We start from the raw sequence: 72089 nt of genomic DNA, 5'->3' as shown, positions 1-72089 counted from the left end.
CATAGTGCCTATTCCCTCCACCACTGTTTCCGACTTGTCTATGCCACGTCGTGTTGTGACACTCCTGCTAGCTCGCGGGAGTCCTGCACGATGTTAGGCACGTGTACCAGTTTCTTTGCCTCTTCAGTGTATAATGGCAATGTTTCTCAGGAGGACTGTGAGAACATGATTTTTAATTCCATACTGTGATCAGTTTCGGCATGCAAGCCATTTTCAATTGGTCTAGAAGTGCTTCAGCACATGTCGTACCACAACGTGCCGTAATATTTGACTTTACCATAGTCCGTAGCTGTACACAAGTTCATCGGAAGAGACGCCTGAAGTGTCCTCGATCGCAAACGTTGTACTTACTCACAAAACAGTGCGAACTATGACAAATGAGGGTCGTCCAGCCAGAATTCGTTGAAGAGATGAATTCCCTTTGCAATAAAATTATTTTAGGCGACAGGTTTCTCCCTTTTTCTTGCTATGAAGTCAAATACTGATGAAGGTTCAATGCAGCCGATGAACTAAACAGGAAAAATTGTTTTTATGACGTGTAATGTACTGGTATTATATGAGTATGCTGTTCTTGTATGATATCCTGTTTCGTTATACAACAGCATAGTAAGTTAGTAATAATAACTGTTTATTATACAAGCTTTCTATTGTGTTAGTGTTTATTGTAATTTTAAAAACTAAAACTCTAAACAAAGAGCAGAAATGCTACTGGCCTGCAGTATAACCCATTGGTGCAATTTTCCACACAATCTTTTGCGGTTTCTTTTTCCTCAGTAGGCTTTTTTTACCCAGTATCAACTTTTGACTGACTTCAGCTGAAAGGAACTCTTGTTCGGGTTGTTGTTGCAGAATTTGGAACGTCAAAAAGTATGCTGGATGTAGAAGCTTTATTTGTCCCTAAATTTGGAGGGTAACTATCCCGGACCGTTATTATATTATCACTTTCGTTGCGCGAATCACTTTCAGCATCTGCAGACACAGGAACTACTACACTTTTTTCATTGCCCCGATCATGTCAGAAAACTCAAATTCTTCGCCTGAGCTTTCATCTTCCATTTTTCTCTGTTCTATTACAGCATCTGTTAGGCACTTCCTGCATTCATGGTTCATGATTGTGGGTACGATTATCAGATACCGTCATAACTGGTAATAACTGAAATCTTTGTTTCAACTAACCAACAATCAGCGCTGGATTGAATGGCATTGTTGTCGGACATTTGAACAACAAAGAGACAACATTTGATGTGGTTTCATACGTAGTATTGGAAAGAAGTAACCTAAAAATACAGAGAAATGCTGTGAGAGGCCAAACTGGCCCCAGCGTTCTTCTGGGTAGTAAGCTTCATATTTTACAAAACTCCAAAAAACGGTGGTTAATATCTCATATAATCCACGAAAACTCACAAAATATCAAGTCAGTCCAGTTTACCTTTTGCTCAGAAAAAAGTGAAAATTTCGAAAACGTTCCAATTTGACCCCTCTGTCCTTCTAGTGTTAATTAACTATTTCCTTGGAACTGTACGCAGAACACTGGGAAAGAAAATCACAGAGACACTGTACTGAAATTCTATAACGTTATGGCTGTGCCTGCGTTGCTCTATGGGTGCGAAAACAGACAATAGAAGTATGTGAAATGAATTTCCTTAGAAACATTGCTGGATTTCTTTAATTAATAACAAGAGAAATGATGACATTCAAGCTGAACCGATTATTCACAACATAATTTACGCAATAAGTACCAGGTAAACAACCTTGGGTTCGGTGTGGGGCGGCGGTGGGGTGGGTGGACTGCTGTGGCCTGTTGTGGGGTTGTGAACCACTGAGGGCTACGGCGGGACGAAGCCTCTCCGTCGTTTCTAGGACCCTGGTGTAACACAATACAATACAATACAATACAATCACGTAAGTTGGAAACAGGACATAAACTGAATATCAGATGCAAGAATCAGTAACACAAAAAAAAACATTGTAAATCAACCGGCAGTCTTGAAGGAGACAGAGCGGATCTAACGGTCTGGTGTGCGGTTAGATAATGACGATCTTGTAATCGTCACATTTCTTCTCTGGAAAATGAAGGGAAGAAAATTGGGGTTTACGGTCCGATCTGCTACAAGATCATTAGCAGCGTAGCAGAAATGTCTCATACCTTTTTAATGAAACAAACGTTCCGCATCTTTATTCTTCATGTCTACATATTTGCTGCGTTCTGCCGCTACATGGTCCAGAATTATAGCGTGTATCATGACAGTGTGGCATGTCACCATGTCAGCGAGTGAAACAAATGCTGCTGTCATCGAACTTCGAATTCGCGGAGTTCTTCCACGCCTGCAGCACCCTTCCATCAGGATGGCAAAGGCAGGCCACACACGAGCGCTGCAACAATCTGACGCTTTGGGTTCACTTCCGACTTGGCTCATTAGATTTTCATCTATTTCCAGAAATTAAAGAACACCTGCGAGGTGTTCACTTTGACAGTGATTAATCGGTACAAGCAGACGTGAGGTTACTGCTCCATCACTAAAGTCAGACATTCTGCAGTGACAGTATCAACAAACTGGTCTCTCGTTGGAGGGAACTTGTTCGTCACCAGGGTAACTATGGTGAGAAGCATAGAATCCAATCACATTAATGTGACGGTCATCTACGTTCAACATCAAAGTGGCAGTGCTAACAGTGCAGGGTGTAGGAAGAGTATCGGAGATACGAGGAAAACAGTGCAGTCCTTACCGTAATGTGGAAACGGAGCTATTCATCTGACGCTAGTTTAAATTACCTTCATGGAACCTAAAAATTTTGAAGTCAAGTACCACTGTATGTACAGAACTGAGTACGTTGTATCTTCCTAATATTCGGAGTAAGATCATTCCCAGTAAAACCAGTCAGCGCCATTTTCAGAACATTGTTTACCATTTGCATCACGTTATACTCAGATTCTTGTTACTGCTCATCTCCCCAAGTCCGACCTTATTATACCACACTTCATATTTCCGCAATTCATGCTTCGATACCGTGTTATTATTCCAGAATGTGTAGGCTGTATTTTGAAACCGTGCTCTGAAATTACATTTGTTTCCATTTTTATCGTCTGCAGTTATTATAGATGCTACATGTTTGACAAACAGACAGATTCCGAGAAGCGAAATTTATTGCTAAAGTTCCTAATGCTTTACGTGGGCGGCGGCGAGACGTGCTGTGCGTCCCACACCACAGCGGCGCCACGGGCGATGGAATAAACATTCCAGTCGTGGTGGGCAGCGAGCCGACGCAGAGGGCGGGCATCCTTTTTCAAAAAAACGGGCGAAGCCTAACAAGGCAACGACAAGGCTGTGGCAGGCGCCGCGCTACGCGATGCCGCGCGCGTTTACGGCCCGTAATGACTCGGCGCCAGCGAGCGCGCCCGAAGACGGACGGCGCGAGCCGAGGCCGCTTCGCGTGTGGTCGGCCGGCGTCGCCGGCGTCCACCAATTAGCGGCCGCCGATCAGCAGGACTCAGACAGGTGACTGGCGCCAGAGGTAGTGCTGTGCATGAGCGCGACTGAAACGGTTCGAGCAGCTGATGGCACAGCTCGAGAAACCTCGAACTTCGCTCGAGCTTTCACCGCCTCACGTTGTAGCGACATCTTTTAGTACCATCTGCGTGACGCAGCATACCGTTATTAATATATCACGGATCTTGTTCATAAAAATAGCCGTGAAAGACTCCCTACAGCCGCGTACAGAGACAGGTCATACGTACACAGAGTCACTGATCCAAATTACTAATCGACAATCCCAGGACCCGGTTCAATTTGCAGTTTGCCACTCTAACAGTTTCCAGACGCAACAAAAATTTGATTTTCATTATTTTGCGTAATTAGTGACAGCCTTTAAAAATTTAAAATGCTCCTGTAACCTACACATTAAGAATAATCCTCTTATGTTATAAGATTACCACAATAAGACAAATATTACAATTAGAAATTGTATATTTTTCTTGAGGGATCGTAACTGCCGGATAAATACGTGGACTTTAATTGTCCATTAATTGCGAATGAGAGCACGTAGCGACTTACAACAAATTTTACACATAATTTCAAACCCTTACGAGAACTTTTTCTCGCTCACACTCCCTCAAAATGATGAAAGCAAAAAAGTTATTGCTCACTATATTTTCGCTGTTATCTCTTTACTGCGACTCTATTCACAGCACAGTTTGCAGACAGTATGCATATATAACAGTGTGTGTACCTGCAACCTTATGGCGTTGGACGACTCTTAGTTCAGGCGATATGACATCAGAAACAATGAGGTGTGGGAAAACATGGTTTTCGATAAAACGGAGTGCAAATTACCCAATTATATTCATTGTATTCATTTTACGTTTCATAAGTGGAGCACTTGGCGACCTCCAACAAATTTTAGAAGAGATTTGAAATTCTGCTGAAACTTTAATCTCGCTTACATGCTTAACATCAAACATTTAATACATTAACTCATTTGTGAAATAATTGGAATTTTGAAACTGGTTTGTAAGTGGGAGTTAGATTGCGGTATATTAATAATTTTTACTTATGGACCGTCTGACAGCAACTGAATAATACACAATTTTAGTGCCATACGCGTTTCGCCTTTATTTTCTGCAAGGCATCATCAGTGGCCTGGAATATGTACATATGTTAGCTATTTTATTTACATTTTTGTCATTGTGCCTATAGGTTATAAACAGTTCTGGTGGTTGGTATTTCCTATTAAGTAGTAATGTTTTGAACTGTACTTACAGGTTGTGTGGACAATTTCCTACCTATTACGCTCCTGTTGCATTTTTGGTGTCGTTCTTCTTCTTATGAACGCCAATTTGCGGTTTTTTTTCCCCATTCCACAACTCTATGTACTGAACACTTGTTTTAAAGCAATGTTTTGGTTTCTGTTGCCGACTGTCAAATGTTTTTGCCAAAGATCGAATGTTATTGCCAAACTTATGAGTGTAACTATTGAAGTATCTGTGGTCTGTTCGTGTATGCATTTGTGTGTGTGTGTGTGTGTGTGTGTGTGTGTGTGTGTGTGTGTGTGTGTGTGTGTGTGTGTGTTTTGGTGTGATATATATTTTTTTGTGCTGTGTGTGTGTATTTTGGTGTTATATATATATATACTTTAAAGAATTGGCTGTTTTTGATAAATAAATAATTATATGCGCGATTCACACTAATTCTCGAGCTTTTTCCGGTCCTGTAATCTGCTGACGTCTGTTAGTACTATTTCCACAACAAGTCTTCCCACTGTTGTTTATTCTCGGGACAGCATTATAGTCAGTTTAATATGATTAATTTCGTTTGGTAGGCTTTCGACACTCAATAATTGTCCCTCCTTGTTTCATCTGAATATTATCCCCATGGTTTAAAGCAGATTAAAAACTATTAACTTTTTAATGTTAATCTAATACGTGAACAGGGATCCAAATACTCATTTGCATCTGACTTGCTAAAATATTATAATTTCTAATAAGCAAATCAAACATTGCATCGGGTCCAGAGTCGAATAATGTGTTTGACGGATAGCACTTTTGCCTTTATCTGTTAGCTTTACATCAAATATCACAGTAAATTTTTATATGCGGCATCAACAAATATCGTATGAGAACTCTTATTGTAAAATAATTCAGATGCAACATGAGTTTGAATAGTTGTAGGATTCACTACCATTCCCATCTGTGTATTATGAAACTCGGATTTCCAGCACACCTATAGCTTAGTGCTATGGCAATTTTTTAGTTTTTCACGATCATCTGCTCTCGCGCAACATGAGAAAAATATGTGATTGTTGGAACAGAACTTGGTACTGTATCGAGCTCTGAGGTGTACAGGGAAACTAGGAGCTCTTTCGAACGCGATTATCATTTCCCAATCCGAAATGGAGATGCCCTGCCGTTATCATCGCTACAGTGTGTAATTCTTTAGTATCCTATTGGCAACTAATAGCACCCCTTTTTGTAACTCCCACAGGTTTATAAGTGAACGTTTGTGGTTTCAAATTTTATTTAATGTTTACTCCACATCCTGTCGTTTGATGAAATTGAAATTTTCATCTAAAAAGGTGGCATTACGCACTGGGTTCCTTAGGTTTTCTTCATAGTTGCAAGTTCCCGGAGGTCAGTTTCCTAAAGCAGTACGACATAATTCTCAAAAAGCCGCCTTTGAAAATTATAATGTTGTCGAGCAGCGTTAAGTAAAAAACATTTCAGACATACAAACGTAGCTGCTGGTAACTGTGTGCGTAACAACCAAGTCTTAATCGCTAAGTTTTATCAATCACAATTTTCTTCTTTTAATTAAATTCTGTACTTATTACCAAATGAAAATGATAATTCACAAATATTGAATTATAATTTTTTTAACTAAAACAAAGTATCTTTATCTTGGTCCCACGAAAATAAATTGAATTTTGATACAGATATTCGAAATGCCTTTTTTGTTACATGAAAAAAGCTCTTGACATCAATCATACAGCTAATTCTCCAGAAATAAAATTGTGCATCACTTAGTACTATATGTTTGACATTTTTCTGCCAGATTTCAGTTAACATTTCCATTTGATAATAAATAGGCAATTTAATTAAAAGCAAAAGAATTGATACTAATGAGATCTGAATTAGCAACTGTACTGTTTCGAGATTTGTACGATAGCCGTTCAACTATGGTAACTATGTAGGCCTAAATACACTTAAAATATTTGTTACTTAGTAGCTGTTTGAAGTCTTGTAACTCCATGCAGAATAATAAGCTTACTGGGGGAAATATTAGTCACCCCCTAAAAGAGACGGTGTGTTTAGTTATTAACACTCCAAAATTTTTTACCAGTTGTAATGCAAGTATTTATTTTGACTTAAATCCACAGATCACGACTGACTGAAAAGACTCACTCTAAAAATGTGTCAGAACCTAGAACACCTATAAAAATTCTATAGAAATTCAGATATGCCTCCAGTTATTATGACAAAACTGCTCGCCAGTTTCCACTGAGACTGAAAATAATCGTTACAATCAAGCAGTTTACCTCCACAATATTTACATCATAAGTAGGACAGCTTATAAAATGTCGATATACTGATTTACCATAAGTATCGATATATATGTACGCAGGATTCTTTCCTTCGATGTGTCGATGCATCGATATCAAATTTGCAATTTCGAGTGTCGACATTTTTATTGTATATTATATTTTCTTCTCAAATTATCGGTAAATATTTGAAATTCTCTTACGAAGTTGTAGTAGACCATAATTTTACTTTCGCTGTGTGAAGGAGTCTTACTACTTTTTGAGCTTTCATCACACGCCCGATCTTTCTCTTAGACTGTGTAAGTAAATACATGTGGCACAAAACAAGAAGTCAGATTGCACTGGGGAGTGGCGGTGTCAATGGAATAAAAAGATTTCCAATCTGAAAAAATAGCACACCAGTTGCGTCAAAAAGCAATTTTAAGGCAACTAGTGTGCTATTTTTTCACACCAGCATTCTTCAAAAAACGGTTACTGGAAATGATGAACAAAAATCTAAATGACAGGATTGGTCTTTGCGGTGAGCGGAGACGTGTGTGGGGAAATGCTGACGTAATCGGCGCTCGGCGCTACCAACAAAAACTGCAATGTTTAGCTTCACCACGCAGTTTTGACACTACAGCTTCTAGGTCGCTGGCGCTGGGGGGGGGGGGGGGGGGAGAAAAGGGAAGCTGACATGAAGTGTTCCGGACAAATCCGATATATGACGAAACTGAACGACGGACCCATCGGACGCCTTTCGTTGTGCCACTTGCATGCATTTACCATTGGTAGCAAAGTGGTCATCGCCAAGCGTGCAAATCCATCGTTTCCTTCCAATTCTTGCTCTAAGGGGGATAAGAAAGCTGCTAGCTTATTGATGTACAAAATATCTCAAATTAAAGCAATACTTAAATACACGGCTCTAAAACCGGCGTTATATTTACAATGTGCAGCCGATGTTTTTAGCGAGAGCGGATGATGACACTTTTTAATACAGGTGTGTCGGATGTTTGTAACTTGCTGGTACGATATTTCGGCGCAGATCTTCTGCCCATCTTCAGGTGAATACTAACGAGCAATACACTGACCTCCCCTACTCAAGATCCCGCCAGCACATGCGTCGTGTCCTATATGGCAATGCGCATGCGTTGCTTCAGGAACTTAAACACCTGCAAACTACACGCATCAAAAAAAGATTTGCATCACTTCGGTTCCGAGAGTTTCGGAACCTGTAGAGAAAATTGGAATAGAGATGAACATAAACATCATTTCTGAGCTTTTTATTGGTCATGAAAACCTCACAATGGATGTTGTACCACCATACAGCGAGACCTTCAGGGGTGTTGGTCCAGATTGCTGCACACACCGGTACCTCTAATACCTCTTGCACTGATGCTTGTCTGTATTCGTCATGGCATATTATCCACAAGTTCATCAAGACACTGTTAGTCCAGATTGTCCCACTCCTCAACGGTGAATCGGCGTGGATCGCTCAGAGTGGTTGGTGGGCCACGTAGTACATTAACAGCCATTTTCAATCTGTCATGTTCGATACGGTTCCTGTCTGGAGAACATGCTGCCCACTCTAGTCGAGCGATGTTGTTATCCTAAACGAAGTCATTCACAAGATGTGCACGATGGGGGCGCGAATTGTTGTCCATGAAGACGAATGTCTCGCCAATAAGCTGCCGTTATGGTTGCACTGTCGGTCGGAGGATGGCATTCATGTACCGTACAGCCGTTACGGCGCCTTCCATGACCACCAGCAGCGTACGTCGGCCCCACATAATGCCACCCCAAAACACCAGGGAACACCTTGCTGCACTCGCTGGACAGTGTGTCTAAGGCGTTCAGCCTGACCGGATTGCCTCCAAACACGTCTCCGACGATTGTCCGGTTGAAGGCATATACGACACTCATAAGAGAACGTGATGCCAATCCTGAGAGCTCCATTCGGCACGTTGTTGGGCCCATGTGTACCGCGCTGCATGGTGTAGTGGTTGCAAAGATGGACCTCGCCGTGGTTGTTGGGAGTTAAATTGCGCATCATGCAGCCTATTGCGCACAGTTTGAGTCGTAACACGACGTCCTGTGGCTACACGAAAAGGGTTATTCAACATGGTGGCGTTGATGTCAGGATTCCTCCGAGCCATAATCCGTAGGCAGCGCTCATCCACTGCAATAGTAGTCCTTGGGCGGCCTGAGCGAGGCATTTCATCGACGGTTCCTGTCTCTCTGTATCCCCTCCATGTCTGAACAACATCCTTTGGTTGACTCCTAGACGCCTGGATACTTCCCTTGTTGAGAGCGCTTCCTGGCACAAAGTAACAATGCGGACGCGATCGAACCGCGATATTGACGCTCCTGGTGGAATGACTGGAACTGATTGGCTGTTGGACCCCCTGCGTCTAACAGGCGCTACTCATGCATAGTTGGTTACGTCTTCGGGCGGGTTTAGTGACATCATGAACAGCCAAGTGGACTGTGTCTGTGATACAATATCCACAGTCAACGTCTATGTTCAAGAGTTGTGGGAACCGGGCTGATGGAAAACTCTTTTGATGTGAATATTTTCGAGAACAACGCATATTCGTCTCAACACGGACAGAGAGCGCACAGACATAAAAAACGCCGAACAAGCAAGAGGATCAGGCCTTCAAATCGACTGCTTGTGTACCTTATATTGCAAATGTTTCATCTAAAATAGGCAGAAATTAAGAAGACATAAAGTACTGGTTCGACCTCCTTCCACTATATGAGCACTTTTGGGATCTGTTATAAAAATGACTTACTGCTGCACAAAGCAAATGTGTACAGGATTCCGTATGAATGCGGCAAATCCTATCTAGGGCAAACGACGCGCGCTGTGCAAGATCGCATTGTAGAACATCAGTGGCATACCGGTAGTCGTCTTCTCCAAAGATATGAGTCCAGTATAGCTGAACACTGTATTTCCACTGGCCATTCGATGAGATATAATGGGTAAAAACAAGTTGAGAACCGTGCGTCAAACTTTCGGTGTTCATTCATCAGTGAATCACTGTAAAATCGACAGTCTGAATTCCTTATGAATCGAGACTGCGGTTTCCAGTTAAGTACTGCATGGGACCCGATTACAGAAATACACTACTGGCCATGAAAATTGCTACACCACGAAGATGACGTGCTACAGACTCGAAATTTAACCGCCAGGAAGAAGATGCTGTGATATGCAAATGATTAGCTTTTCATAGCATTCACACAAGGTTGATGCCCTACACCTACAACTGTATGAGGAAAGTTTCCAACCAATTTCTCATACACAAATAGCAGTTGACCGGCGTTGCCTGGTCAAACGTTGTTGTGATGCCTCGTGTAAGGAGGAGAAATGCGTACCATCACGTTTCCGACTTTGATAAAGGTCGGATTGTAGTCTATCGCGATTGCGCCGTTTATCGTATCGCGACATTGCTGCTCGCGTTGGTCGAGATCCAATGACTGTTAGCAGAATATGGAATCGGTGAGTTCAGGAGGGTAATACGGAACGCCGTGCTGGATCCCAACGGTCTCGTATCACTAGCAGTCGAGATGACAGGCAACCGATCCGCATGGCTTTAACGTATCGTGCAGCCACGTCTCGATTCCTGAGTCAAAAAATGTGGACGTTTACAAGACAACAACTATCTGCACGAACAGTTCAACGACGTTTGCAGCAGCATGGACTATCAGCTCGGAGACCATGGCTGCGGTTACCCTTGACACTGCATCACAGACAGGAGCGCCTGCGATGGTGTACTCAACGACGCACCTGGGTACACGAATGGCAAACCGTCATTTTTTCGGATGAATCCAGGTTCTGTTTACAGCATCATGATGGTCACATCCGTGTTTGGCGACATCGCGGTGAACGCACATTGGAAGCGTGTATTCGACATCGCCATATTGGCGTATCACCTGGCGTGATGGTATGGGGTGCCATCGGATACACGTCTCGGGCGCCTCTTGTTCGCATTGACGGCACTTTGAACAGTGGATGTTAAATTTCAGATGTGTTACGACCCGTAGCTCTACCATTCATTCGATCCCTGCGAAACCCTACATTTCAGCAGGATAATGTACGACCGCATGTTGCAGGTCCTTACGGGCCTTTCTGGATACAGAAAATGTTCGACTGCTGCCCTGGCCAGCGCGTTCTCCAGATCTCTCACCAACTGAAAACGTCTGAACATAGGAGGACGAGCAACTGGCTCGTCACAATACGCCAGTCACTACTCTTGATGAACTGTGGTATCGTGTTGAAGCTGCATGGGCAGCTGTACCTGCACACGCCATCCAAGCTCTGTTTGACTCGATGCCCAGGCGTATCAAGGCCGTTATTACGGCCAGAGGTGGTTGTTCTGGGTACTGATTTCTCAGGATCTATGATCCCAAATGGCGTGAAATTGTAATCACATGTCAGTTCTAGTATAATATATTTGTCCAATGAATACCCGTTTATCATCTGGATTTCTTCTTGGTCTAGCAATTTTAATGGCCAGTAGTTACTTCGCGCTGGGTGTAATTGGCCCTGCCCTGCGATCGTACGGTGCGAAGACAATCATTTTGATATCGACGTGTCGAGCGTTCACCACGGTGGGCGCGCTGAGGAGAGCACAGACTTACAGAAGTAGCGTAAGTAATCAAGCAACGCATGCGCATTGCCAACTACGACACTATGCTGTGCTGTCTGGATTTTAAATAGGGGAGCTCAGCGTATTCGTCGTCAGTACCTATCTGAAGATGGCCAGAAAACTCTGCACGGAAATACCGTACCAGCAAGTTGCTTATGTCCGTCAGTTATCCCGAAACTTTATGGAACATATCAAGAACTGTTGAAAGGTCCCTGTTGGATTCCTTTCATGTTAATTTCTTAGATCTGTTGTCATTTACGGCATACATTCCACTTCTAAATTTACTGTGGTGTTTCTGACTCTATCTGGGAGGAGACTGAGCCGTGGAACGTGTTACTTTTACACATAATCAAAAACGATCTCTCACACTACTACAGTTTAAAACACAGTTTATATGTAATTCATGACACACAGTCTCATACGGAACCTACATCCGCTTTCTTTTATATACTGTATATGATAAGATACTGTCATCCCCCTTCCCTTCTGTGCGAAAGGATGAATGAGCAAATGTATTTCTAGTTGCATGCTTGATGGTAGCAGACAAGCCTGTCTGCTAGAGAACAGTAGGACCAACGTCAGAACAGGTAGCTACGCTTTCTAAAAGCAAAGAGGTTTCTATTCTTAGTATGGTCCTGTCCGTCCCTTGTCATGTTGGTATAGGAAGCTGCCTCTCTGGTCACTTCCGTTTTGTATCTGTGAAGCATCCTCAGTAGGGGCCCACGGCAGTCTGTCCGCGGCGTGCGTCTGAAGTGGTAAGATCTCCGGCTAAGTGCGTCTCTGCTAAGTCCGTAGGACAATGGATTTCTTAAGTTCAGCCCAACTGAAAATTTAATCACCTTTTATTTCAGGTTTAGATCTAAAATATCTAATGTTATCTTAAATTGCAACACCATGTAATTCGAGTGTGAAGTTGAGAATATCTTCCAGTAGTTGCTTTGTCACTACTTTGTAAGTAAAGTGAAACCACATGTTGATCAGTAACTCTAACTAAGATCATCAATCTTAAATGCGAATGTGAGTGAGATTATAACGTCTCGTCTTGACAATATTTTTCAATGTAGCAGCTTTTCTTTATGTTCAACCCATATGGGGTGTACTTTGTGAGACCAGTACCACATGCTTATACAGTTGTTTGACCCATCAGGTTAATAGTAAGACGATAGTAACCAGTTTGAGGTTTTTATTTTGTAAATTGCGTTTCGATGTAATTTATTTTAATCATCAAAATTCTTGTGAAGTTACACTCTTTGTGTAAACCAAGTTGACTACGTGAAGCATGTGGTGTAATCATCAAAGTAGCCCAGAGCTATTCTTTTCGGGAAGATTTCACAGAGAGTTAGTATGAATTTAGTATACCAGTGTGTGGTAATTTCACGACGGACAGGATTGCGCTACGAACGTAACTTCTTTGGGTGAAAATTGAATCGGTTGGTTGTGGTTAATTTCCTCTTGCATATGTTTCAACGTTCTTCGTGTGTTATTTTATGAATGCAGTGTTGTATGCAGTCTCCCAATCTTGGCTCCATATTTGATCTGTTCCGTAAGATTGCAAACTCACATTTTCACAATCCTAAATAAGGCACCAGTTTAGTTATGAATCAAGTTTAATATGCTGAAATTTCAATAATCAATGTTAAAATAAATGTCCAAATATAAACTGATTTGTTTCTTTTTATTTAAATTGTCTTTATATATATATATTTATATATATAATCACCGGTTGTCGTATGATGAATATTAAAAGATTAGTCTGGTTGGGAATTTGGTAAGCTAGACTGGATACCTTGTGAAACAGTTGCTCACAAGGGAACCTCCCCATCGCACCCCCCACAGATTTAGTTATAAGTTGGCACCGTGGATAGGCCTTGAAAAACTGAACACAGATCAATCGAGAAAACAGGAAGAAGTTGTGTCGAACTATGAAAAAAACGCAAAATATACAAACTGAGTAGTCCATGCGCAAGATAGGCAATATCATGGATATTGTAAGCTCAGTAGCGCCGTGGTGCCGTGGTTAGCGCGAGCAGCTGCGGAACGAGAGGTCCTTGGTTCAAGTCTTCCTTCGAGTGAAAAGTTTTCTTTCTTTATTTTCGCAAAGTTATGATCTGTCCGTTCGTTCATTGACGTCTCTGTTCACTGTAATAAGTTTAGTGTCTGTGTTTTGCGATCGCACCGCAAACTTACAGTTCGGAAAATATTCATTGACCTCGTTATTGAAATCGCGAGCTATATTTACTGGATTCATATTGCCTACGGAATACATCTCACGTATTTAATGCACTCTCGTTCAAAGTAGCGAACAGTTAACCGCCAGCCAGGGAGCCTCGTTTGCAGGAATACTCTCTCTTCCGTGCGCTGTAGTCGACTGATGGCGTGTGTTTTGATGTTTGTTTAGGTGTAGCGTCCCCATACTACGGCGCAGTTACCTCGCATCGGACTGACGGACGGACAGATAATAATTGTCTGAAAATAAAAAATTGCAGTTTTGACTCGAGGGAAGACTTGAACCAAGGACCACTCGTTCCGCAGCTGCTCACGCTAACAGCGGGACCACGGCGCTCCTGAGCTCCCATTATCCTTGATGTTGCTAATCTTGCGCATGGACTACTCAGTTTGTATATTTTGCTTATTTTTTTCATAGTTCCACACAACTTCTTCCTGTTTTCTCTATTGATCTATGTTCAGTTTTTCACGGCCTATCCACCGTGCCAACTTATAACTAAATGTGAGGGGGGTGCGATGGGGAGGTTCCCTTGTCAGTAATGCAGGATTAACTTTCCCAGATAGCTCATAGCTTTTAACCCGCTTTTATTGCCTTGAATGTCAGCACCGCTTTCAGAACAAATTAATGCATCAACATTACACTGTCGATGTGCTGCGTTATTATTGATGCTGTTACTTTTGGAGTGCGGACAAAGAAGTAGACAGCCAGTGGTTCGGCATCCATATGCTCCGCAAGCTTCCCTATGCTCTCTCGGATTCTCTCCACCCTCCCTATGACACGAGCCGTGCCGCGGCATTAGAAGCAGGGCAGGCGACTGCACGCCCTCCTGTCCCCTCCCCCCTCCCCCCTCCTCATCACACACATCACCCTGCGCAGGAGCTGGGCGTGCCCCGAGGCGCTAGCCTCCTGGATTACAATCTGCAGCCTCAGCCGCCGCTCCAGCGCTCCAGGCGACTCTTATCTCCAGCCCGGAATCGGAGAAGCGCTGGAGGACGCGAGGTCGTCCTCCGCCGACATCTGCATCTGAATTGGTGCTTCAGATCCCGGCCTATGATGGGCGGCGCGAGCCACCTTTGTTCCTGCATTCCATTTCTTGCGCGATGGGAGAAGGAGACTTTATACTGTCTGCCCGAACAATGCCATACAAACACGGCGGCGGTGAGCAGCCGAGGGTGGGCTGTCGCTTATGCGTTTGAAACTGCCGATATTGTTGCACAGTTGGTGGGTGAGGGTCCGTACGCTGCACAGTGGAATGTGGCAGTTCTCTTCTTGTGTGGTTGTGGATTCTAATCCGCAGTTTTTTCGAAAGGTGTGAATGTACATTTAACGTTGACGAAGTTGTTTAATACGAGAACACTACAGTAACTACTAGTGTTTGATTACGGATGTTGTCTCTAGATGGTGCTATCATCATGACTAGCTAGTACTCTGCAACCATGCAATCAGCCTCCGTAGCTGCTCGTCTCGGAGAGAGATCAGTTACCAGTCCAACTAACCTGTGGCTTCTCCTAATAACAGTCTTCCATGAGCTTCACCATACAGTACTATCCTTCGACTTACATCTGCAGGTACTTTTCTTCATATCAATATCTAACACTATTTTCTTGAAATTACTGTGAAATGAATACCCTTTTCTGCATACGGGAGTTGATATAAGTCTACAGGGACAGTTGAAAATGCGTGCACTTACCGGGACTCGAACGCGGTATCTCCTCCTTACATGGCAGGGGCTCTATCCATCTGAGCCACCGAGGACACAGAGGATAGTGCGACTGCAGGGACCTATCTCTGGCACGCCTCCCGTGAGACCCACATTCGAAACTTACTGTCCCACACTATATTCATAGTGCCCCTGCCCATCATACTCATTACTCACGGCTTTACCGCCGATTCCCATAAGACTTCGGGCTGTGTTTGTGTATCCGCACAGAAGAAGATGCTCAAATGGCCGGTGAGTCTTAACTATACTAATGCCCATTAAAATTGCTACACCAAGAAGAAATGCAGATGATAAACGGGTATTCATTGGACAAATATATTATACTAGAACTGACATGTGATTACATTTTCACGCAATTTGGGTGCATAGATCCTGAGAAATCAGTACCCAGATCAAACACCTCTGGCCGTAGTAACGGCCTTGAGGCGCCTGGGCATTCAGTCAAACAGAGCTTGGATGACGTGTACAGGTACAGTTGCCCATGCAGCTTCAACACGATACCACAGTTCATCAAGAGTAGTGACTGGCGTATTGTGACGAGCCAGTTGCTCGGCCACCATTGGCCAGACATTTTCAGTTGGTGAGTTATCTGGAGAATGTGCTGGCCAGGACAGCAGTCGAACATTTTATGTATCCAGAAAGGCCCGTACAAGACCTGCAACATGCGATCGTGCATTATCCTGCTGAAATGTAGGTTTTCGCAGGGTTCGAATGAAGGGTAGAGCCACGGGTCGTAACACATCTGAAATGTAACGTCCACTGTTCAAAGTGCCGTCAATGCGAATAAGAGGTGACCGACATGTGTAACCAATGGCACCCCATACCATTACGCCGGCTGATACGCCAGTATGGCGATGACGAAACACGCTTCCAATGTGCGTTCACCGCGAGGTCGCCAATCACGGATGTGACCAACATGATGCTATAAACAGAACCCGGATTCATCCGAAAAAATGACGTTTTGTCATTCGTGCACCCAGGTTCGTCGTTGAGTACACCATCGTCGGCGCTCCTGTCTGTGATGCAGCGTCAAGGGTAACCGCAGCCATGGTCTCCGAGCTAATAGTCCACGTTGCTGCAAACGTCATCGAACTGTTCGTGCAGATGGTTTTTGTCTTGCAAACGTCGCCATCTGTTGACTCAGGGATCGAGACGTGGCTTCACGATCCGTTACAGCCATGCGGATAAGATGCCTGTCATCTCGACTGCTAGTGATACGAGGCCATTGGGATGCAGCACGGCGTTCCGTATTACCCTGCCGAACCCACCGATTCCATATTATGCTAACAGTCTTTGGATCTCGACCAACGCGAGCAGCAATGTCGCGATACGATAAACCACAATCGTGATAGGCAACAATCCGACTTTTATCAAGGTCGGAAACGTGATGGTACGCATTTCTCCTCCTTTGTAGAGGCATCACAACAACGTTTGACCAGGCAACGCCGGTCAACTGCTGTTTGTGTATGAGAAATCAGTTGGAAACTTTCCTCATGTCACTTCGTTGTAGGTGTCGCCACCGGCGCCAACCTTGTGTGAATGCTCTGAAAAGCTAATCATTTGCATATCATAGCATCTTCTTTCTGTCCGTGAAATTTCGCGTCTGTAGCACGTCATCTTCGTGGTGTAGCAATTTTAATGGCCAGTAGTGTATATGAGTAGTTAGGGGGCAGCCAGTTGTAGCACAGATAGGTGTTCTCTTTACTAATATTAACTTCCACCTTGAACATTTTTTTTTGGTCCGATGAATCGTTTTCGAGATATTTAGTTGTCTCAAGTTCTAGGGGGCTGATGACCACATATGTTAAGTCTCATAGTGTTCAGAGCCATTTGAACCATTTTTGAGAGTGGTGCACGATGTAACCTCCACGACACACCGTAAGGTGGCTGGCACATTACACAAATATAAAAAAAAAGTTTTGCATCACCTCGGTTCCGAGAGTTCCGGAAAATGTGCAGAAAATTGGAATAGAGATCAACATAAACATCATTTTCGCCCTTTTATTGCTCATAAAAACCACACAGTGCGTGTTGTACCACCATACAGCGAGATTTTCAGAGGTGGTGGTCCAGATTTCTGTACACACCGGTACCTCTAATATACAGCAGCACGTCCTCTTGCATTGATCCATATCTGTATTCGTTGTGGTATACTATCCACAAGTTCATCAAGGCTCCGTTGGTACAGATTGTCCCACACCTCAACGGCGATTCCGCGTAGATCCCTCAGTGGTTGGTGGGTCACGTCGTCCATAAACAGCCCTTTTCGATCTATACCAGGCATATTCGATAGGGTTCATGTCTGGAGAACATGCTGGCCACCCTAGTCGAGCAATGTCGTTATCCTGAAGGAAGTCATTCACAAGATGTGGACGATGGGGGCGCAAATTGTCGACCATGAAGACGAATGCCTCGCCAATATGCTGCCGATATGGTTGCACTATCGGTCGGAGGACGGCATTCACGTATCGTATAGCCGTTACAGCGCCTTCCATGACCACCAGCGGAGTACGTCGGCCCCACATAACGCCACCACAAAACAGCAGGGACCATCCACCTTGTTGCACTCACTGGACAGTGTGTCTAAGGCGTCCAGTCTGACCGGGTTGCCTCCAGATACGTCTCCGGCGATTGTCTGGTTGAAGGCATATGCGACACTCATCGGTGAAGAAAACGTGATGGCAGTCCTGAGCGGTCCATTCGGCATGTTGTTCGGCCCATCTCTACCGCGCTGCATAGTGCCGTGGTTTGTAAGATTGATCTCGCCATGGACGTGGGGAGTGAAGTTGCGCATCATGCAGCATATTGCGCACAGTTTGAGTCATAATGCATGTGGCTGCATGAAAAGCATTATTCAACATGTTGGTGTTGCTGTCAGGGTCCCTCCGAGCCATGATCCGTAGGTAGTGGTCTTCCACTGCAGTAGAAGCCCTTGTGAGGGCTGAGCGAGGCATGGCCTCGACAGTTCCTGTCTCTATGTATCTCCTACAAGTCCGAACAACATCGCTTTGGTTCACTCCGAGACGACTGGACACTTCCCTTGTTGAGAGTCGTTCCTGGCACAAAGTAACAATGCGGACGATGTTGAACCGCGGTATTGACCGTCTAAGCATTGTTGAACTACAGACAGCACGAGCCGTGTACCTCTTTCCCTGGTGGAATGACTGAAACTGATCAGCTGTCGGACACGCTCCGTCTAATATGCGCTGCTTATGCGTGGCTGTTTACATCTTTGGGCGGGTTTAGTGACATGTACGAACAGTCAAAGGGAATGTGTCTGTGATACAATATCCACAGTCAACGTCCATCTTCAGGAGTTCTGGGAACGGGGTGTGATGCAAAACTTTTTTTGATGTTTGTAGATATACATGTTGTAAGGCGCTATAAGTGCTTTCTCATTAATCTTAAAGTGACCTGACAATGGATGCCTGTTTCCGTTGTTGCAGACGGAGATTTGACCCAGAAACCGTCGAGACGCTTCAGCTAAGCTAGGCACGATGAAGTCCTCTACAGCCGCTGTCTTCATCCTGGTGAGTACCATCTCATCTTATCATTAACCACTGAAAAGATGAAGTCATTGGGCATTATTGGCTGGAACGCCCAGCGTGAGGGTTGTTCGGCCGCTTGGTGTGAATATAGGGAACAGTGAAGTGAAAACCGAACAGCCGCCACAACGGGACCATGCACTGGTTCCATTTTAAAGTAATCCGACAGGTGTTGAGACTTTTGTCCCACTGAGATGTCTGTTTTCGTTGAACGTGGTCGTATGATTCCGTCCGACATCATTTCTAGAGGTTATCCCTTTTTGGCGCGTCGCAGTTGTTGCAAAGCGCCATTATAGCGCCATGATCAATAGATCATAGTTCCACGCACGGGGAACTCGACGAGTAGAGGGCGCCTGCAGTCGAAGAAGGAGGTCAGTATGAACTTGCGTGGTGCCATCATTTCGAACCCGAGGGCAAAGCTAGCAGTGGAAAGATCTACCCCACCAAAGGAATCCAAAGTTGTTCACACAAATCCCGGTAAGTTGCACGATAACGCCCGTCCCCTCACTGCCAATCGGACGAGTGCTACGTAGCAGCAGTTTGACCGATAAACACTGCAACGTCCTCCGTACAGCTCGAATCTTTCACCGTGTGAGTTTCACATCTTTGGCTACCTGGAGAAAGACATTCGTGGACGTCGGCTTCAGTCGGACGAGGAAGCACAAGAGTGAATGTGGTTGTGGACCCGACAGCAGCCGACCGCGTTCGACGTTCGTCTCCCTGTAGGATAAATGTCTTAACGCGTGTGGTGATTACTTTTGACTGGATCTATTCCAAGGTCCCGTTGTGGCGAGTGTTCGATTTTCATTTGAGTAACACTTAAATTTCTGTTTGACACTACTTTGGCGACTTGCTCGTCGATCACTACAGGAGGAGATCCCATCTGCGTCCAGATGTAAGGTCTGTAATCCTATCCCGAGTTACTCCGTTGAAAATTATTAATCACCTATAGTGGACTGTACGCTCTACTTAGTGATGTAGGTTATAGAAGTGCAGCACATATTTTCTCTTTTCCATTATAATCAAATGAATTTCATTGCCCACCGTCGCCCTGAAGAACTGGAACATCTGGCGAATCCAGTGCTATGTAGGGAAAATATTGTAGATTACCGAGTCCCCACGTCGGTTTTGCTGAAGTAATGTGTACTGCGGCCGAATGAAATAAAATTCCATGCCCTGTCAGTGCTGTTAACAGGGGACGAGATTTATAACGCATAGCTTTTCGGAGGTGGTCAGGAGCGTGTAGGAGTAGAGGGTTTTAAGAAAAACAGATCCGGCGTGAGCAGTGCTTTTGTTCTACATTTTATACGTCTGAAGGAGATCAGAGTTTTGTAAAGGCATATATGCTTTGTTTCTATAATACACACAGACTTATTACCCCCTCTTGAGAAGGAGATTGCCGGCCGCTGTGGGCGAGCGGTTCTAGGCGCTTCAGTCCGGAATCGCACTGCTGATACGGTCGCAGGTTCGAATACTGCCTCGGGCATGGCTGTGTGTGATGTGCTTAGGATAGTTGGGTTTAAGTAGTTCCAAGTCTAGGGGATTGATGACCTCAGATGTTAGCTCCCATAGTGCTTAGAGCCATTTGAACCATTTGATTTGAGAAGGTGATTAGGGAAAATAAAAATCCTAAGATGTATCTCACTACTTTCAGATCCCGGAAACACACTTACTGACAGGAATGCTCTATTTTTTAAAGTGGAGATCACGTATGATATTGCGTAGGATCCATTGTTTTTCATTTATAATTCGACAACCCCATTAGTGACAGATTGAAACGAAACCATTAGACAAGATTTGGTACGTAGGACATCGGTAACTAAGAGGCATGATAATAAATTTAGAGAGATCCGCTTCTGTCGAAGTAATATTTATTCAAACGAATGGCTTCGTGATTTTAAAATCCAGTTCAAATGTTCAAATGTTTGTGAAATCTTATGGGACTTACCTGCTAAGGTCATCAGTCCCTAAGCTTACACACTACTTAACCTAAATTATCCTAAGGACAAACGCACACACCCATGCCAGAGGGAGGACTAGAACCTCCGCCGGAACCAGCCCGACAGTCCATGACTGCAGCGCCTTAAAATCCCGTCTTCAGGTATGTGAAATTATAGTATATGGTAATACATAACATGCCGTGGGCCGGTCAGTGTAAGCGTTCCAGTCACGGCATGTGATACAGTAGCGGTTAGCGTTCCTACCGTGCCACTGCCGGTAGCAGGCAGTTTCCACCAGCATGCAGTGAGTGGAACTGTTGCACTGATTGGCCCGAACGCATGTTGTGTATTACCAAGATACTATAATTTCACGCACCTGAAGATGGGATCTTAAAATCTCGAAACCGGTCGTAGTTTGAATAAATGTTAGAACAACTGAAGCAGATTCCTCTAAATTAATTATGAAACCATTACAAATTAATACAGTAACTATGTTAAATTAATTGGAATCTATTTAATATTTTTAAACAATCAAATTGTATCAGTTACTACGGGAGCTGTTCGTATTACGAAAAACATATAATTTCGGAATAGGTGTACTGAAAGTGCTTCGTATGGAGCCGTATGGAGCTGTATATTGTATTGCCAGCTGATTAAGCGGCTTTGCTACTTATCTCAATCCTTAATTTAGACAAAGAAACAAATTACATGCATATTTAGTGTAACAGCAAATTTATTTTGTTCAAAATATTTTAAAGCACAGTACGGTATACAACATACAATCGAAAATCGCTTACAAACTCAATATCACGTTATCACAGCACATGATTATTATTTTCTCACAAGTAACGTGAATAAATAAATTATTCGGGTTTAATTCCATGAGAATTATTGTGGACCACGAAAGTGTTGTAATGCAGGACGGAAAGAAGGTCAGTATCGGTCGTAATATCATCCGTATTTTATTGCGGATCTAGGGTTCAGCTAGGAGTTACAGGTAGTCATGTAGACTCAGCATACTTATAACGACACATAACTATATTTCGTTTGCATGATTACATATAATGTATTGATGTTAGCTATGCTGAAAGCTAGATATGAAATAAAATACAGATACTGACTTTCTTTCTGTCCCAAATAAATTACTATCTAGACAAAAGAGGCGTACAGGGCACAGAAAAAAAAACTATTGAAACGTTTAGATGAGAATAGGGGGACCTGGAATCGAAGAAAGTCTGCCAGACAGCCACAGGTCGGGAACACAGCGTTGTTCTCTATGATCATAAAACGGCAGCCGATCAGCCAAGAGCGCGAGAAAGTGTGTGCATTTAATCTAACTTTCTCCAGTTAATATCTGCTTGCTAGTAAGCGGAGTTCCTTGTTTAATTAACTCAAGGTAAACGTTTAAGTCAAACACAGGTAAGTTGAAGGATAGTTTCGTCAGACGCGATGACTGTATGAAGTGGACTGGGTTAAGCTTGACAGTTAAATCATCTACGCTAGAAGTACCGTAATTTCATTCATTCGGTAAGATAATTAGATACGCTACAGAAAAAGCAGGTAAATATGTTGAGCAATGTTCATAATAAAGACGGTTTTAACTTATGCTTATGTACGGATAGCACGAATGAAGCTTAACTGTAATTAGTAGATGAGTAAGTGTAATCTAAAACACCGATAAAAAAGAAAATAGAAAATTTTGAACACTTTGCTTTACGTAGGTTAGGAGCCCTTATAGAGTTCGATCATTATTCTTAGCGCTTACATATACAATTCCTTTATATCGTGATTTGTTACTTATTTCAAAGGACGCGTTTCCGCTACAGCCCCCATCAGTTAAAACAGAATTTTGAGTATAGATTCAAAGTATCAAGCGCCAGACTCATCGTAACAGGCAGTACAGTTGTTGACGTCATCTGCAACGTGTCCCAGTAGGACACATTGACTTTCAATTTACTTACAGTGTTCCACAGCTGCGGGATCTGCGTGGTGTCTGTTCTTTCGAAGGAACAGATACCATACACTCAAATAATTCATACGCCTGGCTGAGCAATGGATCCACTTCCTTCAGTGCGAATGCACAAATACGTCCGACCTCCTGTGGGAATCTCTAAGTAGCGAACAGGAGCATAATGGACAGGGACTCCGGCTAGGTGGCGTTCGGTGGGAGTGAGGCGTACCGAGATGGACAGTGCAGTTGCGATAATGCTGTGCCCCGGATGGCTCAATGGTTATCGCACCAGCCGAGTAAGCAGGCGATCCCGTGTTCGAATCCCCTTCCGGTACACATTTTCGCTCGTCGCCGCTGATTCCGCTTAATATCTCGCTGAAGCTAATAGCAGTCATCGCCCTTCAGTTTATATATAACAAACTTTTAGTTTCATAAACGTTTCGTCACCGATTGTATATTATTACAATGTATAGTATGGAACCGGGGACCTAGAAACGACGGAAAAGTGTCGTCCTCGCCGTAGCCCTCAGTGGTTCACAACCCACAACAGGCTACAGTAGTCCACTCACAACACCGCCGCCCCACACCGAACCCAGGGTTATGGGTTATTGTGCAGGTCGGGCCCCAGTGGAACCCCCTCCCCTCCCCCCACCACCCCCCTCTGGGGCGTCTCATACCAGACGAGTGTAATCCCAAATGTTTGCGTGGTAGAGGAATTATGGTGTACACATAAGTGTTTGTACAGCAATCGCCGACATAGTGTAACTGCGGCGAAATAAGGGGAACCAGCCCGCATTCGCCGAGGTAGATGGAAAACCGCCCTAAAAGCCATCCACAGGCTGGCCGGCACACCGCACCTCGACATTAATCCGTCGGGCGGATTCGTGCCGGGGACGGGCACGCCTTCCCGCCCGGAAATCAGCGCGTTAGACTGCACGTTCGTCACCGATTACTAAATTTCCGTCATTTCCGCCAGCAGAATCAGCACAGCATCTACGCATGGTTCACAGCATAATGTTCTGGTAACAGTTCCATCTATTGATGAGCCTACAGTGGCTCGAAAACATGTTTCTTAGAAATAAATCGTATCAAAAAACTAAAAACAAAAAAGATAATTGCATGTTTATTAGCAGGTACAGCGCCAATTTAAATCACAGTCGCAGTTCGTCATCCACAATGGATATACTGAAAAGGCGTTACATTTCTGACGCGTTGAGGCCAGTGGCTGTCCCTTATTTTTGAGTATATATCGGTGACCATGCAGCGCTCTAGAATGAAATGATAATTAAATCAAGACCCTACGCTGTCGACAGGCGTTGATATACATAATCGGGGACAGTTGAAAATGTGTGCCCCGACCGGGACTCGAAACCGGGATCTTCTGCTTACATGGAAGACGCCCTACCCATCTTTTTTTTATCTCATTTTGTTCTATATTGCTCGTTGAATTTGTTCGTGGCGGAAGTCCGATGACACTCGTTCAGGTTGTTCGTTGATCCGTTTACACAGGTTTTTTTTTATTTATTTTTTATTTTTTTTTAAGAGGGTAGCTAAACCCTCTGACCGAACACGCTGAGCAACCGTGCCGGCAACCTGTCTGAGCCACCAAGGACACAGAGGATAGTGCGACTGCAGGGACTTATCCCTTGCACGTTCCCCGTGAGACCCACATTCCCAACTTAATGTCCACACACTACATTCGTAGTGCCCTTGACCATTGCACTCATTACTCGCGGCAGACAATCTTACCGAGTCCCGTAATAGTTCGGGCAATACTTGTGCACCCGCACAGAAGAAGAAGGTCGCAATATGAAGATGGTATCTGTTCTTTCAGACTGCGAATGTAGTGTGTGGACATTAAGTTGGGAATATGGGTCTCACGGGGAGCGGGCAAGGGATAAGTCCCTGCAGCCGCGCTATCCTCTGTGCTCTCGGTGGCTCAGATGCACAGAGCGTCTGACATGTAAGCAGAAGATCCCAGGTTCGAGTCCCGGTCGGGGCACACACTTTCAACCGTCCCCGTTGATGTATATGAACGCCTGTCGGTAGCATAGGGTCTTGATTTAATTATCATTTCATTCTTATTTTTGAGGTCTTGGTGATATTATCCTTCAGCAAGATAGCACAAGACGGCACATTGCCCTTGCCGTTCCGACCTACCTTGATACAACAGGCGCTCGAGGGTAGCCTTCGCCAGCCTGTTCTTAGATCACTCATTCACTGAAAACAAAATGGTTCAAATGGCTATGAGCACTATGGAACTTATTATCTAAGGTCATCAGTCCGCTAGAACTTAGAACTACTTAAACCTAACTAACCCAAGGACATTACACACATCCATGCCCAAGGCAGGATTCGAACCTGCTACCGTAGCGGTCACGAGACTCCAGACTGAAGCGCCTAGAACCGCTTGGTCACATCTCCCGGCTCACTCAAAACATCTGGTCTTCGGCTGGCGAGCGACTGGCACATCATCACTCGTCAGCCACTACTACTGACGGAGCCCGCCCGGTTAGCCGTACGGTCTAACGCACTGCTTTCCAGGCGGGGAGGCGTGCCCGTCCCCAGCACAAATCCACCCAGCGGTTTAGTGTCGAGGTCCGGTGTGCCGGCCAGCCTGTAGATGGTTTTTAAGGCGGTTTTCCATTTGCCTCGGCGAATGCGGGCTGGTTCCCTCTATTCCGCCTCAGTTACACTATGTCGGCGATTGCTGCGCAAACACTGTCTCCATACACGTACACCATAGTTACTCTACCACGCAAAACATTGGGGTTACACTCGTCTGGTGTGAGACGTTCCCGAGGGGTCTACTGCGGCCCGAACCGCACAATTACCCTGTGTTAGGTGTGGGGCGGCGGTGGGGTGAGTGGACTGCTGTGACTTCTTGTGGGGTTGTGTACCACTGCGGGCTACGGCGTGAACGAAGTCTTTCCGTCATTTCTAGGTCCCCAGTTCAATACAATACAATACAATACTACTGCCGGACTCTGACGCACAATAGAAGCAGCATGGAATGTCGTAACAGTGTCTGTCATCCTACATCAGTTCTCTTGTCCAGCCGAGCCATTATTTCTGGGACATATGGAAGCTCTCTGTACTAAACTTCGAACCCTACATACACCTAACTCACCTTCAAATTTAACCATGTATTCTACCTACTATATAGCGTATACTACACACAATAAGTATCACTCTCAGATTTGCTGTCCTCCCAGATACTGCGAGTTGTAATGTCAGTAGTGTAAATTTTAAGAATTATGTCAGCCATCAGTGTAGCTATCTAGAATACCGGACATATATTTTTTTGTTTTACATGTATCTCATCTCTCATTCAAACTACTATCCATTGAAATAGTCTTCGAGACTAAACCGTAACACATAATAGGTCTTCCTAATATCACGCCGAAAGTTGACCAGCATACATTCTCGTGAGGCATCGTCCTTGACAGTGTCAAATCACACAGTCAAAAAGTAGTGGAACATCTCGGCATAGTCTTGAATGAGAATTTAAGTGCCAGAAACTGTAACAGAATGCAAGGAATCTACATTGCAGTCCAAGAATTCTGAAAAATATTTCGACACCACATCAAACAAAACACTAGTCGCGTCTACAGTCAGTGCAAATCTATACTATTGTGATGTAGTGGAGAACGGCATATATAATAAAATTTCGAGCTAATCACGAGTGCCTGGTCAAGGTAGAGGGATGAAAGAAAACATTATGACCACTGTCCACTGTAAGATTCGTGTCACCTGGTGACATGGCACGGGAGGGAAAGTGTAGACCTATAAGCGAACCTGTGACGAATAGGGGATCAATCTAACGACGATCTTTCTTTTCCGTAGAGTTCATCCCGTTTAGTACGACGTTCCCCTTTTTTCAATCACTAGTAAATTTTATTTCATTTTTTAACTTTGTGGCCGGATGGCGTTCCTGAGGTCACAGTCGTTAAGGTAACCTAAAGGAGAGAAGTCCCGTGCATCATCTGTCTGTTAACGAACTGTAAGTGTTTGTGTGTTCCCTGGGGTGGAATCTGTGGACCACCCAGCATTTGCCTAAGCGAGCGGGGGAAATCGCCTAAAAATTGTATTCTGGCTAGACGGAGTACCAGCGCACGATCGTTAACCCCCGTGTGGTTTCAGTCCAAGTGTGCATGTTACGCTTTCCTAGCAGATCAGTCAATCTAGTGACGATCTTCTTCTTCACCTTGCCCATGTCTCTATTTAACCGACATGTTGTATCGGTTGTGGGACTGTTAGCCGTAACTGGTGGCCGTTCGACTTCTCTGACCGTACAACTTCCTACTGGCACAGAATTTGTGCATCCCATATATCTGAGTCAAGAGTAAATCTCATGTTAAAATGTGTGAACGTCTTAAAAACGTTTGCGTAGCATATGTATGAGGCGAAACGTGGGTACCAGCGTAACATTTACCTGGTTCGATGCGGAAAACCGCCTAAAAACGATATTCAAGTTGGAAGGCACACCGTTCTCTTATGTGGAGTCTCTTCCTATTCGAGTATCCAGGTGGGTCATTCAATTTAGCGACGACACGGGCTGCAGATGGGAATCACTTACAAGAGAAACTTTGACAAAGGCAGGCTGCTACGGGCCGGCGCAGGGGACAAGCATTTGAGATAAGGCGAAGCTCGTCGGCAGTTCGTGCGCTACTGTCGTGAGCATCTATGGACGGTGGTTGAAACATGATCAGACCACCAGTAGGTGACGAGGCGGTGGATGATCACGCCGTCACAGAACCACAGAACGTGAACATTCCAACAGCGCGCCTACACGCTATTTAGTGGGTGGCTGTAATCGTTTGGCTCATACCTGTAGCATTCGGTTGTCTGATCACGCCAGTCCTGCCTAAGCTCAGTTATGGTGGTTGCGATCAGATAGGTGACATTAATTTCACACGCTCTGTCTTCTACATCAGTTTCATGGTCAGCAGTCTCTTCAGTGTCCGCCCTCGCATATGAAATACCTGTCATCATTCCGTAACTCCAGCACGAGTTCTGATAGGACCAGTACAAGTTATGATAGGCCCGACAACTTATCTGTACTCATGTTTAACACTAAATCTTTCTCCATTTGCTTCTAAAACAAAAAATGTCTCTAAGCACTATGGGACTTAACAACTGAGCTCATCAGTCCCCTAGACTTAAACACTTAAACCTAACTAACCTAAGGACATCACACACATCCATGCCCGAGGCAGGATTCGAACCTGCGACCGTAGCAGCAGCGCGGTTCCGGACTGAAGCGCCTAGAACCGCTCGGCCACAGCACCCGGCTCATATGCTTTTCCTTTTCAGTCGTAGGACTCCAGAACAAAGTATCCAGTAACGTGCGTCTTAACGTAAAACCAGTCTTCATTGGAAAGATATTAGCGCTATACTGTATAAGTTAACATCAGCTTACGCTTTCCTCATTCCAACAGTGAAACAGTGTTCCTGCAACATTGTCGACACCATGCTTTGCTCGTCATCATTTCCTTCTGTTTCCGTTCTACCCCCGCATTGCTAACCTTACCCTATCATTCTTTGCTGTTCCAATGGAAGCAAATGTATAAATAAACAGATTTAGCCTAGCTACACCGAAAACCATGGATTCGAGAGTACTGTTGTTGTTTTCGATTATTTTTATGTATTACTCCTCCCCATACCCCTCTCCCCCCCCCCCCCCCCCCCACCTGTGTCACTGGTTATCTTTACATAATTGTCTCATTCTTCCCTTTTTTGACTTTTACTCACTTGCTGCGAAAGTCATTACTTTCCGTTTCTATACCTACCGTAATTTATTCCTGTCAGAAAGTCAAATGCCTGTCAACTTCGCTTGAAATTGTTCGAACCCTTCTGTGATTGTGTTTATTTAAAATTAATCCTTTATTTTACCGTCTCATTCACACATAAATTTTTGAGATACTACTAGTTACAATCAGCAGTTGATTAGCGTCACATGTCTATAGTTGCGTAATCCAACGTGTGTAACCATAAGGAAACACAGTGATTATACTGTATTGTGTAGTTCCGTAAGGATACGATGTGTTGCTTACGCAACTACATAGATCTGAAGACGATCAAATACTGATCGCAACTACACTACTGGCCATTAAAATTGCTACACCACGAAGATGAAGTGCTACAGACGCGAAATTTAACCGACAGGAAGAAGATGCTGTGATATGCAAATGATTAGCTTTTCAGAGCATTCACACAAGGTTGGCGCCGGTGGCGACACCTACAACGCGCTGGCATGAGGAAAGTTACCAACCTATTTCTCATACACAAACGGCAGTTGACGGGCGTTGCCTGGTGAAAAGTTGTTGTGATGCCTTGTGTAAGGAGGAGAAATGCGTACCATCACGTTTCCGACTTTGATAAAGGTCGGATTGTAGCCTATCGCGATTGCGGTTTATCGTATCACGACATTGCTGCTCGCGTTGGTCGAGATCCAATGACTGTTAGCAGAATATGGAATCGGTGGTTTCAGTAGGGTAATACGGAACGCCGTGCTGCATCCCAACAGCCTCTTATCACTAGCAGTCGAGATGACAGGCATCTTATCCGCATGGACGTAACGGATCGTGTAGCCACGTCTCGATCCATGAGTCAACAGATGGGGACGTTTGCAAGACATTGTTGTGCACGAACAGTGCGACGAAGTTTGTAGCCGCATGGACTATCAGCTTGGAGACCATGGCTGCGGTTACCCTTCACGCTGCATCACAGACAGGAGCGCCTGCGATGGTGTACTCAAAACGAATGGCAAAACGTCATTTTTTTCGGATGAATCCAGGTTCTGTTTACAGCATCATGATGGTCGCATCCGTGTTTGGCGAGATCGCGGTGAACGCACATTGGAAGCGTGTATTCGTCATCGCCATACTTGCCTATCACCCGGCGTGATGATATGGGGTGCCATTGGTTACACGTCTCGGTGACCTCTTGTTCGCGTTGACGGCACTTTGAACAGTGGATGTTACATTTCATATGTATTACGACTAGTGGCTCTACCCTTCATTCGATCCCTGCGAAACCCTACATTTCAGCACGACCGTATGTTGTAGGTCCTTACCGGCCTTTCTGGATACAGAAAATGTTCAACTACTGCCCTTGCCAATATCTCACCAATTGAAAACGTCTGGTCAATGGTGGCCAAGCAACTGGCTCTTGAGCCGGCCGGAGTGGCCGAGCGGTTAAAGGCGCTACAGTCTGGAACCGCACGACCGCTACGGTCGCAGGTTCGAATCCTGCCTCGGGCATGGATGTGTGTGATGTCCTTAGGTTAGTTAGGTTTAAGTAGTTCTAAGTTCTAGGGGACTTCTGACCACAGCAGTTGAGTCACATAGTGCTCAGAGCCATTTGAACCATTTTTGAACTGGCTCTTGATGAACTGTGGTATCGTGTTGAAGCTGAATGGGCAACTGTACTTGTACACGCCATCCAAGCTCTGTTTGACTCAATGCCCAGGCGTATCAAGGCCGTTATGACGGCCAGAGGTGGTTGTTGTGGGTACTGATTTCTCAGGATCTATGCACCCAAACTGCGTGAAAATGTAATCACATATCAGTTCTAGTATAATATACTTGTCCAATGAATACTCTTTTATCATCTGCATTTCTTCTTGGTGTAGCAATTTTAATGGCCAGTAGTGTATGTTATACCATAAAAATAAATGTGTGACTGAGATGGTAAAATAAAGGATGCACTTTAAATTTCAGCGCAGTTGGCAGAATCTCACGCGACCGATGTGTCGGCAATAGTGAGTTTACTTATTTTTACATGTGATAATCTTCCTATTCCTAACGCTTCTCTTAGTGGTCATTGAGTATCTAGAACACCTGGGGGCGTTAAACAATTACGCACTTGAGAATGTAAACGAATAGGATCGTTACTAAAAGTTTCTAGATTCTACGTCTGCGCCATATTTTCAGTTGAAGACACATCGGCGGGGCATCCAGACAAATGTTTTTCCACCCGGTACTTCTTCTCTCCCCTCCGAAGACGTATGGCCACTTTTGGCGTGTTGAGCGCCAAAAAAGTTGACATCCCTTACAGCACGACTGTAATGGATCCTATGATGGATACAACGCGTGACCGGGACTTCGATTTCCGGATTTCCCGCTGTTTGACGCCGCCTGCGTCTTGACAAAGCACTCCAGTCCAGCTTGCGCAGGGGCGCCGTATGGTGTGCGCCCGGTGGACGGATGGCGGAGGTGAACGTGTGTTGCACATCTGTTTTAACCCGTGTGAAGCCCTCAATTTACGTAACCACTTTCCCCTTTTTTTTCTTCTGGCGAAAAATTGCTTGAACATTCCATTCTCTTTAGTTCTCTCCTGTTCCACTACAGTATTTTCTATATTCTCTGTTAGCATTTAATCCGAAATTGCTGCTGTCCTTGGACGGGAGTTCTTAGTTTCATAGTGCTTTAGTAAGTAGTCCAGAACATAACTTTTCAGTTTGAGAGCCGCCAGGGAACCTTTTATATAATTCTGAACAACAGTTCCTTTTCAGGCGTTTGTTAAGTGGTTTTCAAAAACACTGCGTTACTGGTACACCGAGAAAACTTGCCGTCATTGCTGTGACACATGACTCCTGTTTTATTTTGTATACGTACAGGGTGTATTATAACTGATAATGAACGCTGACACGCGTGAAAATATTCGATAGTAGAAGCAGAACGTTCTGGTAAACAAGGGACCCAAAACAGGCCATTTGCGAGATAACGGCGAATGTTTCGTAACAGACCAGTAGTCCTACTTAAATAATGTCCTACTTAATACAAATGTATTTGACAAGTGAACTTTCTTATTAAGACCTCAAGTAAGTGGGCTCATGTTTCACTCTTGGCCTACCTTAACAAGAAACACAATACCACTTCAGTACATTGTCCATTCTCTGTCATGGCCTGGAGGTAAAACTTCAGTAACTCTTTCCAACCAAGGAGAAGCTAGGTCTTAGAACCACAGCTGAAAAAGCTAGGTTAGAAGTGTGGAGGGCTAACTTCCTTTGATGTCCTAAGGAAACTCTTCGTTGACTTCAGTCGTTGCGGATGCGATTCATGCCCCTACAGAGGATGGGTAATTTCCTGTTCCACTGTCCTTCTTTGCAGCTATCCCTCTTAGAACAGGCGATGGTGCTATTCCTGCGAGGTGGGAAAGACATTCAACTGGAGTGGGTTTCAAGCAACCTGTTATAATTCTGCAGGTGTCGTTGAGAGCTACATCCACATGCTTCGAATGAGTTGAACTATACCAAACAGGACAGGCATACTCTGCCACAGAATAGCAGAGTGCCATTGCAGATGTTCGGATTGTTTCAGGATGACTACCCCGCTGCGATCCGGCCAGTTTCCGTAGGAGACAGTTCCTGGTAGAGACTTTCGACTTGCATTTCATGCAGTGCGTTTTGAAAGTGAGAGGTCTATCAAATGTCACTCCTAGGTATTTTGGAGTCTCGTAGTGTTCCAGTTCAATCCCAGACCATACTATTTTCAACTTGCGAGTGGCTTCCTTGTTTCTCAAATGCAAAGCACACACTTGGGTCTTTGAAGGGTTCGGTTTAACCTGGTTTGTTTGTAGTATCTGGATAGATCTTTGGGGGCATTCGTGAGGTTGTTCTCCACTGATTCCAACTCTGTACTATAGGTGGCTAGAGCGAGGTCGACAGCATTTAAGAAGCTCCTGGTGTTTGGGGATATAGGTTGGTCGTTCGTGTATATATTAAACAGAACTGGAGCCAAAACACTTCCTTGCGGGAGGCCATTCTTCTGTAGTCTGTCGTTGAAAGTCGACGAAGAACCTGTGATTCTGCAGAATGGAGGTGATGAGTCTGGTGAGACCTAATTCTTTGGTCAGATTGTGGGCTTTGACTAGTAGTAGCTGGTGATTGACCGTATCATACGCCGCTGGTATATACCAAGAAATAATTAATGTGGAGTAATGAAATTTCGGCAGTACATCTGTCACGGTAATATATTTCAGTGATTAACATTGCAAGATTACAGTAAGCGCGAGACAACACCATGGCAAACGTGAAATGCTGGTACATTAATAACCGTTGTAACCACCAAAATGTTGAATGCAAGCTTGCCAATATACTTCCATTGTGTTGTACAGGTGCCAAATGTCACTTTGTGGAATGAAGTTCCGTGCCTTTTACACCAGGTCGGTCAATACAGGAACCGTTAACGGTGTTTGTGGATGACGCTGGAGTTGTCGCCCGATTATGTCCCATATGTGCTCGGTTGGAGACAAAACTGGTGATCGAGCAGGCTAAGAAAACATGTCGACACTCTGTAGAGCATGTTGGGCTACAATAGCGGTATGCGGGCGAGCATTACCCTCTTGGAAAACACCTCCTGGCATGGTGTTCAGCCGGCCGGAGTGGCCGAGCAGTTCTAGGCGCTATAGTCTGGAACCGCGCGAACACTACGGTCGCAGGTTCGAATCCTGCCTCGGGCATGGATGTGTGTGATGTCCTCAGGTTAGTTAGGTTTAAGTAGTTCTAAGTTCTAGAGGACTGCTGACCTCAGAGGTTAATTCCCATAGTTCTCAGAGCCATTTGAACCATGGTGTTGACGAATGGCAGCACAACCGGTCAAATCAGAAGCCTGACATACAAATTTGCGGTCAATGTGCGGCTCCTGCTGTTACGCGCCTCCTAACCAACAAACGACCATCACTGGGACCAGCTTTCTTCAGAAAACATGACAGGCCTCCACCCTGCCCTCCAATGAGCTCTCGCTTGACACAACTGAAGACGCAAACAGTAGTTGCTTCGGGGCGGTGCAAAGCGCGGTGCAGAGCGTCTGGCTTGGGGGTTTCTTGAAGTAACTGATCTGTAACACCAGAGATTGAACATACCTCTGGTGTAATGCTCAGTTGTGGATGTTCCTCCGGCAGGATTGTTTGATCTGTAACAGTTCCCTGGTCGCTGTGGTGCCAACTGCTTCTTGCATTGCTGTTGCAGATCCACAATGCGCCAGAGCCATAAGTCGAACACGACGGTGCCACATGGCCGTTCCGAGCCCGTTCTTCTAATAAGCGTACGTTCACGTGACCACCGCTGCAAGCAACCATGCACAGTGGCTACGTTCCTACCAAGTCTTTCTGCTGTATAACAGAAATAACATCCAGCTTCTCGTACCCTTTTTACACTACTTCGTTCGGCGTCTAGTCACGGTTCGTGCTGCTCCCTCCGTCGAAGGTTCGAGTCCTCCCTCGGGCATGGGTGTGTGTGTTGCCCTTAGCGTAAGTTAGTTTAAGTTAGACTAAATAGTGCGTAAACCCAGGAACCGATGATCTCAGCAGTTTGGCCCCACAGTACTTAACACAAATTTCCAATTACACCACCCCGTTCAAATTCAGTGAAGAGTTGATAATGGCGCCTTTGTCGCCTTAAAAGCATTCGTGATTAACACTAAGTTTAAACTCAAAAGTAACTAACGCAAACCTGATTTGTAAACCTGATTTGCGACAAGCGAGATTTGCGCCACTCTCATGCGACTGACACGAAATTTGAATAATCATCTTTCAGATGCAGACACACGCCTACCAACTTTCGTTTATGTCGCACAACTCATTTTTGGTGTCGCGAATTTTTTTTTTTTTCGCCTGTGTATGAAGGTAAGTTCTTCAATTACGGCCGCTCGGCAAACTACGTTGCCGTATGCACGGGGAGCATGAGACCAGGATGCAGCGCTACGCCAGGTTTCCAGAGTGGAATCCGCGATTGCGTGCAGAAGCCCTATGGAGCAGCTAGGGGCGGGGGCAGGGATGTGCACGGCAGGTCTTCACACGTGGACCTCCCCTGCGTATTCGGGTCACGCAGCGGGAGCAAGGCCCCGGCCTGCACGTCTGCGTCACCGCTCAATTTGTCTGCCCCGCGCCGCCCCATTAGACGCCTCACTGCCGCCAGGCTAAGGCTACCGCCATCCTTCCTCCCTACCTTCTCCACCTCTTCCTACGGTTTAGCCCTTACCCTCCCACTCACTCTTTCCCCCTCCTACGCCATTCTTTTTCGCCCGTTGCAGGACTACGTATTTCCCCTCACTAGGTCAGCTCCTGTCGCAGCTGGGAAAATCTCTTTCCGGAGCGAATCGATCAACGTATGTGACGTCATGGCATCCAACTTTCGCCCTTTCACTGCACCATTTCCACGTTATTTGTCACTAAGTGTTTCCTATCCTCGGTTAAGGGTGAAACTGGCACACTGCTACCGGACAGACCCCTGAATGGCGGGCCTCGGCAATCACTGAATGAGAATCGTGGACAATTGTAGCCAAGAAGTTACCAAAGCAATCAAGAACTGTACGTACGTTGCGCACGAAGTGTTTACGTAAATGCCGAGCAGTGCGCCTGTGGCCGCTGCCCTCTGGAATACACCGTTTTTTACGGATTATAGGACGCACATTAATTTTCAAGCAATTAAAAAATATCATTTTTACCATTTTTATTAGTAGATTGCAAAGCCAGACTAAAAAAATCCTTAGTTCGCAAAACCGAATTCTCCTTAAAGATTACTGAAAATCGTCATTTGAACTTTCTTTTTCTTCTTCTTCTTCTTCTTCATCATCCTCCTCTTCTCGTCATCTCTGTCTTCTTCATATATAAGACGGTCTTCAAACTGCAATCGACAGCGTCACTTACGCCGCACTTCGTGAAAGACCACGACTGTTTTATCCACTGACACACTTGTCTGATTGCAGGTCGTTTTAAACCTCCCTTCAGCGTGAATTCATGTTCGGTTTCATCAACATCCATTTGTTCCATTCCTTTGTCACATACACTTTAAATGGTTTATTTATCGAGACATCAAGAGTTTGCAATTGTGAAATAAGTCCTCCAGAAATAACCGCAAGCTCTGTATTTCCCTGTCTCAATATCTCTCTCTCTTCATCGATGCACTGCTGCTGCCAGTTGAATCCAATGTTACCAGATAGAGATAGGTTTCCCACAGAAACGAAAATATGGCCATTTTTAAGACGCGGGAATTTTAACTCAAACTCTGGACATTTTATGTTAATTTTAAGTGCAAGACGGATCTTAATTTTGCAGGCAATTTTTCGAAGAAAAAAAGAGTGTCATATGGTCGCTACTGCTCATTGCGATTCTGGCTGCGCCTAGGTGACTAAAGCTCTGTATAAAGGAAAGTACGCCCAACGTTTTCTCCGCCGTTTTGCACTGTTTCGGCTTTATCGCCATATTCAAGTACGTCTAGATATGACGTCCACATTGCGTCGTTAGTGGACTGTTTTGTAACTGTCACCGCTCTGATAAGATCAAACCGCAGTCACGTCGTAGTTAAAATTTAATTTTAACATCTTGACAACAACATTTACGATCTCGCCTGGACGGACTTATATCAATAGCAGGTCGGTGGTCATAATGTTCGGGTTGATTAGCGTGTATATACAGAAACTTTCGTTCCCGTTTTGACTAACATTACCTTTTGCAGGAATTGCCACACTCTCTGTAACAATCATCTTAACGTCTAGTAATTCACTTTGAAATTCACGGCTGCAATTTCTTTGGAGAGTCGTGAGAGATTATATTTCCGCACTGGGCTCCCTCCTGACACGTACCCATTTCTGGTAATTATTTAGTACCTGAAACAAAACAAAAGGAATCGTTTCAACAAAAAATACACACAAAGCTTTCTGAGTTGCTTTACTTGATATCGCAAACCACAAGTATCTACACTATTGGCCATTAAAATTGCTACACCAAGAAGAAATGCAGATTGTAAATGGGTATTCATTAGACAAATACACTCCTGGAAATGGAAAAAAGAACACATTGACACCGGTGTGTCAGACCCACCACACTTGCTCCGGACACTGCGAGAGGGCTGTACAAGCAATGATCACACGCACGGCACAGCGGACACACCAGGAACCGCGGTGTTGGCCGTCGAATGGCGCTAGCTGCGCAGCATTTGTGCACCGCCGCCGTCAGTGTCAGCCAGTTTGCCGTGGCATACGGAGCTCCATCGCAGTCTTTAACACTGGTAGCATGCCGCGACAGCGTGGACGTGAACCGTATGTGCAGTTGACAGACTTTGAGCGAGGGCGTATAGTGGGCATGCGGGAGGCCGGGTGGACGTACCGCCGAATTGCTCAACACGTGGGGCGTGAGGTCTCCACAGTACATCGATGTTGTCGCCAGTGGTCGGCGGAAGGTGCACGTGCCCGTCGACTTGGGACCGGACCGCAGCGACGCACGGATGCACGCCAAGACCGTAGGATCCTAAGCAGTGCCGTAGGGGACCTCACCGCCACTTCCCAGCAAATTAGGGACGCTGTTGCTCCTGGGGTATCGGCGAGGACCATTCGCAACCGTCTCCATGAAGCTGGGCTACGGTCCCGCACACCGTTAGGCCGTCTTCCGCTCACGACCCAACATCGTGCAGCCCGCCTCCAGTGGTGTCGCGACAGGCGTGAATGGAGGGACGAATGGAGACGTGTCGTCTTCAGCGATGAGAGTCGCTTCTGCCTTGGTGCCAATGATGGTCGTATGCGTGTTTGGCGCCGTGCAGGTGAGCGCCACAATCAGGACTGCATATGACCGAGGCACACAGGGCCAACACCCGGCATCATGGTGTGGGGAGCGATCTCCTACACTGGCCGTACACCACTGGTGATCGTCGAGGGGACACTGAATAGTGCACGGTACATCCAAACCGTCATCGAACCCATCGTTCTACCGTTCCTAGACCGGCAAGGGAACTTGCTGTTCCAACAGGACAATGCACGTCCGCATGTATCCCGTGCCACCCAACGTGCTCTAGAAGGTGTAAGTCAACTACCCTGGCCAGCAAGATCTCCGGATCTGTCCCCCATCGAGCATGTTTGGGACTGGATGAAGCGTCGTCTCACGCGGTCTGCACGTCCAGCACGAACGCTGGTCCAACTGAGGCGCCAGGTGGAAATGGCATGGCAAGCCGTTCCACAGGACTACATCCAGCATCTCTACGATCGTCTCCATGGGAGAATAGCAGCCTGCATTGCTGCGAAAGGTGGATATACACTGTACTAGTGCCGACATTGTGCATGCTCTGTTGCCTGTGTCTATGTGCCTGTGGTTCTGTCAGTGTGATCATGTGATGTATCTGACCCCAGGAATGTGTCAATAAAGTTTCCCCTTCCTGGGACAATGAATTCACGGTGTTCTTATTTCAATTTCCAGGAGTGTATATTATACTAGAACTGACATGTGATTACATTTTCACGCAATTTGGGTGCATAGATCCTGAGAAATCAGTACACAAAACAACCACCTCTGGCCGTAATAACGGCCTTGATACGCCTGAGCATTGAGTCAAACAGAGCTTGGATGGCGCGTACAGGTACAGCTGCCCATGCAGCTTCAACACGATACCACAGTTCATCAAGAGTAGTGACTGGCGTATTGTGACGAGCCAGTTGCTCGGCCACCATTCACCAGGCGTTTTCAATTGGTGAGAGATTTGGAGAATGTGCTGGCCAGGGGAGCAGTCGAACATTTTCTCTATCTAGAAAGGCCCACACAGGAACTGCAACATTCGGTCGTGCATTATCATGCTGAAATGTAGGGTTTCGCAGAGATCGAATGAAGGGTAGAGCCACGGGCAGTAACACACCTGAAATGTAACGTCCACTGTTCAAAATGTCGTCAGTGCGAACAAGAGGTGACCGAAACGTGTAACAATGGGACCCCATACCATCACGCCGTGTGATAACGCCAGTATGGCGATGACGAATACACGCTTCCAATGTGCGTTCACCGCGATGTCGCCTAACACGGATGCGACCATCATGATGCTGTAAACAGAACCTGGATTCATCCGAAAAAACGACTTTTCGCCATTCGTGCACCCAGGTTCGTCGTTGAGTACATCGTCGCAGGCGCTCCTGTCTGATGCAGCGTCAAGGGTAACCGCAGCCATGGTCTCCGAGCTGATAGTCTGTGCTGCTACAAACTTTGTCGAACTGTTCGTGCAGATGGTTGTTGTCTTGCTAACTTCCTCATTTGTTGATCGAGACGTGGCTGTACGATCCGTTACAGCCAATCGCATAAGATGCCTGTCATCTCGACTGCTAGTGATACGAGGCCGTTGGGATCCAGCACGGCGTTCAGCCTTACCCTCCTGAACTCACCGATTCCATATTCTGCTGACAGTCATTGGATCTCAACCAACGCGAGCAGCAATGTCGCGATACGATAAACCGCAATCACAATAGCCTACAATCCGACCTTGATCAAAGTCGTAATTGTGATGGTACGCATTTCTCCTCCTTACACGAGGCATCACAACAACGTTTCACCAGGCAACGCCGGTCAACTGCTGTTTTGTGTATGAGAAATCGGTTGGAAACTTTCCTCATGTCAGCTCGTTGTAGGTGTCGCCACCGGCGCGAGCCTTGTGTAAATGCTCTGAAAAGCTAATTATTTGCATATTTCAGGATCTTCTTCCTGTCGGTAAAATTTCTTGTCTGTAGCACATCATCTTCGTGATGTAGCAATTTTAATGGCCAGTAGTGTATATCTCATAGGTTTTCTTTTTTTAAAAATTACTGTTGGAGATATGGAAGGTTTCATGTGGACCATGTGGACTTCCTGGAGATGCAGGACTCCATATCGGAGACAAGTGACGAGATGGCAGCCATGACGAAGCGTTAGCAAAAGTCAGTAGTAATCTGCTAGCTCGCCCGCGATAGAGGGTGGGGCGCTACCTGTGAGCCGAGTTTACCGACGCCTCATATGCATAATAACAAACAGGCACCAGCGGCGAAGGCAGCGCCGGCACCATTTCGCTGCCCCAATTTTTTGTCCTCTCCTTTTATGGAAGGCAGTCCTCTTAGCGCTCGAATTAGGTATCAATTGACAATTTTCAGCGGCTGCCGCCATCAGCTCTTCCCAGGACTGTCCCCATAAAGCGTAATACAGCCCGTTGGCGGCTGTTTCCCGACATCACAGAGACGCCTTCCCCTCCGTGTATTCAAAACACCCACTCGGCCGTTTCAAAGCGGCATTCCAGTCGAAATATGCCCGATTCTCGGAAGGAGCCGAGCGGGAGAAACTGCTTCCTACACAGTGCGACGATTCTCTCGCGGGCAGCGAACTGCGCGGCTGTCTATTAGCCGGCAAATTTGAGGGGCTGCCAACGACTACCGATGCGACGGTAAGTGCTTGAAACACACTCGGCTATGCATACTGACAAAGAATGTTGACAGTGGATACCATAGTATTTCATGAATATCCTATTTTAAACTACTGACAAGGGGAGGCCACGACGATTGGAACGCGGAGTTACTGCAAACTTCGTACACTCGTAGTACGCCACCAGGACAACAAAATGTGTAAGCAGTAGCACGTACTTCTCAAGCGTTATTGAGAAAATCGCAAGATAATTTCGATCGTCAAATATATTCACCTGTGCGTGGCCGTTTGTACCAGAAAGCGCTGGCACCCGAGTGATCAAAGTGAGATTTAAAAAAAAAAAAAAAAAGTGGTTAGCGTTCATGCCCCGTAATCGCTGGGTCGCTGGATCTAGTCCCGCTCGTCAGTTTTTTTTAAATTTCTAACACAGTCATTTTCTTTGCTGTTTATATTACAGTTGTAATGGGAAAAATGCGTGTAATCGGATGAGCTTTTATTAAATTTACAATGTTATTTGGCAGTCTACAAATTTTTATTATCACAAATTATACAATATTCATAACTATCGACTAATCAATGACCAAATACATAAAGTGATACTGAAAATGTATGCTTGTCCGTGATTTGAGAAATCCCTTATACCTGGAAGGAGCCCGAAACTACCTGTTACCTCCAAGTTTTGACCGGCACAGACGTCTTTCGAAAGATGTACAATTAACCGTCGCTTTCGACATTACGATTACAAGTTGCGGGATGGTATTTTTCGTAAAAACATGAAAAACAAAGTTAAACGGCACCAGCTGCATTGAATAAATTCTATGTTGCCGCACACGCAAGGTGTTTCGAGGTTTTCTGTGGAAAAGAAACCTCGTTAACATTTTCGAAAACCTCTCTTTCAACCGATAATTTGGAAGCAAACCATGCATAACGCAGCATTTCCTTAAATATCGGCGCTGATCATTGGTCATGCAGTATCGGATGTATTTTAATAGCGTCATCACGAGAAGCGATTTCTCGTTCTCTTTCGATTAAATACGAACAATTTTGAAGACACGGACAAGCATGCACTTTCAGTATCACTTTATGCGTTTGGTCGTTTACTAGTCGGTAGTTACTAATATTATATTATTTGTGATAATAAAAATTTGTAGACTGCCAAATAACATTGTAAATTTAATAAAAGTTCATCCGATTACACGTATTTTTCCCATTACATCAATTGTAATATAAATAGTAAAGAAAATGACTGTGTTAGAAGTTAAAAAAAAACTGACTAGTGGGACTCGATCTAGCGATTACGGGACTTGAAAGCTAACCACTCGGCTGCCGGCGCTTCCTGGTAAGACGGCCAGGCACAGGTGTATATATTTGACGATCGAAATTATCTTGCGATTTTCTCAGTAACGCTTGAGAAGTACGCGCTACTGGTTACACGTTTTGTTGTCCTAATGGAGTACCACGATTGTACGAAGTTTGCAGTAAATCCGCGTTCCAAACGTCGTGGCCTCCCTGTGTGAGTCTGTGATACTGGGCATCTCATCTCTAGCACTTTCTTCTGGCTGTAACTCCTGTCCGTATAATAATAGCACGCTCTCAGCCATGGAGATGGGGAAACTCATTCATCCTTGTGAACTAGTTCGCTGGTGATCGCTCTTTTTTGGGAACCGTTCATTTTTACTCGTTCGCCGTTCATTGTGCTTGGTATATGGTTCTTATGAAAAATTGAAAATTAATAGCATAGGTGACTGAAGATGGAAGGCGCCAAGAGGGGGCACTTGCCTCCCCCCTGGAGTACAGAGTTTTTATTCATAACAGAATTCTCATAGACTTGTAATTTTCGTGATTCTGCAAAACATCTCGTTGAGCCAACTGTAGCGTTATGTGGCTGATCGCAGTGAAATAAAATAAGGTGGCGCGCGAAAAACCGGCCTCGAGTACAGACTGCATCGCCAGTTACGCACGATTTGTTGACCGCTACGAGCAGAATAGATAAACATGTAATAATTAGGAAGTGAAGAAATAACAAATCATCTAATGCAAACAATAACTTCGAAACAATAGATGATGATTTCTGAGTGACAATGAGTAGTCTATTACTCGGGGACGATTTTTTGTGCGCCACCCTGTACCACTGAAATAATATTGTAGGAGTTATCATATTCTCTTTACAAAATGTGACACCATACACTCGATTACGAAGCGCGGAATTCATTCGGTTGTAAGTCGGTCTGCCTTCCATAACAATGAACATGCTCTTTTACCTTAGATAAAAAAAAGACGGAAAATGGAAACTCGTATGTGCCATGCCGACGTCCTTTGCGTGTGTAATAACAGTAAAGGAATTACTATTTAGTGTATGCGGTACTACGCCCATTTGTACAGGTGCATATCGCTATCCCATGACTTTCGTCACTTAAATGTAAATTTGATTGATTTATCGTGAACCAAAATTTTCCAGACTGTCAAACACTGCAGACTGTTAACAAAGGTTTTATCGTACGGAACGAGTCCTCAAACATTGGCTGGAACAAATGCTGCATGCAGTGCCGGAGCAGCCACGATCAAGAGTTAACAAATGCTACGGGCCTCGCGTCTGAGGTGTCAAAAAAACTGTCAAGTTATATATGAATCGTGTTTTACGTACCGTCCAGTGGAAGGACGGTCGTGTTCAAACCTACATTGAGCAGTAACAGTTTTAGTTCATTTCTAGAACTGAGCGTTGCCCGTACCGTACATTATGTGTCGTGTAATTTGACAAGACCATAAGACTTACAGGGTAACACCCTAATGTCGCCCGAGCTGGTCGTATAATGCCGATCAACTATAATACCATTCTATTGATTACCAAGAAGAAAATAATTCATGGACACCGTGTTTATTTTTGTACGTCTACTGTGTATGACAGTCGTCCATTCGTTATGCATTATATTTACTTTTCTTACAGCAGTTTTGATTCGAGCCGATTAGAGCAAATGTGGTTTTCTTGTCGGTGAACTATTGTGTAATGTGTTGTTTCACGGTTCCTGCGTGTTTTTTTGCGTCATTTCTTTGACGGTTGCGGTGAACTAAAAGGATACGATACTACAGTTTAACAATAGTAGAAGATATGAAGAGACTGAAATACAGTTTCATCTGGTGAATACGAATTTTGCCGACAGGCAAACGAGAAGCACTGAAGAACAAAGCAGGCGTGTTGTTTTTGTTTCTATACACTACCAACTTAAAAAAAGAATCAAATAAGTTCTATGTACGACGTACATAACAGTGAAGGTACCAGTTATCGCTGTTTGATTTGATAGTAAAATATTATCATTATAATTCCGAATACAGTAAACATTTATGGATACAATGGGAATGATACAGCCAACGATTTGTACGCCAAATTTTACCTAGATTTGCGAAATGTTATTTTAACGCAATTTTGTTAATATATGAGATGTGTCTTGTGTTTGTCACCGCTTCTTAAGTGAGCGCCACCCGGGCGTAAGTTCCGTGCTGGATTGTCCCTTCTGTTAGTTGTCTGTTTGCGTGTATGATGCACGTCTGTCTTAGGTCTTACGTGGATTATTTTATCGTCTACTAAGCACGATGGCTATGACATTGCACATATACATATCACTTTACTGGTAAATAAATCTTATGGCTTCATTCACCTTTTCACGCTATACATAATTTTATTTTATATTTCCACTGCATTTAATTTATTTTGTTACTTTTTGCTGCACATGCGAACTCCATTACTGGTTGCAATATATCCTCTTTTTAGGTATTACTACTTCTTCTGAGGAAGATAGGTTTATATTTTTCGAAACCTAGAAAAAAGGTTTCAATAAACATGTGGCGTGCATCTGGTTGCCTGTGTGATCTCCATATTACCCGTAATTCTAAAGCTGCTGGCTGCTACCATGTTTAAGATTCTAAAGCAAAGGTTTATCTGCCGCTGAAATACACTGGGGGTGGGATTGGCATTTTGAAATCACGCACACTTTAATGTAGGATAGGGTGCCCATTCCACTCCGGGCAGCCATCCACCATGGTGGACCCTGGTTTGTGAAAATGTGACGAGAATAATTTCTCTTGAGAGAATAAGCCATTAAAAATAAAATGAGTTTACCCAGTAGCTCCGTAGCATAATGGCCAAGGCCCTGGGCTCGTAAGCTACAAGTCGCGTACGTTCAACACTTACAGAACGATAATTTTTTAAAAATCTTTATGAAAATGATTGTGGTATTTATTTTCATTTGTTTAGTTTGGTTTTAAATATAACTCTTTTCTTAAATATAATTTCTGATCCTTGAATGCCTCTTTTCAATGACTGTTTAACTTTATCTTGCACGAATTTAATGAAGTGAATTTGCATAAAAACTGTGATTGCAATAAGGTAGTGCTTATATTTTATTGTGCTCCGATAAACAGTTTAGACGTATTTTAAATTTTTGTGTGATGACAATCATCCAAGAAAATGTACACATCATTTTTGGACCAAAGTGCTGTTTTATTTTATGTCCTAAACTGTGAGGTCTAAAGCTAATAAAGTGCCTAGAACTTTTGCGGACCTTCGCTGGGTTAATCCGGCACTGTTTGGTTGATAAAAAGTAGTACGGACCGCCAGAGTTCACCAGACACAAAGATTACGACCGATATCCTGTCTGTGCACGTATGACTAAACGAACAGTCGGATACGATGACATGCTTTCTGAGACCGTTTGCTGAAGACACTATCGTGTTTGGGGGAGAGCTGCCGTTGTGCGATTGTAGGACGATTCGGGATGAGTGCGACCGTGTTTCTATTTCATCTCATGAAAGACAACTTTTTTTCTATGTGGATAAAAGGAATCTAACGTGAGAAGACGCAGAAACATTTATGTAATGTTCGAATAAAGTTTTAATAGTATGCTGCTTACCACAGCAATATCGTTAAAAACTTAAGTGTAAAGTTAAGTAACAAAATGAAATGGAACGAGCGCACAAGGCAATTGTAGATAAGGCGAATGGACCACTATGGTTTGATGGGAGAGTTCTGGAAGGTACAGTGCACCTATTGACGAGACTGCGGAGGGAATGCTTTTTCGACCCATTCAGTTTTGCTGTAGTGTTTGTCCGACGCTCTCATTAAAGGAGGATACCAATTCAAAGACGCTGTTAGATTGTGTTTCCAGTCATGCTTAGAAGAGAGATTGCCTGTGAAAGTAAATCCGATCGGAAAGTTAGGACCTCCCATACACAGAGCTTTTGAGGCGTAGCGCCGTATACCGATCCTGCCTTGGAGGCGGTTAAGTGGGAGATGTGTCTCAGAGCTGGATAGTGACAGATGGTGACGCGAGACTGGACGCGCACGTAGTTTATGTATCAGCCGATAGAGGACAATACTGGATAGGGGGACTGTGATTTTAGATTCGATTGTGCCCACTAGAGTGCACTAAAGTAATAGAATGTTTTTCATAAACTGTTCCAGTATTTTCACAAAGTGTTATTATGTCTTTTTGTGTATGTAAAATGTTATTAAAGTATTTTAGCAGTATGAATGATGAGTGGTGTGGTTTAAGGTTAATACGAAGATAATTGTTTAACGAGTTTTGTAGTAGGATTTAGTGTGGGAACATTTCGAAGGAGTGTGGATATGAACAAAGGGGATTTTTGTACAATAGATTTGTAAAGTAAGTTTATGTTTAGGGAAAGTTAATTCAGGTATAAATAACAATAGTAAATAACTTTATGCATGAGCAAAACTTTAGCATATTAGATAATTACGTCGGTAAAAAGTGCAGTCCTTAGGTTTACTATTTTGCGATTGGTTATTAATGAAAAACGCGGATTGACGCGGGAGAGTGTTGTTTTGCTATTGGCTGTTGAGTAAACTGACCAGTGGTAAAGCAGTATTCTTCGCGCGCCTTTCTCTGCTGGTAGACAAGACTTACAGAATTGTAGAGAGGAGTCGAAGCCTAGCCATGAAACAGATCGGACGTGTGTAGTACTAGTAGTACCGATGGAAATGATAAGTTGCCGGATCTAGCAGTGTTTCATACATCAAAAGTGTTGGAAAGTGTCGGCATAATTATTCCGATGTGTGTGTAGAAATTTCGGAATTTTTAAGTGAGTTTTGTGACGAGAATGCGGACCGTGGTGTGCAAGTCTCACTATTTCTTCCAATAGAAAAATGAGTGAGAAGGAAAACTGAATAGCAAGAACACTTGAATGCAAACTCATATCACCGACTTCAGAAGAGCAAGTAAAAAGTTGTAACACATGTATTGTTAGTGCACGAGAAATATATGGCACGAGGCGTTCCATTGCGTGAATCATTTAGCCAAACAGAGTTCAATGTAATTCGTAAGGCATTTATAATGATTCACTGATAGGAATAGCGCCCAGATTGACTACACGACTGTCGAAATGAATTGATAGCAAGCATATTCTGTACCGAGGCCCGAAATGAACTCGCATCACAAAGACGCAAGGTACTGACATCCACATGAAGGACGAATGTCCAGCACATGAAACTTACAACAAGTTCGAGATGCGAATTAAGAAATTATTTATGCTTTAGCTACACGTTAGTCGTAAAACTTCAACGAAATCGTGTAGCAAGTATGCTTTCCCTGCGCGCAGTTTACAAGGAGACCATTCGAACATCGCCTCACCGGTCTGATCCATATTGAAACGGTGTATAGGGCACGACAAGAACTTATACGTAAGTAGAAGGGGAGACGCAGCTCCCAACCGTTTTTGCGAAAACAAAGCGTCAAAATTTTAGGCATGCTTATGTAATTGTTTGATCACTAATATTCTAGCAATCCGCAGCCAACCGAGTAGGCTCTTAGTTCCATAATCGTGAGTCACTGGATAGAATCAAGGTGCTGGCACTTTTTTCACTTTTTCTGCATAACAGGTTTATTAAGATTCTGCAAATTATAAATATTTAATGACGCTTTATTATTTGCATAATCTTTACCTTGAAAAGTGAGAGAAATTATAGTTTCGTAAGGAGATAGGAAATAAAAAAAGGATACGATAACATTCAATGAAATCAGTGCAGTCATTTTATTTTTATTATTGTATGTACATTTCTGACAAGTAAAATGTGTAGCCTATGGAGCACTGCACAAATCGGGACGATAGTGGTCGCATAAACACGGTTCAAATGGTTCAAATGGCTCTGAGCACTATGGGACTTAACTTCTGAGGTCATCAGTCCCCTAGAACTTAGAACTACTGCAATCTAACTAACCTAAGGACATCACACACCTCCATGCCCGAGGCAGGATTCGAACCTGCGACCGTAGCGGTCGCGCGGTTCCAGACTGAAGCGCCTAGAACCGCTCGGCCACACCGGTGGGCAGAAACACGGAAAACCACTATTGTAGCACATTTTTGCGTGTGCAAGGTTTTTTCAATGTGTCTCATGCAAAACAAACATGGATTATATTCATAAACGATTCTCAGTTATCATTAGAATTTGGCGGCGTAACATCCACACCGCAGCGCATCACCGAATAGTGGTGCACACAACTGCTGGTGTACCGCAGACTGAATTTTTGTGCAGTTTTCTCTAGAAGTTCTGTATTCAGTCTGTTTGATGAGGTACATCCAATTTCGTCGTCGTTTTATAAGGTTCTTTACCTGCCTGTAAAAATGAACGCGGTTAGGCTGCACCAGTGCAGAGCGCTTTGAAGGAATTAGTTTAATATTGCACGTTGAGAGACCTTCTCCGTTCTGAAAAGTTTCGTCGTACAAACCTGTGTTAGTTTGCGCTCCCAAAGAGTCGAAGAGCAGAAGAAATACTTCTCGCACGTATGGATGCAGGGAAAACAGGCTCATGGTGAGTTGGAAAGAACGTGCAGGAATACGGTTCATAACTGGAAACTACTTCCAAAACTTTAGAGAAAAATCCTATTTTTTAGAGTAACGATTATGTAAAATAATATGTTATTCATTAGGTTCTGGCAATCTGCAGAGTCATCATAAATCTGCTGTTACAATATTGCAAAAAACTGAAGCGAGATTTGATCCAGAGATTTCACGCTTACGAAACAAAGCGCTTACACACACGGTTGTGGACTCCGTGAAAACTATCTCGTATACGAAGTATACAAGCATATCTAAAAGTTTCAAACTAAATTTTCTCGAAAACGGATGAAGTTTGCGTTTCCCTGTTTACATACGTTGAAGTCCTAGCCGTACCCTACACACTCTGACAATATGAATCAGATCGGTGAGGAGAAGTTCATACGGAGCCTGTCAGCCAAGTCTCACCACGTCACCGACCAGCCAGCAGCAATCTTCGGATTTCTACCATGAACGCGTCCTTTCTCTACACGACAGAAGACAAGAGCGTTCTTATTCAAAGTGAAGCTCGAACGTTCCTAACAAATACACCCTGAAGAAGTTCACTTGCAACAGTGACCGAAACGGTCACAAACCCAGAAAAATTTTATTGGCCGTGACAACAGCCGCGGAAGCCTACGTTTATAAATATAGATAGTCGTTTTTCCCTGTCTCTATCTTCGAGTGGAACAGGAAAGGACATGACAAGTAGCGGTACAAGGCAACCTCCACCATACGGTGGCTTGCGGAGAATGTATTTAGATGTAGGATAACTGATGTGAAGCCATCATGCAAATGTTATTCAAGCAACGTTGGGGATATTCAGCCCAGTTGTGAATCGTGTGATTATCGTCACAACGTGTTTCGGGACAACATTATCCTATTTTCAAGTGCTAAAAACAAAGAAATTAGATAAAACAATCCACCTCATACCAACAGACATCCTGAGTGAATTATAGCCTACCTTAAATTTTTGTATGCCGTTAGACCTCATCACAACTAAAAACTAAGCTGCACGCGTACATTTTCAGCTCAAACCACAAAACGTAAAACATCACAAGTCGGTTCATACACTATTACCGAGGTACAGTTCCAAACTGAAAGCCGCTGCAATCACCTACCAACGAAGATATTTACTTAAAGCCTAAAGGGCGGCACCAGTCTTTGAGAAATTCCCGGCTGGTCTTAGCCCATTCTAACGTAAAACTACCTCTGTGCTACTGTCTTAACGGAAATAGCATGCGAAAATCCTGTGTCAGTAGGGAAAATATGTTGGTGGCCGCTTCTTAAGGAGGATACCACTAAAGTGTGTCCAGAAATGCCGTTTAGAAACTTCCGTCCACGCCCGCCCGGTTAGCCGAGCGGTGTACCGGAGCGGGAAGGTGGTCCCCGGCACGAATCCGCCCGGTGGACTTGTGTCGAGGTCCGGTGAGCCGGCCAGTCTGTGGATGGTTTTTAGGCGGTTTTCCATCTGCCTCAGCGAATGCGGGCTGGTTCCCCTTATTCCGCCTCAGCTACACTATGTCGGCGATTGCTGTACACCACCATTACTTTACCACGCAAACATAGGGTTTACACTCGTTTGGTGTGAGACGTTCCCTGTGTGTGTGTGTGTGGGGGGGGGGGGGGGGGGGGGAGGGGGGTTCACCGGGGGCCGAACCGCACATTAACCCTGGGTTCAGTGTGGGGCGGCGGAGGTGTTAAGTCAGGGCCGGCCAAACGCTGCACAGTGTGCAGACGTGCGGAAGTGCTGCACATGTGCGCACGTGTGCGACAGCGACATCTGTTATTAGACATGTGTCCTAAATGAACGGCGGCGGCTCCACTTCCATGTTTATGTGGTACAAGCAAGAGCGCAACATACCCAGTCTCGTTTACCCCTGGTAACCGCAACCTTAACAGACAAGTACTGAGAAAAGGCAGGTACTGTGGAAAAGCAAAGGACGGGAGATCTATGTTCTCAGTCGTTTAAAAATTACTGGGAACTGCAATTCTTTTTTGTAGCCGCTGGTAAAAACTCAGTGTTTGCTGCGCCGCCGAATAATAGGCGGCCAGCGTAAGTTTTCAATTGAAAGACACTACAATACATATCACAAAGACGAGTGTAGTGTACTCAACAGTGAAGAACAGCAAGCAAAATTAAATGTCCTTAAGAAAATGGGTGAGACACATCAACTCGATTATCATTTCTCATGACCAGTGATAAACGTGTTTGGCTTTATTCCTTTCATAATTAAAAATTATTGTTTACTAACTGTGCATTATTGCCTCATTCTGCTCCATGTTACATTATTATCAGGAAAGTTGGTCATTAAACCGATTGTTCCAATGTATACTTACATTTAGGGTTTTTTTTTTAATGTGTGAAGGGGTACGCTCAGCTGAAGTCGATAAAACGTAACATTCATCTAATTGTCGGTTATTATGCAGATTTCAGACGGAACTGATGAAAGATGTAGCAATAATGGTATTGAAATAGCGGGTGATCATTGAGAGGTCTGCGGTTATCATTCTGTTCAGAGGTCAGTGAGACAGAAATTATGTGGGAGTAACTGAGGGCACCGAGAATTAGTTATAGGAAACCTTGCATTAGTTTAATGTTATTTGAAATCATGAATAAGGTTCGTTGGAAGTCGCAAAGTGCTCTCTTTCTTAAATACTAGATCAAAAACATTACGCATATTTACGTGCAGTCAGTCAAGCTGCCTTAATAAAAACCCACGGTTGTTAACTATATTACTTGTCTTACTGGGTTAAACTGTTAACATAAAAGTAGACGTCTCAATGAGTAGACTGTTACAGTATTTTAAATGTTTACTACGCGAAATACTTTCCCATGGTTGGCTTGCAAGCTGTGGAAAGAGCACTAGAATGCGCCGGTACAGAGTACCCCAGCAAGTGCATAAAGCGACATCTGTGGGTAGAAACATGCACTACATGAACGCTGACGGCTGCGGCGTGCACGCTGTGACACGGAAGTTGCACATGTGCAGGAGCACCGCACGCGTGCAGAATTTCTGGCCGGCCCTGTGTTAAGTGGACTGCGTTAGTCGTCGTGGGGTTGTGGACCACTGCGGCTGCGATGGGGACGGAGCCTCTTCGTCGTTTCTAGGTCCCCAGTTAACATACAACATACATACATGCAACTTCCGTCCTCTCATTTAAGACGTCGACGCACACCTTCAAGGCACAAAAAATCTGTACCTCCTCTAAGTCTGATAGCAACCACCCTTTTGCTTCAATGTGCAACACCCACCTGCTTTCCGTTATATCATCCAACGAATGCTGCTAGTGCTTGAGATGCTTTGCTACAGCTGACGAGACGTTATCTCTAGTATTATGCTCTTTAAATCTAACTTAAAATTCCGACCCGTCTCCCCATACATCTCTCGTCACAATCGTAGCATTTTACTTCTTCTGCTATTTTATGCGAGATGGTTCCCCAATACTGAATGACTATATTTGTCTGGATTTTTATCATAACGCTGGTTCCCATGCCTAACTGCTACATCCAACCAAACTATCAAATCCGCCTCAAAGCCATTTCCTATCGCTATTGGTCTAAGGTTTTTCATTTCCTGATTCTTATTTTCCAGACTTACAAGGGAACCTCCCCATCGCCCTCCCCTCAGATTTAGTTATAAGTTGGCACAGTGGATAGGCCTTGAAAAACTGAACACAGATCAATTGAGAAAACAGGAAGAAGTTTTGTGGAACCGTGAAAAAAGTTAGTAAAATATAGAAACTGAGTAGTCCCTGTGCAAGATAGGCGACATCAAGTCTAATATGAGCTCAGGAGCGCCGTGGTCCTGTGGTTAGCGTGAGTAGCTGCAGAACGACAGGTCCTTGGTTCGAGTCTTCCCTCAACTGAAAATTTTACTTTCTTTATTTTCGCAAAGTTATGATCTGTTCGTTCGTTCATTGACGTCTCTGTTCACTGCAATAAATTTAGTGTCTGTGTTTTGCGACCGCACCGCAAAACCGTGCGATTAGTAGACGAAAGGACGTGCCTCTCCAATGGGAACCGAAAACATTTGATCGCAAGATCATAGGTCAACCGATTCCTCCACAGGAAAACACGTCTGATATATTCTATACGACACTGGTAACGGCATGTGCGTCACATGACAGGAATATGTTGTCGACCCACCTAACTTGTACACTTAGCGAATGGGTAAAAAGATTCTTCTACCTTGCCCGATTTAGGTTTTTTTGTGGATGTGATAATCTCTCCCAAAAAAGTGATGAAAACATAAGAGTTTGTCACATAAACTGAAAATAAAAAATTAAACTTTTCACTCGAAGGAAGACTTGAACCTAGGACCTCTCGTTCCGTAGCTGCTCTCGCTAGCCAGGGGACCACAGCGCTTCTTGACTCCTAGTGTCCTTGATGTTGCCTATCTTCGCATGGACTACTCAGTTTGTATGTTTTACTAATATTTTTCATAGTTCCACACAACTTCTGCCTGTTTTCTCGATTGATCTGTGTTCAGTTTTTCAAGGCCTATCCACTGTCCCAATTTGTAACTAAATCTGAGGGGGGGTGCGATGGGGAGGTTCCCTTGTTAGAGGTAAGAAATTAGCGCTGTGCGCTGCATTTTTGAAAAATGCTGATTCATGTTTATTGGGGTGGCATCAGCACTTATTGATAACCTCCCCTGTGAACGTAGGTTTCCTGAAAATTCTTGTCTCGAGCTTATTCTTATTCTCCATCCTCAGGTCCGAATAATTTAAGGCTCCATGTTGCTCGCCCTTATGCATCCTATTGAAGACATTCACCAATTCATTTATTTCTCCCTCGGATCCTTGATATACTATGGAAATATCGTCGACATATCTCCTATACATCTGTAGTTTGTCACTTTGCTCTACCTTTGCCTTTAAAAATGCATTTTCGTACTTATTCAAGAAGATATCTGCTGTCTGCCCTGCTAATACACATCCCAAGGCTTAAACTTTGTTCTGTACATGGAACTTACCATTACACCTAATATAGTTGAACGATAAAACGAACTTTAACAACCTTACAAATTCATCAGTGTTCACGTAATTTGTTTTCTATAATGTCTATTGTTACCTCCAATGGCACAACGTATACAAAAACATTGCACCGTCATAAATTTACTTTCTTGTATGAATTGTCCAACCTCCTTACTGTTGTTGACCAAAAGGTTTACTATAAGTAAACCATTTTCGAAGCATGTCAATTAATCGTTTCATTAATCTTGCTCCAAGCCAACTCCTCCCATTCAGCACGGGCCGTACAGGTTCCCCGTCTTTATGGGTCTTTACCCAGGCAAGTATAGAGTTATGCCGTATTGAGTAACCATCTCACGTAAATTAGCGAGATTGTTTAACAAGAAAGGGGTTATAATTGCTTTCAAGACGGACATCAAATTGGGACAGATGCTGGGGCAAAAGATCGATGCAGATGAGAACCGGATGAGGAAATCGGGAGTGTATGAAGTAAAATGGCAGGATTGTGAAGCGAGATGTGTGAGACAGACGGGACGGAATTTTAAAGATCATAATAACAGAGAAAACAGCCTGTCATCAGTAGCAAAGATTCAAGAAAGAGCAGCATTCTTTGGGGGATATGACGGAAAGGATGAGGGTGTTGGACGTTGAAGAAAAAGGGTGGTTGCTATCAAATTTAGAGGAGGTAGAGATTTATTGCGACGTCAGAGGTGTGCTTCGATGTCTTAAATGAGAGGATGGAAGTGTCAATAGGGCATTTCTGGGCACACTTTAGTGATGTCTTCCTTAAGAAGCAGTCACCAACATATTTTGCCCAGCGACATGAGATTTTCGCATGCTATTTCCGTTCAGATTGCAGCACAGAGAGAGTTTTGAGTTCGAATGGGCTAGGACCAGACAGGCATTTCTCAAAGATTTTATGACAGACAGTGGTATCGCTAGTGCTGAGCATTAGGCTTCAAGTAAATAATACCGTTGGTCGGTGACGGTAGCGGCTTTCAGTTTGCAAATGCACCTCGGGAACAGTGGATGAACCGACTTGTGATGTTTTATGTTTTGTGATTTGAGCTGAAAATGCATATGTGCAGCTTGTTTTTAAGTTGTGACGAGGTCTAATGGCATACAGAAAATTAAGGTAGATTGTAACTCTGGAATTCGTTTTCCTGTTTATAGAACTTGAAAATGGGCCAATGTTGTCCCGCAACATGTTGTGGCAATAATCACACGACTGACGTCTGGGCTGAATATCCTCAATATTTCTATTTAGACGTAAATGTAGCCATAGATTTACAGGCAGTAAAATAACCAATGCCGGACGGAGCAAGGAGGACATCAAAAGCAGACTCGCTATGGCAAAAAATGGCATTTCTGGCCAAGAGAAGTCTACTAATATCAAATACCGGCCTTAATTTGAGGAAGAAATTTCTGAGGATGCACGTCTGGAGTACAGCATTGTATGGTAGTGAAACATGGACTGTGGGAAAACCGGAACAGAAGAGAATCGAAGCATTTGAGATGTGGTGCTATAGACGAATGTTGAAAATTAGGTGGACTGATAAGGTAAGGAATGAGGAGGTTCTACGCAGACTCGGAGAGGAAAGGAATATGTGGAAAACACTGATAAGGAGAAGGGACAGGATGATAGGACATCTGCTAAGACATCAGGGAATGACTTCCATGGTACTAGAGGGAGCTGTAGAGGGCAAAAACTGTAGAGGAAGACAGAGATTGGAATACGTCAAGCAAATAATTGAGGACGTAGGTTGCAAGTGCTACTCTGAGATGAAGAGGTTAGCACAGGAAAGGAATTCGTGGCGGGCCGCATCAAACCAGTCAGTAGACTGATGACAAAAAAAAAAAAAAAAAAAAAAAAAGAAGATTTACAGTCTTACAGAGGAGAGAAGACTATCATTTTTCGCTACCTCCATTTACGAGTGGAACAAAATATTGCGTCAGTAAGTCTATCAAATCACTTTCCTCCACTCATTGTACAGTGACTTATGTATTATGTTGGTAGATGTAGCCCCACTTACATTCCTGATAAAGTTGATGATATAAAGTAACGAACAGTACTTTTGTCAACAGCACCTGCCAAATGAATAGCGAGCGATCCCGTCAGCCATTGCACCCGATACGATCACTCTATTCGTCAGCCGCCGTGGTCCAGCCGCCGGTGGTGGCATTATAAAACCGCTGCCCGTCTACAAAGTGTCGATTACACTTAATAACGGGGACATTACATTCTTCATCAGCGGCTAAACACACGTTTCATCGAAATTCTCCTGGTGGCGGGCAATAATTATGCCGCCGAAACGCTCCTGAAACGGCGTTAACAACTCTTTCTATCAACATTCTTCGTAGAAGCTGCATGATGGGTCAAGAAGCGGTCTTTGTCCGCCACTAAGAAAGTTCCGCGCTTAGAAGCTTCCCTGCTGATGGCCTTTGGTATTAAGTAGTATACACACAGTTAGAAGTAATGGAGAATGGACGTAAATTATAATAATATTAACGATCAGTATCGCCAGATTTCGCGAATGAATAATTTTTTTTTCACACGCACCTTTCTGATCCCCGTCGATGACTGCTATACAGCACAAAATCGCTGAGTTGTTGTGACATCGTGTGAAGTAGCTTTGCAAGTTACTGTAATATCCTCTTCCTTTCTAGGACGGCTTTGCAATAAGAAGTAACTTAAAATAGTACAGCGTATCTCTTAAACAACGAGAAGGATGGCTGACATAGTGTTTAGTGTATCTGGGATTGTAAAACAGTTAAGATCCTTAGACGCCAGAAACGCATCTGGCCCAGACGCTATCCCCGTAAGATTTTATGTTGACTATGCTACAAATATAGCACCATTCTTATCCGTCATCTATCAGAGATCATTGGAACGGCGGAAAGTTCCACGGGACTGGAAGGAGGCCCAGGTCATAGCAATCTATAAAACGGGTAGAAAATCGGATGCACATAATTACCGGACAGTTTCACTGACATCAATTTGTTGTAGAATCATGGAACGTATTTTGTGTTCAGACATAATGACCTTTCTAGACTCTGAGAAGCTCATCTGAAGAAACCAGCACGGTTTTAGGAAACAGCGGTTATGCGAGACACAGCTGGCCCTCTTTGTGCATGATATACAACAGGCTCTAGATACCGGCTCCCAGGTTGATGCCATATTTCTCGACTTTCGAAAGGCGTTCGACTTAGTTTCGCACTGTCGCTTGCTACAAAAAGTGCGCGCTTATGTTCTATCCAATGACATATGCGGTTGGATACAAAGTTTCCTAACAGACAGAGAGCAGTATGTCGTCCTGAACGGGGTAACTTAAACAGAAACAAGAGTGACTTCAGGTGTGCCCCAGGGCAGCGCAATAGGTCCTCTGCTTTTTACGATTTACATAAACGATCTGGTTGATGGTATTGACAGCGGCCTTAGACTGTTTGCCAATGATGCTGTAGTCTACAGGAAAGTAGTATCACATGAAAGTTGTGAACAAATCAATGTGGATTTGCAGAAAATAAATGCGTGGTTTAATGACTGGCAGTTATCTCTCAATATTAGTAAGTGTAACCTACTGCATATAACAAGGTGAAAATCCCCATTAATGATCAGTCTTTGGAAGCGGTAACATCAGTCAAGTATCTGGGTGTGACTATTCGAAATGATCTCAAATGGAATGATCAGATTACACAAGTATTGGTAGAATCCTGAGCGATGCAGTCCTTCAACAAAGGAAATTGCTTGCAATACGTTAGTTCGTCCAGTCTTAGAGTATTGTTCGTCTGTATGGGACCCTTACCAGTTGGGTCTGATTCAAGAGATAGAGAACGTCCACAGAAGAGCGGCAAGATTACATTTAGCCATCGCGAGAGCGTTACAAATCTCGTAGAAAGTTTGAAGTGGGACACACTTGCAGATAGACGACGCACTAAACAGAAGGGGCTCCTCACTAAATTCCGAAATCCAATCTCCACGGAGGATGTAGAGCATATATTATTACCACCATCATTCAAAGATAAGGGAAATAAGAGCTCGTACTGAGGCGTTCAGACAGTAGTGCAACAGAGGGGTTGGGGGTGGGGGGAAATATGAATTTGGCCTCGAATTGTGCCCTCCGCCACACACCGCTTGGTGGCTACCGGAGTATATATAAATATGTATGTAGATGTAGAGGTAATATACAGGTTGCTCCACTATAGAATGGCCCACTAAGTGAGATTGTTGAGCTCTCTTTATCACAAAAATCTTGACAGCTTTTCTCTTTTTGAAATGATGATTTGCATTGGTAAGACGTCTTATAATGTATCTAGAGGATGTTGTCAGATTAAGTGCGGAAGCAAAGAAGGGATGCGTGTTCATTGAACATACGTGGACCGGGTTTTAGATGGCATTGCTTTGTTTGACGATGTTAAAGCACGTATGAACCCAATAGAGCAAATCTGAAAGCTGAAATGAAAATCAGTTACCTTATAAAGTGACAATAACGTATAATCGCTACCTTGAAGAGAATGGAAAATACATTAACTATTCAGCCACTTTCTTTATTAAGGATAGTTGATGAGTTCGACATAATTGACGGGAAAAGGAATAAACGGGAAAGTAAAAGGGACCTGGTTTGGATTTGGCGGAAGTAAATTTGGTTTTCAAAATACAACGTCCGTCTAAGTTTGCAGTCACCGTGTGATGCTATTTTCTTGACCGATGGCAGTTAAATATCTGGGACGCTATCCCGGCGTCAACTTCGCACCCGCCAGACAATGACCTTATAGGAACTGCCTTACCTGTACGTAGACATTTGATGTCGCATTTCTTCCAAACCTACCATGGACTTGTCGAATCAATACCACACAGAATCGCTGCTGTATTGCGTTATGTCATGATGATTTGGCCAATCAGTGTATACTCATAAACACAAACACACAAACACACACACACACACACACACACACACACACACACATACACACGACACAGGTTGTAGCATTTCCCATCATCCTGTTTCCCTTAGATATAAATTTTCCGTTCTAAAAATCATGTTGTACAAAATTACAGCAATTACTTTCAAAATTTGGTTTAGTGGTTGGGTGTTTATCACAGTGCAGCTCTAAAAGTCTAGTATTCGATAAAATGGTGCAAGCTGTTCGAGATTCTGAAAAAAGTAGGGGTAAGCTATAGGGAGAGACGGGTCACGTACAATATGTACAACAACCAAGAGGGAATAATAAGAGTGGACGATCAAGAACGAAGTGCTCGTATTAAGAAGGGTGTAAAACAAGGCTGTAGCCTTTCGCCCCTACTCTTCAATCTGTACATCGAGGAAGCAATGATGGAAATAAAAGAAAGGTTCAGGAGTGGAATTAAAATACAAGGTGAAAGGATATCAATGATACGATTTGCTGATGACACTGCTATCCTGAGTGAAAGTGAAGAAGAATTAAATGATCTGCTGAACGGAATGAACAGTCTAATGAGTACACAGTATGGTTTGAGAGTAAATCGCAGAAAGACGAAGATAATGAAAAGTAGTAGAAATGGGAACAGCGAGAAACTTAACATCAGGATTGATGGTCACGAAGTCAATGAAGTTAAGGAATTCTGCTACCTAGGCAGTAAAATAACGAATGACGGACGGAGCAAGGAGGACATCATAAGCAGACTCGCTATGGCAAAAAAAGGCATTTCTAGCCAAGAGAAGTCTACTAATATCAAATACCGGCCTTAATTTGAGGAAGAAATTTCTGAGGATGTACGTCTGGAGTACAGCACTGTATGGTAGCGAAACACTGACTGTGGGAAAACCGGAACAGAAGAGAATCGAAGCATTTGAGATGTGGTGCTATAGACGAATGTTGAAAATTAGGTGGACTGATAAGGTAAGGAATGAGGAGGTTCTACGCAGAATCGGAGAGGAAAGGAATATGTGGAAAACACTGATAAGGAGAAGGGACAGGATGATAGGACATCTGCTAAGACATGAGGGAAGGACTTCCGTGGTACTAGAGGGAGCTGTAGAGGGCAAAAACTGTAGAGGAAGACAGAGATTGGAATACGTCAAGCAAATAATTGAGGACGTAGGTTGCAAGTGCTACTCTGAGATGAAGAGGTTAGCACAGGAAAGGAATTCGTGGCGAGCCGCATCAAACCAAAAAAAAAATAAAAAAATTCGATTCTCGATCGGACCTAGTAATTTAATAATGCTTGACATGGTCAAGACGTGGAACAGCGATCTTGATTTTTTAGTATAACTTTTATTTGTCCAAAACGGCGAGTTTATAAAATATTACCAATTTCGATTGTGCTCTGACATCTTCAGAACATAAAATATCGTTACCGTGTGTAACGTGTCCACAGTTCGTGGTCTAGTGGCTAGCGTTTGATTCCCGGCCGGGTTGTGGATTTTCTCTGTTCGGGGACTTGGTGTTTATGTCGTCCTCTTCATTTCATCATCGTTCGTGAAAGTGGCTAGATTGGACTCTGTAAATAATTGGGACTTTGTGCGGGCGCTGATGACCGCGCAGTTGAGCACCCCCACAAACACATCACCGTATGTAACGCGTCGCATGTTACCCATCGAGGTACTTACAAGGAACCCCTTGAGTGCGAGGTCGCAAAAGGCCAATGATGTTTACGGCATTCGACGCCGCACATAATGTGTATCATGCAACCACAATACTGGGTCTAATGGCAACAGCGGGCAGGACTGGAGGTATCCAATGGTGAGGGCAGCATGAGGCTAAGGAGCGTAGTTGAACTGCTTAGTCGACGAGTAACTCGCAACAGAGCTGCAGTGCTAGAGGTGTTGATACAAAGCAGAGCAGTGGCAACGATAAGCAAAGCAAACATTGCATTATATCTACGAACAGTTGCCGAAACTGAAATTTCGTCAGAAAGGAACCCAAGGAATTTCGCAGACTGAGAAAGAAGTGACAGATAAAATCTTGGCGTTTCTGCAAGATGAGTCTGTGGAATGTGTGACGTATATGTTCAACTGTGTAAACAATGTACATGAGTAGTACAATGACGACGATAAGTGCTTAACAAGTGAAAGTAATACTGAAACTAGTGTCGAGCCATGTAATCATCCTTCTCGGACAGGGTGGCCTACAACCCGTCCCTAGTGAAACGTAGTAAAGGACAATCGATGTCCAAGGAGCGGGTACTAAACAGAATTACGTACGTGGAAGCTCATCCGCAGTATAGTAAAAAATTATGAACAGATTCCGAACAAGTCCGCAGTATACTGTAGGTAGGCTGTTTAGGTTTTTGTGTTGGTGACGCCACGTAGCGCTCTGTATTAAAATCGCCAACTGCGCTGTGTGCAGTCTGTGTCTGGTTGGACTCATTGTTGGATTATTCGTTAGTGCAGTATTGGGCAGTTGGATGTGAACAGCCAGTAGTGTTGGGCTGTTGGTGGTGAGCCGCCAGCAGTGGTGGATATGGGGAGAGACATCACAGAGTTTTGAGGTGTTAATATGAGCGGACGATTGGACGTGTATTGCTTGATGCAATGTATCAACGAAGATCTGGACGTGTGTCCGTCAGGAAAAGGAAATTTGTCAGACTGGATGTCGCGAATATAATGACTTTTGAACACTATTAAGGTACATACATTGTTTGTTCTCTATCAAAATCTTTCATTTGCTAACTATATGCCTATCAGTAGTTAGTGCCTTCAGTAGTTAGAATCTTTTATTTAGCTAGCAGCATTGGCGCTCGCTGTATTTCAGTAGTTCGATTAACGAAGATTTTGGTGAGGTGAGTGATTCATGAAGTCAGGGCTATTCTTTTGTAGGCGTTGCGCTAAAATACTGTGTGTCAGTTTAGAAATGATCAGAATATGTAAAGAGAAAACTGTCTGAGTACGTTCAGTTTTATTCAGCTGTATCAAATAACGTAGACGTCTAGTCTACCAGCACAGTCTTTCTTTACATTCAAAGGGGAAGTTTCAATATGACCTCTGTAGTTTATAAGAAAAGCTACGGATATTCAATAAAGGATAAGGCGCACTAGTTACAAAAACTGGCGTTCACATGTTTCGAGAATGCTGGATACAATTTACAAGATACGCTTGATAGTGGCCTGCAACGTTATGCACACCAAATTGCATGCGATATAGGTTACAGTGATTTCAAGGGAAGCAGTGGATGATTGCAGTGGAATTCCAAACAAAGCTTCAACTTGACAATGCACAACAAACTGCGAAATCGGCTCATGAGGTAAACAAACTTATCCCATCGTCCAGTAAGGAATTTGTTTTCAGCTCCGACCAATCTGGATTTGAAGAGGAAATTAATATGAAAGGTGTTGTGGACTTGGCAAGACAGCCAAGCCACTAGGAGGTAGCCGAAAGGCACGCGTTTAAACTCACGCAGGTTGGCGTGAGGTCTGGAAAATCATAAGGAATTGAGACTAGCAAATAAAGTACGTAGCTGCTGGAATACTTAACTTTAATCCATAATTGGTGAACATCGGTCTGACGGTACATGCATCACAAGATAAATAGCAATTGATAATGGCGCCTTGCTAGGTCGTAGCAAATGACGTAGCTGAAGGCTATGTTAACTATCGTCTCGGCAAATGAGAGCGTAATTTGTCAGTGAACCATCGCTAGCAAAGTCGGCTTGTCAACTGGGGCGAGTGCTAGGAAGATTCTCTAGACCTGCCGTGTGGCGGCGCTCTGTCTGCAATCACTGATAGTGGCGACACGCGGGTCCGACGTATACTAACGGACCGCGGCCGATTTAAAGTACCACCTAGCAGGTGTGGTGTCTGGCGGTGACACCACAAAAGGAACCTTGGAAATTAGGGGTGTCAAGAGGGTTGTGTCAAGGTCACCTAACATGAATGCCTTAATGTATTAGTATACAATTATGCCGACTATTAATGTGGATGGTAAATTGACTGGAAAGTTATTTATTGTGCTGCGAGAAATTGTGCTCCCTTACGATTCTTTCTCGTGTGCTTGATCTAGCAAGAACAGTACGGAATATTTACGTCACAGCAAGCAAGCGTGGGAAAATGGGTTTATGAGAACTACAACTATGGTATGAGCACAGCTTTTGGGCCAACAGCTTGTCAAAATATGTTGCTTTTGCTTGATTCTTGGTCTGCGACAAAAAACAGACTCCTTTAGAGCAAAGTGTGTGACATTGCAGTTCATACCACCTGGAACCACTGAACAAATTCAGTCTCTGGATGTTTGGTTTTTCCGTGCCTATAAAGCGTATTATATCATCGCACCACCTGGAGCTACGCCTGAAAGAATAGCCAGTTTCACGCTAAGTTCCAGGGCAAAATGTTTCGCATTCGTTTGCATGCCAGCATATTCCATCAGTTCTCATCACCCCGTTACACCAATATGATTCTATATGCAGTCTTTAAGCTGCACGTCCGGCACCATTTGTAACTGCCAAGGAGTTCGTCTTCGATCTGGTAGGTGCGAACCTGTGTGATCACTGTGGCGCGCCAGTTTTCATTCGGTGTTCATGGTGAAAGTTATTGTTTTGAACATTTCTTGAATGCCGACATTGCCCGTTTTGTAAAGTGTAATACATACATCAAATAGAAGGTTGGTCTCTGTACCTCCTGGACCGCGACACTCATTTCCAACCGCCATCCTGATGCATATGGTGAATCATTAGCAGCTAATATTCTTTCTGCCACAGTAGTTAACACAACACTTTGAAATGAGCAATGATAAAGATTGAATTGGCGAACTCGCACTCAAGGGATCCCTTGTGAGTTATAAAACTCAGTACTTCATTGTACAACATGTTAAACGTTGCTCTCTGTAATGATATTTTATGATCTGAAGATGAAGATTGCTAGCACAACCGAAATCAGTAATATTTTATAAACTCGCAATCCAGAAAATAGGGACATAGTACTGTTTCTGGGAACTGGACTTCTAAATCCGGCAAATAGTTACATACTCGAAACAAGATATGTGATCCGTTGTTTATATGTCACCATCTCACATTCGACGAGGCTGCGTCCAAATTTCACTCAGGTAATTCTTTTTTCGGTTCCCCGTAATTTGCCTGAATCAGCGTAACAAATACTAGGATTGACTCTTTAAAGGAGATCAAAACTAGTTCGCTCCTCTGTAACTCTTTAGCTGCACTTCTCTGATGTGTTTCAATACATCGACGATGACGCTGCATTAAACATTCTTCTCCAGGTAGACTCCGTCGCTGTTTTGTCGCTGTGAGCTAATATTATGGGCACAACTTTCCAAAGATCACGTATACGGCCGTTTGTATCACATGGACATTGGTTTTTTATGAGCTGACAATGCAGAACTGTGTCAAAGGCTCGTCAGAAATTTATAGCCGCGAATCCGACCTCTGCCCTTTGCATATTCTGCACCGCCTTCAGAACCTTTCTATATAAATGTCATCCTCCAGAAAATTTACAGGATGCGGGCGCCGAAGTCTGCCTTTGACCGTGCTTTCGTCAAGCTGTATCGTACCACGCTATAATGTTAGAGGTCACCACACCATGAAAACTCTTGATGAAGGAGGCGAAATACGTGCGTGGCTGCCTGCCGGTGTGGCCGAGCGGTTCGGTGCCGGCACGGTAGCTCAGCGTGTTCGGTCAGAGGGTTAGCTGCCCTCTGTAATAAAAAAACTGAGTTAATAGATCAACAACAAACTAAACGGATGTCTTACGACGTCCACCCCGAGCACATGCAACGAACAAGAGCGAACAAAATAAGGTTTAAAAATTTTTTTTAAAAAAAGCGGTTCTAGGCACTTCAGTCTGGAGCCGCGTGACAGCTACGGTCGCAGGTTCTAATCCTGCCTCGGGCATGGATGTGTGTGATGTCCTTAGGTTAGTTAGGTTTAAGTAGTTCTAAGTTCTAGGGGACTGATGACCTCAGGTGTTAAGTCCCATAGTGCTCAGAGCCATTTTTGAAGCTGCGTGGCTAGTGGGAAATAAGCGACAGTTTGACCACGGTAATGAAAAATATTCTTAACTTTAAACTGCTAACACTTTAGGTTATGCTTTAGCATGACTCTTACGAATATCACTTGAGATTCACAAACAACTGTAACCACTCACTTCTAGTAATTTTCCCCTGATATTTTTCAGAGGATTATACCCGTCGTATTTACGAAATATCCTTGGTGCTAAATATAAAGTGGCAGGAAGAGAATCCCGAACCAATGAAAGTAGTTCCTGTTATTGAAGTAACTTGCTTGCACGCAGCACCTATACAGTCTCGTCGCAGAGCCAAACAGGTTACCTCTTACACGAAAATATATATTTAAAATTTTTTTTACTTATTCCAAAACAATGAGGACCATTCCACTTAGGATTTGTGGAAAGAAGACCAGCATATGACTTTTTTGTAAATACTATGGTTGCCCAGAAAGTAATGCACCGCATTTCTTTCTTCAACAAATATTTTTTTTGACGTAATGAGAATCACACACACGAAAGAATGGTGTTTCATCTACACACCCTATTTCTCCACGTAATCCCCATCCTGTTCTATGGTCTTCCTCCAGCGCGAAACAAGAGCGTGTACGCCCTGTCGGTACCAATCCTTGTCCTGGTGGCGGAGCCAGTGTATCATTGTGTGAATCATCTCCTCATCGTCTTGAAAATGTCTTCCACGAATGGCATCCTTTAATGGCCCCTCGCGAATGACAACATCAGCTCGCTGCAACATGTCGGGTGGGATAGCCGTGGATGGTCTCCGCGACCGCTGCAAATCGTGGAGCTGCGCCGAACAGCCTTCTGATGACCTCACTCTCCGTGCCAAGCGAGTAACTGTATTTCTATCGACAGCAGATGCTCCATAGACTTTGCACAAGCGTTTCTGAATATTCCCCACAGTTTCTTTTTTTGCCGTGAGAAATTCGATGAGGGCACGTTGCTTTTAACGTACGTCACCTACAGACGGGATTTTGAGACTGTCCTGCAGCTACGCTATCTGTCGGACGTGCCGGAAACTTTGCGCGCTCACTCTTGAGACTTCAAATAATACATACGTAACGTTTCGCATTCGTAGAATTTTATTCGGCTGAGAAAAAAGATTTGGTGCATTACTTTCTGTGCAACCCTCCAATGTATTCTGAAATACTGCATCCCTATCTTACATCGTTTTTAATCCGAGTTCTTCGTATTCAGTCTTCCTTTCTTATTGTTCCGACTTTGCTTTGTACATATTTTACACTCTAGGACAAAAGAACCGACGCAACGCGAAGAAATTGTGTGGCTTTCGACCATCCTTCTCTGCCGATGACCTTCTCCTTCACCTCACTCATCTCCTCTCCGACCAGCTCAACTCCCGTCGATCCGCCATCTTCTTCTTCCTCGACCTTGAGCATGCTTACGACAGTGTGTGGCATTGCGGTCTCCTCTTCAAGCTCCAAACCTTCGCCCTTCCTATCAACTATGTCCGTCTGATCGGGCCCTTTCTTTCCCAACGTTCTTCGTATGTCACCATTCATAACGCGGATTCCTATACCTTCTACCCCTCCACTGGTGTGCCCCAAGGTTCCGTTCTTTCCCCTCTTCTCTACCTTCTGTATACGGCGGACATGCCGCCGCCTTCATCCCCCGTCCACCTTCTCCAGTACGCCGATGACACTGCCTTCCTTGCCCTCACCCCCACCCTGCAGCGCTCCCAACACCTTCTCCAACCTCATCTTCACCGGTTCACAACTTCGTGCAACCAGTCGTTGCTCAATGTCACTCCTTCCAAGACCCAGGCGATCATTGTAGACAAAACCCCCCCTTCCTTCCGTCTCCTCGACTTCTATATCGCCATTTATGGCCATCCTATCGCCCTCACCCCCACCCTTAAGTACCTTGGCGTCACCCTTGACCGTCGCCTCTCCTGGACCCCCCATCTCTTGACATTCCAAGACAAGGCACGCTCCTGACTCCGTCTCCTCAAGCTCCTTTCTGGCTGCACATGGGGTCTGGACCCCTCCACCATCCTCCACACCTGTAAATCCCTCATCCGCCCTCTCCTCTGCTACGCCCACCCTGCCTGGATCTCAATCCCTCCTACCTTTTACAAATCCCTTCAAATCCTAGAACGCCATGTGCTCCGCATCGCCTATCGCATCCGTCTCCCCTCCCCCACGCGGATCCTGTATGACCTTATTCCGTTCCCGCACCTCATCCTTTTCCTCGAACGGATACAGATCCTCTACATCTCCCGTAAATGTGATCCCTCTCACCCGCTTGTCTCTCCCATCCTCTCCCACCCCCGTCCACTGCTGTGCCTGTATTCTCACGTCCCACCTGCTCTCCATCTCTCCACTCTCCATTCCCTCGCCCAAGCTGGCTGGCTTCCACCAACTCACCCTCCCTGATGATGTCCTCATCCCCTCCATCTACCCCTCCTACCAACTTTGATCCACCCCTACCACCCCCTGTGTATTTTCCCAAGGGCACCCTCTCTCCCTCCTCCCTTCCTCCCTGTCTCCTCCCCCCGGGCTTCCCCTACCCGCCTACCTTCTTTCCTCCCCCTCCCCCTCCCATGTCATATGCCACTGTCTCTTGTGTGTGCCGTCGTGTTAGTGCTTTAGTGTTTCACCGCCAACGCTCCGTCGTTCACATGTGTCATTTCAGTCATTTGTGTTCCTTTGTTGAGATTCGATTCTCCCTGAATAGGGCGACTGGCAGCAGCTTAGTACGCCACTCTACAGCCTACCCAACGTTTTTTTAAAAAAAATTAAGATAATAAATAATAAAAGCAGGCGATAGAATCGGTGACTTAAATGGTAAAATGACGGAAAATTGTGAAACTTAAAACATAACACAAAGGGTTGGTGATGCTAATAAAATACACAGGAAGCAGACAGGGGAAATTATATAAAATTAAAAACCACAGCGACAGTCTGGCTTCTGTTAGCAAGAGATATAAAAATCACTCCCAGCGACAGCATGATTTCTGTTTGCTGCACTTTGGAAAAGGCGCACAACACCGAACACTGACTTGAGCACTGCGGGGGGGGGGGGGGGGAGGGAGTGGGGAAAGGCAGAGGAGGGGAATGCAAAAGGATTTCTCGGGGGGGGGGGGGGGAGAAGTGAGGCAGAGGATTGGAATGCAAAAGGACTCGGAGGGGGGGGGGGGGGAGAAGGGAGGTAGAGAGAGGGTAGGTGGGGGAAAAACAGGATGGAAGTGGGGGGCCTTCTAGGATCGTTAGACAACATTCAAAGAAATTGTATTAATGAGTTTTATTACGAGATGAACAATGACAAAACTCCGACAGTAGCACAGAAGTGTCGCAAGCAAAGGGCGACACGCAAATAAGAAATCTTTTCAGTATATACAATTCCTAATACAAGTGAAGTAATGCAGTTAACTCTTCTATTCAGGTCGCTAGCTGTGAAGATTCGCATAGGGGCCGCTGTTGTCGCGTTGTCGTCCTGGAGAGGATCGGTCAGCGTGTAATTGGCTGACGTCTTCCTCACAGCCCTCTCTGCTCTTTTGTTCCCGACTGGCGTGGCGGCGCTTCACTTTACGCCATAACAACAATAATAAAAATGGAATAAGGGACCCTCGACAATAGCCCATACCAAACCATCAGTTTGTTGAAACCGCTAGTTTGGTTCGTGCTATCATCAAGGATCCCTCTGTTCCACATTTTTTTTATTGTCATTGATTGTAGGTTCTGCCTCTCTTTTATGGAGGATGATGTACGCAGTCAGAGGTGGATACAGAAAAATCTCAAGGAGGGAGCACTAAAGATATCTTGAGCTACCTTTTCTTTTACTGTAATAAAAAATAATCACTTTGCTTGCAGAGTTTAACCCTCCATTACTCGCGCGGATGACTAGTGTCATCCGCAAAGCAAGCGGTCTATTTGTACACTTTGAACGGTATTCATGGGTGGTTTTTTGATTTTTTATTAAATCTAAATATAATACATTTAATATTTGTACACAGTATAATATATTAAAAAGTTTGAAACAGTTTGGCCATTCGGAGAACAATATCTTCAGCTGAATTACTGGCAATACATGGTCCCTCTTGTTGCTTACCGACGTACGGTTCTAAATTCAAAGTGTAAGCTGTTTTTACATTAACCAAAGCAAACACTTTTAACCCATACTTTGCTGGTTTGCTAGTAATATATTGCCTGAACGGGCAGTTTACTCTAAATGCCAAAAGCTGTTCGTCAACAGCAAGATATTCACTAGGTGAAAAATATTTTAGACAATTGTTCATGAGTAGTTCAAGTACGTCTCTGATAGCTGTGATAGCAACCAACCTCAGAAATCTCAACAGAAACTTGAATCGGTTTTCACTTACGCATAAATAACATGATTCAAGTCAGTTTCCCTTTGAAGTATCTCACAATTTCTATATATCCTTCCTAGAAAATATTAAAGATCCACATAGATATAACAAACCAATGAAAGCTCTGATCTCTATCGCATCTGTTTCTTTAGTGTCCCTTTCCCTAGAGAAGTTACCACGAACTTAATTTATGTACAAGATGATCAAAAAGTCAGCATAAGTTTGAAAACTTAATAAACCACGGAATAATGTAGATAGAGAGGTAAAAATTAACACACATGCTTGGAATGACATGGGGTTTTATTAGAACAAAAAAAAAAAACAAAGTTCACAAAATGTCCGACAGATGGCGCGTGAAAGATCTCTTGCTCGCGTCGTTTGGTGATGATCGTTTGCTCAGCTGCCACTTTCGTCATGCTTGGCCTCCCAGGTCCCCAGACCTCAGTCCGTGCGATTATTGGCTTTGTGGTTACCTGAAGTCGGAAGTGTATCGTGATCGACCGACATCTCTAGGGATACTGAAAGACAACATGCGACGCCAATGCCTCACCATAACTCCGGACATGCTTTACAGTGCTGTTCACAACATTATTCCGCGACTACAGCTGTTATGGAGGAATGATGGTGGACATATTGAGCATTTCCTGTAAAGAACATCATCTTTGACTTGTCTTACTTTGTTATGCTAACTATTGCTATTCTGATCAGATGAAGCGCCATCTGTCGGACATTTTTTGAACTTTTGTATATTTTGGGTTCTAATAAAACCCCATGTCATTCCAAACACGTGTGTCAATTTGTAACTCTCTATCTACATTATTCCGCGATTTATTCAGTTTTCAAATTTATACTGACTTTTTGATCACCCAGTATATATTAGTGCATGTTGCGATAATGCTTATTATATGTTTTCATCCAAGAACAAATTCAGAATTTCTGTTTCTGTCTTTTTTTATACGAGCTTGATTTTTTTGGTCTAGTCAAATGCGTAATAAAATTACAAGATTTGCTTTTAACACTGGTAGGATATTTTTTTTCCTCCTATTAGTTATTGCATCTTTCCCCAAAAAAAATGCGTCCTCTTGTGTTACTTCTTCCGGTGATTCATATTCATTCATTTTCTGACACTTCTTGTTATGTTCCCGAATCATGACCGCTTTCGTGAACAGAATCCTCAGCCTCTGAGTCAGCGCTACCACTGCGAGCATCTTCCTCATTCAGCTCACTGAACCATTCCAACCATACATTAGGATCTCTACTAAACTCTGTCCGAGCTTTTTTGCCTTTGACATTTCTTTCACAATTTAAGAAAGTTTTATTTAAACTGATTACGCACATATACAAGACAATGCCATCTTATGATATAAAAAAGTTACAGCAATTGTGGTTCTCTTCCTTAAATGATGAATTCTATGTGCCTGTTCTTCCTGGCAAACTGGTTAATGACATCTTCAATAGGACATTCAATAACGGCGTGTGTGTTCAACAGAGCTAAGCCATTAAGTCGATCCCATGTGCTAGACAGAAACGTATAAAATTCGATGACGCGGACGCGCGTGGTATATAGGAAAGTACAACTACTCGATAACTCGATTCAGTCGAGTCGACTGACGAAAGAAACGAAAGAATAGCGTGCGGGTGGAAATGCGGGCGGCTCCGGAAGGGTGCGTGGTGGGGTGGGGGTGGGGGGGGGGGGAGGGGGGTGTGCACCGCGCGCCACCCATATGTCCATCACTGAGCACAGTTCAGCACCTGTTCCAGAAATCCGCTTTCGGCGGGGTATGCTATTTTACATCGACGTCTTTAATGAGTTTCCTTTTTTTCTGTTTACGTGTACACTAGTGGTTGTGGCTGTTGGCCACGAAACCATTCGTGTTCCAATGAAAATTATCGTACAGCTGTAAGCGGTTTTCTTTCCGCAAAATTTAACGACATAGCTGCAGATTTCCGGAGCACAGAGTTGTTTGTGATCGTCATCTAACATTCCTGAATTTTCATTTGCAATCTTTTATACGTTACCTTTGTTAGCAGTATGGATGAAAGAGGTGTTATGCGGTTCTGTTGTCGATTGTTCTCGCACTTACTTGAGTTTGCTGTCTTCGGAATTATGCCGATAGTAGTTCGTTGGAAAGTTTGATAGTAAGTCTGCAAAATCTACAAATAGTCGTCTGGTTGCCACTTTCTTTAATAATTTCAGAAATTTAGAAGAAATGAAGGTGGTATGTCTTTAAAATACTTCCACAGTTGAACTGACTTATTCAGCCAGTTGTAGGAAGAACTGCAATTTACAGTGGACTCCAAACAATGGACAACTTAGCACTTTATACATACACTAATGTCGTATGACTAGGGCCTCCCGTCGGGTAGACCGTTTGCTGGGTGCAAGTCTTTCGATTTGACGTCACATCGGCTACTTGTGCGTCGATGGGGATGAAATGATGATGATCAGGACAACACAACACCCAGTCGCTGAGCGGAGAAAATCACCGACCCAGCTGGGAATCGAACGCGGGTCCTTAGGATTGATATTCTGTCGCGCTGGCCACTCAGCTACCAGATCCGGACACATATACTAATAATTTCCAGTGACGAAAGAAACGAGTAATGCAGAAAAAAACCTCTGCTGGTTGTGTCTGAATCCAGTAACTTTGCATTCGCAGTCTGACACTAAGCCACTTTGTCATGCCAAATGGACTATTGCTGCTAGCAAAAGGCACTCATCCCAGTTGTAGCACATGCTTGTTATAAAGGGTCAAAACATAAACTGATTTCAAGCATTACTTCTATGATAAGTAAAATACGAAGGGCTTATTTCAATAGTGGTACAAGTCCATTACCTCCACTTTTCTGTCTGTAATCCAAACAAACAGAAAGAAAGGTTCATCTCTAGCAAGAAGCCATATGCTTGAATATTTCTAGTATCTTAACTGCAGATTTTTCAGCGCTCATTTAACTTTAGGACTCTGTATCTCAAGATGAACAAAAATGGACTTGTACCGCTATTGAAATAAGCCCTTCATATATCGTGACAAGTACCGCGCAATACGTCGTAAACGCAAACGTTGTGAAATGTACCAAATCAACTGCTAAACTGTGTACGCGTTCGGGAACATCAAGAATAATATTTATACAATAAAGCGAGTGGTTTAACGGTACTTCAAACCCTTCGTATAACGCGTTATAAAAACAAATGGAAAGGCTTGTTCCCTCGTGTTTTTGTAAGCTCTTGTTGCTACATATAATTGGCAGTGGTCTCCATATTTCTGATTGAGGATCCAATTCGACGTCATTTGTAGCCGATTCTGGTACTTTATTTAGCTGTTTAGTTTGAATTTACATTTATATCGAAATCGCAAACCACGTACCAAATTCAATATAAGCAGTTTACGGGTTCTCTTTGGGACTGTAATTTTAGACTTATATAGTTTTGGATCTGCATAGGCCAGCACCTGAGCTGATTCGTACAGGATAGTCCCTCTCGACTGATGCTTTCAAACTTTATAACCTTTTCAACGCTATATTAAACACAGGGCAGGATGATGCGTCTCCCTGTCTTACTCTATTTTTGTGGTCAGAGCACTTGATAACGTATTCTTTATTTGACTCTAAGTTTCATTAGGAATGTCTAACTCTTCATTTGCTGTCTACAGCTCCCGTCTGGTAATACTGTCATAGGGTGATCTGAAGACTATAAAGAGGTGATGTGTATCAATCCCAAATTCTTTGCATTTTTCTAGTATTAGCGGTATCACAAAGATCCTTGCCGAAACCCACACTGATAGCCACCAACATCATTTTCAACATCGGGTGTTAGCCTTTTAAAAG

The sequence above is a fragment of the Schistocerca americana genome, chromosome 5 (assembly GCF_021461395.2).
Source record: "Schistocerca americana isolate TAMUIC-IGC-003095 chromosome 5, iqSchAmer2.1, whole genome shotgun sequence".
Classification (NCBI taxonomy): Eukaryota; Metazoa; Arthropoda; class Insecta; order Orthoptera; family Acrididae; genus Schistocerca; species Schistocerca americana.
This window is presented reverse-complemented; position numbering follows the sequence as displayed.